Source organism: Diospyros lotus, chromosome 13, assembly GCF_014633365.1.
Source record: "Diospyros lotus cultivar Yz01 chromosome 13, ASM1463336v1, whole genome shotgun sequence".
Lineage (NCBI taxonomy): Eukaryota > Viridiplantae > Streptophyta > Magnoliopsida > Ericales > Ebenaceae > Diospyros > Diospyros lotus.
The window spans coordinates 13,862,630-13,934,718 of record NC_068350.1 but is presented as its reverse complement, the minus strand read 5'-3'; the positions used below and the strand labels follow the sequence as shown (position 1 = coordinate 13,934,718).

At 37.3% G+C, this 72,089-nt stretch overlaps 3 protein-coding genes across 4 annotated transcripts; 1 reads left to right on the top strand and 2 right to left on the bottom strand.

Annotated features, from left to right (window-relative positions):
- Window positions 1–34,956: 34,956 nt before the first annotated feature.
- LOC127788291 (UPF0481 protein At3g47200-like) lies at window positions 34,957–47,740 on the bottom strand. 2 transcript variants are annotated; one of them, XM_052316416.1, is made up of 2 exons: window positions 46,312–47,740; window positions 34,957–35,059 (listed from the first exon to the last, which is right to left on the bottom strand). In XM_052316416.1, exons 1-2 carry the CDS (start codon window positions 47,718–47,720, stop codon window positions 35,056–35,058), a joined length of 1,413 nt encoding a protein of 470 aa, XP_052172376.1. In that variant the 5' UTR covers window positions 47,721–47,740; the 3' UTR covers window positions 34,957–35,055. The 2 variants fall into 2 exon arrangements, with proteins under 2 accessions (XP_052172376.1, XP_052172375.1); XM_052316415.1 differs by lacking the exon at window positions 34,957–35,059 and adding an exon at window positions 44,987–45,808 and having other exon boundaries at window positions 46,312–47,738.
- Window positions 47,741–48,209: 469 nt separating this feature from the next.
- On the bottom strand, window positions 48,210–50,057 carry LOC127788065 (uncharacterized). The gene has a single exon (XM_052316185.1). It carries the CDS (start codon window positions 50,055–50,057, stop codon window positions 48,210–48,212), a length of 1,848 nt encoding a protein of 615 aa, XP_052172145.1.
- Window positions 50,058–53,693: 3,636 nt separating this feature from the next.
- Window positions 53,694–67,623, top strand: LOC127788064 (uncharacterized). The gene is made up of 2 exons (XM_052316183.1): window positions 53,694–54,473; window positions 67,591–67,623. Exons 1-2 carry the CDS (start codon window positions 53,694–53,696, stop codon window positions 67,621–67,623), a joined length of 813 nt encoding a protein of 270 aa, XP_052172143.1.
- The last annotated feature ends 4,466 nt before the right edge of the window (window positions 67,624–72,089 follow it).

The window sequence follows — 72,089 nt, the reverse complement described above, 5'->3', positions numbered from 1 at the left end:
AATTAGATCAAATGGCCCATTACCTAAGTTCTTAATTATTACTAATTTTAAATATAATTATTATGAATTTGTATTTATTATTTTACATTATAATTATTATAAAATGGCCCACTACCTAAGTAATTATTATATTATATAAATTATTATTATGGTCCCAATCTTTGTTTCCAGTGAGATTTAATTGCCCTCAATGTGTACAAAATGGGTACAAAATTTTGCATTAGATACACACAGCGCTTATACATACACTAAGAATTTTGCTATAAGCGTATACACATTTTATTATATATAGCAGAATGTACACACGCACACATAATGCTGAAATACACACACACACACAGCAGAAATATACACACGCATATAGATTATTATGTATACATACATACATACATATATGCAAGCACGGCAGAGTGCTGCCTTGATTCTTTAATTTTTATACATACATACTACATCTATGAAGGAAAGAGAGAGTGACTGAGAAATCAAAACAAATTATATATACATACATACATATATGCAAGCACGGCAGAGTGCTGCCTTGCTTCTTTAATTTTTATACATACATATTACATCTATGAAGGAGAGAGAGAGTGACTGAGAAATCAAAACAAAACCCAGAATGAATTGACACTCTCAAAATTTGCAACAGTCTCACCACAAATATGGAGAGAGAGAGAGACCCAGAAATCTGAATCAGCTTGCAAGAGAACAAAACCCAGGAACCATGCTTAACAAAAAACCCACTGCGCTCTCCATCTACCTGAGACCAAATACAGACCCACATTATATAAATACAGACCCATATTATATTTTTCAGAAGAAGAAGAATATATACATACACACAGTTGCGATATACATACAGTGACTTAAAGCTTCATGCGCGGCGGCAGACATAAATGAAGATCAGCAACCTTAGAGCAAAACAAATAGAATAACAAAAAAACAAATAACACAACATAACGAAAATGCACATACAAACACAAAATCTAAAGCTTTGATAAGAGCAGAAAATGCACAGTGACTATATATATACATACAGTCGCGATGGATATACACAATGACTATGCACAGTTACTAAATATACATACAGTCGCGATGGAGAGAGAGATAAGAGATGAGAGAGACACATAGTGAATGAGAGATACACACTTTGAGTAGTGACTTTGAGCAGCGATGGAGCTTCATGCGCGGACAACTTCGGCGAATAGTTGAGGGAGTGGGAGAGAGGGAAAAAGAGAAAGGGCAGTAGTGAGTGAGACCAAATGTGACTGAAAGAGTGGGAGAGAGAGAGAGAAAGAGAGAGGCAGCCGCCCACATGTCCATCAATCAGCCATCAAATTGGAGGAGGATTGTTGGGCGGGAAGAATTTTAATCCCAACCATCAAATATAGCAAAAAGAATCCCAGCCATTGAAATGTCTCAAAAGTGAGACATTTTAAAAAACAGTTGTGTTTTATTATACAGATTTATAACATTATTTTTTTTTACTTTAACAAGATTATTATAAAAAGGTATTTTAAAAAATAAGAGTATATGAAACTTCAATTCCAGATTTATTTCAATATAAATTTTCTAAATTTAATTAAATTTTATATTTTAAATTGTGTTATTCCAAACATAGAATTTATTTACAAAATAATTTTTATGTATAATTCATTATAAATGAATTCTAAAAATTTGAAGTTCATTTATTTCAAATGGGGACTAAGTATTCCACCTAAATTCTTGTTTAAGTGGACTTACATACACGAAGGTTATAGAACATTTATTCTTTTGAGCAACTAATTCTTGTATCAATGTTATACAACATTGATGCAATAATCTATTTTTATTGTAGTTATTGGAACGTTAGAAACGCTTATCTAAAATTACAAATACACTCAATTTACGTACTCACATAATATATATCAAAATTATTATGTTATTTACATCCAACAATATAAAGTTTACTCAACACAGGCAAAATTAGAAAAGTGCCAAGCCTTTCTCTCTTCGACTTCCCCCTACTGAATCTTTTGCCATCTCCCCAAACTTCAGGCGAATATGTTGAGGAAGGAGAAATATCGCCGACAATTACCATTGACGCCAAGGACGCAGTTTGCTTTCCAGGCTGCCAGGACTGCTAGGCCCGCAGAGGAGAAGGCAAAGGTAGAAGCTAAATTGGAGAGGTACCATGGCCAAAATCAAGCCTTATGCAACCTTCCCCTTTTACAGCCAATGAAGTGCCCAAGACAAAGAGAGTTGGACTTAGAGTCTAGGAGACACCCGCCCCTTTTACCTCATATGTGCCCCATCCACTAGGGGGATGTGCCTTTAAAGCATAGATGGCTATAGGGGTTAGAATTCCGAGTGTGCCCTGGACTTTTGGATACGGACTCTATGATAGGATGGAGTAGAGTGATTAAAGGTTTATGAGTTACCACGAGGTGGGAAGGAATTGACGATAGGGAAAGTTGGAGAAACAAGGAGATGGACTCATTGGTATGTTTATAGGTTGTGTGCATATCTGGATGTTAAAGTTTTGTTATTGGGTATGATGAGCAAATAAATTGGAAGTTTCGTGCCTAGAAAACCTAACTATGATTTGATGATGACTGTTTTGTGATGCTTGGGTATTTCTTCAGATGTGGAACAAGCACTGTGTAGGCAAGGAAATCGAACTGGGTTCGTGATAGATTTTAGTCATTAAAGATTTGAAATTCTGGCATAACTCTGAGTGGGGAGTTATCGTCTCGGTGACTCGTGTGGATGGGTTTTAAGGAAATGAGTAAATTAAGTAATCGGGACCTACTGGGTGAGGTATGCAGTTCACTCGAGACAGTTATTAATGGCTGTGTTGATAATGGAAACTCAGAGGTATTAGGCTCGGGCGAATATAGAGAGTATGTCGGGACATGAGGGTATACTCAAGTGAATTTATGGGAAGAGTTACCCTCTGAGCTAGAGATCGAGACTAGCAATGGATTGATGTTCGTTTCGTTAACGATGTAGGTTGGCCATGGGTGTTCCTTAGGGTGCATTTGTGTTTTGAGGGTGAACAAGGATAGTCGTGCATAAAATGGGAAGACCATCATTACCCTGTTACCCAGTTTGGGGTAAAATCTTTTATTTTATTTATATTTACTTTTATTTAAATTATTGAATATAATATAGTTAATTTCTAATTACAGAATTAATTTTAAAATTTAATATATATGTATACATTGAATAATATATATATATTTATAACATTATTTTTTTTTTACTTTAACAAGATTATTATATAAAGGTATTTTAAAAAATAAGAGTATATGAAACTTCAATTCCAGATTTATTTCAATATAAATTTGCTAAATTTAATTAAATTTTATATTTTAAATTGTGATATTCCAAACATAGAATTTATTTACAAAATAATTTTTATGTATAATTCATTATAAATGAATTCTAAAAATTTGAAGTTCATTTATTTCAAATGGGGACTAAGTATTCCACCTAAATTCTTGTTTAAGTGGACTTACATACACGAAGGTTACAGAACATTTATTCTTTTGAGCAACTAATTCTTGTATCAATGTTATACAACATTGATGCAATAATCTATTTTTATTGTAGTTATTGGAACGTTAGAAACGCTTGTCTAAAATTACATATACACTCAATTTACATACTCACATAATATATATCAAAATTGTTATGCTATTTGCATCCAGCGACATAAAGTTTACTTGACGCAGGCAAAATTAGAAAAGTGCCAAGCCTTTCTCTCTTCGACTTCTCCTTACTGAATCTTTTTCCATCTCCCCAAACTTCAGGCGAATATGTTGAGGAAGGAGAAATATTGTCGACCATTACCATTAACGCCAAGGACGCAGTCTGCTTTGTAGGCTGCCAAGACTGCTAGGCCTGTAGAGGATGAGGCAAAGGCAGAAGCTAAATTAGAGAGGTACCATGGCCAAAATCAAGCCTTGTGCAGCCTTCCCCTTCTACAACCAATGGAGTGCCCAAGACAAAGAGAGTTGGACTTAGAGTCTAGGAGACACCCACCCTTGTTACCTCATATGGCCCCCATCCACTACGGGGAGGTGCCTTTAAAGCATAGATGGCTACAAGGGTTAGAATTCCGAGTGCGCCTTGGACTTTTGGATACAGACTCTATGAAGGAGCTGGGTGTTGGGCCGGGGCTAATCTATGCCACAATAATGCCCTGCAATGAACCAAATTACTTGGGGAACACTTTGGAAAAGCTGAATACGGTGGAGCAATGCTTGGTTGAGGTATGAGAGTTTTTTAATATTTGTTAGCATTTTTTCTCCTTTTTCAATATGGTCGCTAATATTAGGATTTTGGCTTGATTGGCAGGAAATCCAACAGCAAGTCACGACAATGGCAAATTGTCAAGACCTGCTCCTGGATTTACCTGCTAGCATAGGAAGTCCGAGAGAAAGTCCTTTCAAAATGGATACAGGTATAAAAATCACTCAAAATTTGTCAAAAATTTCTTTTCATTTCCATATTTGCTCATTATCAATAGGAGCCAAAATAATATTACAACATTCTTTACATCATCATCTCGGGCTTACCATCCCTACACTTTCAAAATAAAAGTGCACTAAGACTTTAAGTACATAATGAAGTACTCTACTCATGCCCTCAACACTATAACCATAGATTTTGAGGCTAGGACATCTCTGTGCACATCTAACCGGGACTCACCCCAAATAATTATCTTCCCCTTTTTTGGAATGATAAAAGAAACAAAGTGAGCCACAAGGCTCAGCAAGTATATAGCAAAAGGAAGCATCAATAGATCGATATATGAAGGCATAAATAATTTAGAGCTAAAGAAAAATCAATACTCGACATCTAGACATCAATTAGATTCATGCTTTCTACACTTGACAACATCCTCAAAGAAATACAATTTCTTACATTTTATTAAAACACATTTTCAAGGTGAGCCACAAGGCTCTGAAAGTGTATAGAGAACAACGAAAAATGGATATGACCAGATTTTTCCTAAATATCATGTATATCATGCCGTATCTGGAAACACACGCCAGTCTCATATACATAAACAACACACAATCCATGCCATGTGGTTATATAACACGATACCCAACTGTAACATAAATGCATTGATGCACACATATGATCCTTAGGGCCCACATAAAATGCATACACTGGCGCCTAAGACCCTAAATATAAACCTGCCAATAGCCAAAGATAGGCTACCAAATCAATAACACGAGCCTAAGGCTCTCATATCACATCTATCAATATTATATCCACCTCTATCATCATTACATGCCAAAGCGCTCACAATCACATCAAGGTTACAAGTTATTGTGGGACTCAAACCCTCTAGTCTTACACATCACAATATACAACTATCGTGGGACTCAAACCTCCAGTCTTATACATCACAAGATACAACTGTTGTGGGACTTAAACTCCAGTTTTACACATCACAATAACAAGCCAATTTCCACCATGACTACCACCATGCAATGCAGCACATAAGGAATGCAATGGCTCTTGTAGTATTAATGTGATGACAAGGCCCCCATAAGTCAAGCATCAGGCCATGCTATGCCCACGTAGGAATTCACACACACGAATACTCTAATGCATACACAAGTCAACAGGCCAATTGTGTCATGCCAATGCTCATGCTCTCAACAAATACAAAGCATGACCCCCTCAATGAACGCAACCCATGACCCAACATTATAATGCAAAACAACATAGTAACAGAATGCAATGCAACGCAACCACAAGCAAAGTTATAACAAGTAACATTCACACACCCTCAATTTTTGCCCACTAAGATTCTTGGCTATTTCACATAATTCAACATTTAAATAGGTCCCACCACATCAATTAAGATTAAATTCGATTCCAGAATTTAAGATTAAACAAATTTTAAGGAAGGAGAAAGCTACGAATCAAGCATACATTTCAAAGAAAGCCCACAGGCTCAATAGTTGTCCAAACGGTTCAAGTTTTATACCAAATTTAAGCTTATCGAGTTAGTGTCTCAAGAAAAAAAAAATCTTAATTCCAATATCAAGACAAAAAGTTATGGTTTAAAGAGTACAAAGTGCGTAGTCTAAAATGGAAAGTCGACTTTTGAAATTGGAAAGTCGACTCTTGGAATTGGAAAGTCGACTTTTGGAAGGAAAAAATGACTTCTACATCAACTTATTCGACACAGCAGAGAGCTTAATATACAGAGTCAACTTTTACACAAAATAGTTAACTGTTACCCTTACAAAGTCGACTTTGAAGAACCCAAAAATGAGAAATACAAGCAACAACACACAAAAACCCTTATGGATGATTTCCTAACCCCCAAGTTGACATTCCTTGAAGAAAATATGGGATGGACAATCCCATTGAGACAAACAACAAGACCCGACAAGGGATTTAGACAAGCCACAAGATTTGAGGGAAAGATGAAGATAATCACACAACCAATACAAAAATATTTTTAACAACAAGGATATGAAGAACAAAGACATATGTTGATATTTCAATCGAAAGAAGGAGAAACTTGCACAATATAAAAAAAATGTAAGAGGAACTTGCCTTTGATGATGCTTGAAAGAAGAAGAAGCTTGCCCTTCCCAAAATCTGGAAATCCTCCCTCTTGAAACTTCAATTTAAGAAGACGAAGAAAAGAATAGAAGAAAGAGAAGAAGAAGAAGAAGTAAAAGAAGAATGAACTGCTGGGAAAACCAAAAAGAGAAGAAGAAGATGAATGAAGAAGAGACAAGAGAGCATGTAGAGGAAATGAGGGAGGAGTGGGCTGCTAACCCCTTCTTGCTTTTACCCTTTTGCCTTCCACATAAAACGCACACAATTATTTAAATGATACCCCTCTTAGACATTTCACATTTTCTTATTTCTTTCTTTATCAAACCAATTATGAAATTCCCCTTTTTGCCTTCACATTTTTCACAAAGCATGCCCTTTTTTGTCATTTGTCACATTTCTCATTTTCATTTAATTATAATGCCACCTTTTATGCACATGGGCCTAAGCCCAAATCAATGGCCCAATACATTTATTAAGTCCAATGGGCTAACTCTTCAACTTGTTCCCAACCCATTTCATTTAACTTAAATAAAATACAATATAATTTGCACTTGGTCTTAACCCAATTTCTGTAACCCAATCCATTAGAAATGGGTTTATTTTAAATCTTCCTATAATCCATCACATTAGATCTTTCAACTCTTGGCCCAAATCCAATTTAGCCCTACATAATTTACTTGCACAAGTTTTTCCACATAAAAATATTTCCCAACTTTTAATTTAATAGAGGTAAAAATTTTCAATGTCTAAAAATAAAATATTAATAAACGCTTAGACCCACTAACGAGTCGTTACACAAATGCTTGGACATAAACAAAATGATCTAAGACTTTCTACACCTCAAAGATAGGCAAAGGCATTTGGAGCACAAGGTTCGAGACTTGGAAGATAATAGGGATAGGGCCCAACGCCTTGAGCAGGACACTAAGATGGAAAAGGGAGAGAGGGACTCCTTGAAGAATGAGGTAGAACAGTAGGAGGCTGAGCTAAGGAAGAAATAGGGAGTCGAGATGGAACTCAAAGATGCCAACGCTTGAGCTAAGGAAGCAAAAGGGAGTCAAGGTGGAACTCAAGGATGCCAACGCTGTAATACCCAAAAATCTTGTGATGTTTTGGTGAATAAAGTGTTTTGGTGGAAATATGAAATTTCATGGAAGTTGATATCAGAAGGTAATACCCTGAATTTGAATTAATAAGTGATTGAATTAGGTGCAGAGAATGCCCTGGAGCTTGGATATCTAATAAAAAAGGTATGAGATTGACGAGTTCTCGAGACAAGATTTATGACATTGAAAGAAATCAGAACATAAATAGTTTTTGGTATAACTATGATTCAGCTTGAAAAATTGAATAATCGTAATGGACTTCTGAAAAGTAAACGGAACCCTGAGGGGATTCAAGTTTTGAATAAGGAACAACTCTGAAGTGCTTTTAGGATGAAACATAAGGATTCGGGATCAAAACGTGATCTTACATATATTCGAGCCTAAGTGTAAATTTGTAATCTTAGCCAAAGGTGGTCAAAAAGATGTTTTTTCTAAATCTTTGAGGGTGAAATGAAGATTTTGGAACTCATGGGTCTTAATGGAATTGTTGGAAAACTCAGGGGCTTCAAGGAAAGGGCCAAAATGCAGTTAGGAAAATCTGAAGGGGCTAAAGTGTAATTTTAAAAAGTTTACAAGTGTAAAACCTGCAAAATCACGCGACCATCAGTGGAAGTCAACAATTTTGACGATAGGACGACCATAGGGTTTCAAGATAAGGCCAACATTAGCCTAAGACTTAAGGGCGAAACAATGGCCGGTGATTGGCCAAAGGACCGGCCAAAATTCTCTATAAATAGGGGCCAAGGGTTTCAAGTTTTTTACTTCAAATTACTCATGTTTTGGAGTGTTTTTGAGAGATTGGTTAGAGGGTTTTTGTTCCTTGTGTCTTAGAGAGTAATTCTGGAGAATTTGGTGAGTTTTCGTGTTGGTTTAAGAGGGTTTTAAAGCTTGGCCAGAAAGCCGATGGTTGTCGAAAATTGAGGCTTTAAACGGCCGAGTGAAGCACTTTCGATTGGTGTTTCAGGCATCTAGGGGCACCATTTTGATTGACTTGAGGAGTAGAACAAGGTAGGAGGAAAAACTAGCAGTCGTAGGCAGCCGGAGCTGAATAAGACAAGCGATGCGTGTAAAACACCTAAGGGTGCGTGTGAAGGTATTTTGCCCCGAAATTAATTTTATAATTTTTTTGAAATTATTTTATGATTTATGGTGGTGAAAAATTTGAGAAAAAACCTTAAAAAAAGTATTTATTTTGGAATTATTGAGAAACAATTAAGAGAAAATTATGAAAAAATAAATATTGATACTTCTTTGAATAAATATGATGACCAGGGTACGTTCAAACTAAAAATTGAGTAATAGTACGATTATTGAGGCTTGACACAAAAATCGAGGTTGGGCACGAGATTCGAGATGTTCTGAGTTTTGTTCAAAGTGAGTGTTCCTACCTAAAACTTGGTTTATTGTGAGTGGTTTCCCAAAAACTTGATTTAGTTTCATGCAAATGGTTTTGACCAGTGAATAGTTATTTTCATGTGCGTGGTTTAATCTCAACACTATTTTATTGATTCATATGTATTGAATTTTGTGCATTAAATTATGTGCATTGAAATGTTGATTTATATGATGCATCGAATTTGGTATGTGTTAGTGGCATTGGCATGTTTATGTGTTATCCATATAGGATGTGGGATGTCAACCTGGGGTGTTGTAACACTCAGAATTGTTTTATAAAATTTGTCTATTTTGAAGAAAATATTCTGCCTTGAGGATTTAAGAGGAAATAGGTGAATTTTGGGGCAAAAAGGTATTTTTGGAAAATTTGGGACAAAAGTGTAATTTTTCAAAAGTTTGAAAATCATTCATAATGATCATTCTGATGGTTGTTAATAATTTCTTAGAAACCTTTTGAAGGATAGGAAATGAAGCTTTATGAGGAAAATAGGATTCTAAGGTGAAATGAGATCAAAATACAAAACAATTCAAATAATGGGGCAAAATGTAATTTCTTAAAAACACTTGGTGATCATTTTGGGACAAAGATTGATGGTCAAGGGTATAAGAATTCTAGGGGAATCCTTGGAATGTTTTTGGAAATGAAAGAATGATGTTTCGAAGGAACAAATGAGATTCTAGAAACTTGGAAGGGTAAAAGTATAATTTATGAAAACCTTGTGGCCAGAACAGTAAAATGGAGCAAAACCAGCCATCATGAAGGCCAAAAATATCAGCAATTGGCCATCCATGAATGTCCAAGTGTCCTCCCAGGTGTCCATGGTGCTAGAAGATAGCAATTGGTCTAAATCCTCTATAAAAAGGATGAAAATCTGGGAAGCAAAACTCAAAGGGAAACTAGTCCAAAAAGCAAGATAATTAGGGTGAATTGAGGGTGTTGGATGTAATGAATAAAATCATAGTGGTGAGAGGAAGATTATGAAATAAACGAGGAAGGAATTGGTGCAAAAATGAAGGAGAAACAAAGGTTGGCCAGATTTTCGATCTTATGCTAGAATCTGGGATGGATTAGTAGAAAAATGAGTCAAAAAGAGAGGTTTGAAGCTCAAATCTCATAAATAATGAAAAGATGAGTCCAAAGGATTAAACGGAAGGCAAAATGGAGCTCAAACGAAGAACTTATGGCCATTTTAATAATCGGTTTGAAAGTCCAGTGAAGGTGCGTGAGGAAGAAGACTGGTGCATGTATTACACATACCAGACAGGGTTGCGCGTGGGCACACTTCTTCAGGCACGTGCGGGCTAGTGTGACGGTGAGAAAATGTAAAAAAAATATAGAAAATAGGAAAAAAAATAAAATAAAAGTTTTTATGTAAAAATATTAGGTATTTGTTTTACAAATTTCTCGGTTTTTATAGCAAAACAAGCCTTGGTAAATGTGTAAGGTAGTTTTCAGGTAAAGCAACAAGGTGAGTGGTTCATTTCCTATGGTTTCTTACATCATGGACATTTTTTACTTCATTTGGTATGGTTTGCATATCATATTTTCCATTTGGCAAGCATATTTCTTTGTATTTGGCATACATTACGGCATGCAGGCTAGCTAACATGGGGAACTCATCTTGGGTGATGACAAGCATCATTTGGCCGTGGGAAAAGGCTATGGGACATGATGAGTTAGCGGGGATGATTGAAACATCTTGGCGTCGCTACCTGGGGATGAATTTCATATCATATTGCATATTGCATTTGCACGCACGATAACGTTTTGGGAACCCTCACTAGATGTAATTATCTAACTTGGGTGTTTCATACCTCTAGGATATTCAATTTCCCAAGAATATCAAACAGTCTAGGTACGCCGGAGTCAAGTAGGGGAAAGGCAAAGAGGCTGTCGAAGTCTAGTTTATTTTTCTATTATTCATGTATTGCGATCTTGTATAAAGAGGAGCTAATGTAACCTTTGGGTTTTTCTGTTATTTTCAGTGATATTAGACGGATATGGGTCTATCTTTATTCCTTTGAGGGTTGTGTGTCATACAAGTAGTTATTATGTATAAATCTCTAATGATGCATTACGGATGCTATATAAGGAAGCTGCGATGGTACTAGAGGTTTATTTGTCCGATCTTTGAAATTTATGTTTCATAGTTGTTCTTGTATTAAAGATTTATAGTGGAAATCCTTATTATCTAGGTTTACCTAGCTATTAGGTTTGATCCTTTAGTTTTGTTGGAAAGGATTTCCATAATACCCATATGTGATATTAGCTTATATTTAACATCATTGTATATTTGAGAAACGGGACGTTACAGGTGTGGCCCTTGAGATAGCACTTGGGATGCGTTCCAAGGATTAATGCGCACTTGTAGCGGGGCTGAGAGTGGACACCACTCCAGGTTCTTTTGAGTGATGGCATTGTTTTTGAGGAGAACGTTGCATTCCCAAGGTTATGTTGATGTGATCCGGAATGCTTTTGAGTGGGAACGTAATCCTTGACATGATAGTGGGGTGATACCCTGGGTTCTTGCGTTGATGTTGACCCTTTCAAGTCGGAAGTGGTAACGATGGTTTCCGTTGTGTTAGGGAGATGCGTTGATGTTGACCCTTTCAAGTCGGAAGTGGTAACGATGGTTTCCGTTGTGTTAGGGAGATGCGTTGATGTTTCCCTTTTAAGGCAGGATTGTGTTATGTTAATGTGGTTATGTTGCCTTTAGAGAGATTGTTCTTTCCCTGTGGTATGGGTTAAACGCTGTATGAGATTCTCTTGGGCTAGGACATGTCGAGATAAGTCAGTTTATTCATGGTCTTGCATATATTCATGAAAATATTTTTGAACCTTCACTTAGATGATTCAGCATCTAATTTGGACTATGTTCCTGGAATATTCAAACGTTCCAGGTGAAAACAACGATGCCAAAGAAAAAGAGATTATCGAGATGTAGTCGTTGTTTACATAGGTGATCTTTAGCATATCTTTTGACTATGTTTGAGATATTCAAATGTTACTTCTGAGAGATGAGTCTCCATATATTTTGTTTTGAAGATGTGATGTTAAACAATGGTACAATTTCTATGTTATAAATGAAGCATTGACGCTCTGACCGACATTGAATTTATAGACCTAGATTTCACATAAGGGGCCCTGCTCCCAAGGACGACTTTCCTGGGGAGTTGATTTAGGCTAGGCCTCTTTCATCTCTTTTGAATTTTTAACTCGTCCTATCTTTTGTATTTTGAAACTTATACACACATTTCAATAGAATGGGCATTCTTTTTTGGAGGATGGACTAACATTTAGCTTACTATGTGTGTGAACCATGCATATGTAAGAATCTTGTGTGTGTGCGTGTGACATAAGTATGAACAATGCAAGAGCATAGAATGATTAAATATTAAAAACAATAACCAGTTACCACTAGTAGTGTGCTATGACTTTGAGCAAGGACTGCATACTTTGTAAATACCTGTGTTCTTGCTCCCCAATGTAATTGTTTTGGGGGGTGCTGGTCTATCCCACCTTATTGAGCCAACTTACTCATATTAATTAAATTTTGATTATTAACAAAAAGAGAATTTTCAATATACAAAATATAGTATTTTTAGTGATTAACAAAAAAAGTATTTTTATTAAATATATTAATTATAGTATCGAATTATGTTTAATTAATTTAAAAAATATTTCTCATAACATGTGTATTATCAAAAATATTATTTTTATTAAAAATATATTTTTATATTAAACATTTTTTCATAAGTGTATGTATTTTCAAAAATGTTATTTTTCATTAAAATTATTTTTCAAAGTATTTCTAAAATATATAAAAAATAATTTTGTAAAATTTGGACAAAAAAATTAATTTTTCACTATTGCTACAGTACCGCTACAGTAACGCCACAGTGCCCCTCAACGGTTAGAATTTTGACTGTTGCTACAGTACACATTACCGTTGCTATAGTGCACATTACCGTTGCCTATCTAAAGTACTCAAAAGCTCCAAAAAGCTCTCAAGCTAATTCCCAAGCTCTTAAAGATTCATTGCACATCTACCAAAAAGTCACAAGGCAAGAGGAGAAAAAGAGATCACAAAGCCGAATCTGATCTTCTCTATTCAAACTAAGGTCATCGTTTATTTATTTATTTAAATATTATTGTCATATATATTTTATGCTTAACTACTTATTTGTGTCCAAGTGTGGACAATTATTTGTGAACAATTAAATTATCATTGTGGATTGTATAGGTTTCCTAAAATCGTTAAAATCTAGGTGAATCTAGTTTTCAAAGTAAGTTAAGGAGAAAACCTTGGTGTTGGTGGTTTTCCTAGAACCCATTATAATATAAGGAGTGTATCTAGTTTCCAAGGTGAGTTAGTGTGAAAATCTTGATGAGATTAGTAGAACCCTAAGCGTGGTTGAGACCTTGGGAGAGTGGAGTAGGTGTGTGTGGAGATACCGAATCACTATAAATTGTCTTGTGCCTTATTTATTTATTCTTGCTATATCTTATGACTTGCAATTTATTAATCTCAAAATTCACATATAGATAGTTATAAAATCTTAATTTTTTAAAAATTAAATATCAAGAATTTAATTAAAAGAAAATAATATCAATAATATTTATCAAAAGGGAAAAAAATTTTAAACACTCAATTCACCCCCCCTTTTGAGTGACCATACTTTAAGGGACCAACAATTGGTCCCACTCATTCATATCACTAATATTTTCATTTTGAAGTAGTTTAAATTCTTCATATTGGGACATTAAGAGATTAATCTTAGTATCCTTTACTTGATCAGTACCTTCATATACTACTTCTAATTTTCTTCAAATTTCATGTGATGTAGAACAAGCAGATAATTTTTCATATTCACTAGGAAGGATTGAATAAAAAATTATGTATTGAGCTTGATGATCCATTTGGTGTTTTTAATGTCTTTTTCATTCAATCATTTTCTCCGATTTTAGATGTAACAAGCCATCTCTAACTATTTTTCACAAATAATAGTCTATTGAAAATAAATATGACTCCATCCTCATTTTCCAATAAACAAAATTTGTGCCATCAAATAATGGTGGTCTAGACGGTAAGGGTCCTTCGACTATAGCTTGGTATTAGAGCAGACTTCTAAAATAGTTAAACTCTTAGTTTACATTTTAACTTGGAAGAAATCTAGATGGCCGCATTCTTCAACCAAGCTTTGAAGGCACAAATTTTGATGGCACAAATTTGTGCTCACCCTCTAGACCACCATTCTTTGATGGCACAAATTTTGCTTATTGAAAAATGAGGATAGAGTCATATTTATTTTCAATGGACTATTATTTGTGGAAAATAGTTAGAGATGGCTTTGTTACATCTAAAATCGAAGAAAATGATTGGAATGAAGAAGACATTAAAAAACACCAAATGGATCATAAAAGGTAAATACATAATTTTTTGTTCAATCCTTCCTAGTGAATATGAAAAATTATCTACTTGTTCTACATCACATGAAATTTGGAGAAAATTAGAAGTAGTATATGAAGGTACCGATCAAGTAAATGATACTAAGATTAATCTCTTAATGTCCTAATATAAAGAATTTAAACTACTTCAAAATGAAATTATTAGTGATATGAATGGTAGATTCCAAAAGATTATAAATAATCTTAGAATGCTAGGAAAAATAATATTAGAAGAAGATCAAATTAAGAAAATTCTTAGATCTTTAACAGTAAATTGGCAGCCTTTAGTAACTGTCATTTCTCAAGCAAAAAATTTGAAAGAATTAAAGATGGAAGAATTAATAGGAACACTTCTAACTCATGAGTTAATATTAAACAAGACTAATGGATATACAAAAGGTAAGAAAACCTTAGTCTTAAAAGCAAATGAAGAAACTGAATCTAGTGAAGATGAAGAAAAGGATGAAACAACCCTTCTATCAAAAGCATTTGCTAGAATAATGAGAAAGAGAGAAAATAAGCGTAGGAAAATACCTCCAACTTACTTTAAATGTAAAAAGAGTGGGCACATGCAATTTGATTGCCCGAAATATAAGAAATAAAAGAAAGTAGAAAAGAAAACATTTAAAAAATCAAAGAAACATGCTTTCTCGGCATGGGATGCTGATGATTCATCTCAATCCGAAGAGGAACAAGCACAAATGTGCTTCATGGCTATAAGAGAAGATGAAGAAGAAGAAGAAGAAGAAGAAGATATGGAGTTAGAAGAATTACAAAAAGCATATGAAGAACTATATATAAAATATATATCTATTAAAAAAGAAGTAAAAACAATCAGGAAGAATCATTAAGAAGAAAATGAAAAATTAAAGAGTGAAATAAAGAACTTAAAAGAAAAATCACAAGAACTCAAGAAAGAAAATGAAGATAAATTAATTAATCTTGAAGAAGAAAATAAAATATTAAAAACTCAAAATGATAAATTATTAGTAGAAAATAAAGCCATAGAGAAAAGTTTAGCCACATTAATTTTAAAGAAAAATTTAAAACTCAAACCAAGGTACAAAACACCTAAGAGAGAATGGAAACAACCTAGATGGAGACCCCAACCTAAGATAAACAATATAGTACAAATGTGGATACCAAAAGAGGTGATACAAACAATGAATGACTTAGATCACAAAATTTTAAATGTTGCTCTTCATCCACATACATCAAGAATAGTTAAATCATTTGATCCAAATGAAGAAATATTTAAGGGACCCATTTATAGATGGGTACCCAAACCTAAAACATGATTTTATCAAATATGTAGATGTGCGTGAGGACTACAATGATATATGGATAGTGGATACTCACCACACATGACTAGTGGGAGAGATCTATAGATCTCACTCCCAAAAGAAAAAAAAAAAAATGCCTAATAGTAAAGAATGATAATATTTTTTTTTTTGTGGCATAAAAGATATATTAGGTTATGCAAATCCAAACCTAATCAAGGAAATTTTGATCTAGTTGTTAGGCTTTCTAAGAAATATCAATCAATAAACCTCTACAACTCTTTCACTTAGGGTGCGTTTGATTGCAAGGGTGAAATTTGAGTGGAAAGAAAATGAATTCCAAGGAATTGAATTGCAGGGAAAATGAATTCCTGGAAATTGAAAGTTTAAGCTGTTTGATTGGTATAATATTTTACCTAGAAAATGATGTTATTTTCCATCTTTTAGTGTTTGATTGGTAATATTTTTCATAGAATTTGATCATTTTTCTAGCATTTCGTGTTTGATAGGCATTATTTTTCATGGAAAATGACACATTTTCCATGGAATTCAATGGTGAAAATGTATTAAAAATATTAAATCTTGTACAAAAAAATTAAAATAATAACGTATTTTAAATTAATTAAATTATTTTCTCAAAGAAATAAAACTACTAATTTAATTTTTGACATATTTCCTTTTTATATATTTATATTCATTAATTATTAAAATATAAAATAATTTACAAACCCTCCCCACCCACTGCCCTTCTCCCTCATCCCCACTGCCGCCCACCCACTGCCTTTCTCAATTGCCAATTGCCAGGAAAATTCCATCTCCTCCCCCCCAAAGAATTTGATTTCCATGGTTTTAAGGAAAATGGCCTCACGTGACCCTTAATGGGAAAATGAATTTCCTGGAAAAAAAATGCTATCAAACAAGGCAAAAGTTGGAAAATGGGTGGAAAAATTACATTTTCCTTGGAAAATTTAGACTATCAAACGCGCCCTTAGATTTATTTGAACCCACACAAACTAAAAGTTTGGGTGGAAAACATTATATGTTGTAGTAGATAATTTCTCTAGAATTACTTAGTTGTGCTTGTGTTTTCAAATGATGAAATTCTTTAAATCTTTAGAAAGAAAACTAAGAGAATTCAAAGAGAGTAAGATTATAAAATTGCCTCTCTAAGACAAGGATGATTTAGATATGTATCCCAAGAATTATAAATTTGTGCAAGATCATCTAATAGATCAAATAATTGGAGAATCAAGTCAAGGTGTAAGGACTAGAGCATCCTTGCATCAATATTGCAACAATGTAGCATTCATATCTAAAGTTAAGCCAACTTCCATAGATCAAACATTAGAAGATGAGTTTAAAGTAATATCCAGATGTTGTTTTAGTATATTCGGATGCCTGCTATGCATATCCGAATAGGATTCTTCATATCCGAATACCTCTTTTTCCCATCTGAATGAGTTGATTAGCATCCAAATGGGTAGGGTTCATATCCGAATGTTTTCTTATGCAAATTTTGTTTTTTAAAAATAATAATAATAAGAAATAAATGAGTAAAATAAAATAAAAAATAATAATAAAAAAAACGAGCCGACCCAGATAAGGTCGACCCTTCTTCGCCTACTATCGGCCCCCCTCCTTCAAAACCCTCTCTGTTATCTCTTCCACTTGAACCCTTGTGTCTCTCACTTTCTTCCTTCTTTCACCCGATCCTCTCTCTCTCTCATCGCCCTCGCCACAGATATCTCCCTCGTATGCCGTTATCTCTCTGTCGTGTAGCCAATCGGATCCACGGTGAGTCTCTGTTCATTTTTTTAGTTTTTCTACATGTATCTCGGATCCACGGTTCTTATCAAGGCCCACTCCCGAATTTTCCCGCTAGCACAGGAAGTCCGAGAGAAGGTCCATTACGGATGGATACAAATACTCAAAATTTTCAAGAAATTTCTTTTTCGAATTTTCTCACTAACAACAGGAGTCATAATAAATTACATATCATTCAGTACATTATCATCTTGGGCTTATTGCCCATACATTTTCAAAGTGAAAGGGCACTTAGGCTTTAAAATAAAATGAACCCTCTATTTCTTGCCCTCAACATACACCCACGAATATTTGAGACTGGGACATCTCTGTACACAACTAATTTGAACACGCCCCACAAATATTTATCTTCCATTACCTGGAATGACAGAAGAAATAATGTGAGCCATAAGGCTCAGCAAGTATATATCAAAGGAAAGAATCCATAGAACTATATATGAAGGCATGAATAATTCAGAGCCAAAGAAACCCATTACCCAACATCCAGATACCTATTTGTTTCATGCCTTCTGGACTAGACAACAACATCCTCAAGGAATACACTTGCTTATGGATCATTAAACCCATATTTCAAAGTGAGCCATAAGGCTCGACAAGTAAACATATATATATATATATATATACATATAATACCGGAAGCACGAATGAAAGGATGGATACAAAATAGAGTACACCCGACTCCCCAATACAATTTAAACCCATCCTTCAATTCTCATTTATAAAACCATTATATGAGCATCCATATGCTACAACAATGAAGCCATAGGGTTAAGGCATGGAAAAATCTCAAGTGGAATAGATCTGACTTTCCAAATACGGTAGCATTTCCCATTTAATTCCCATTAATAAAATCATTCCAATGCCATTGCCATTTTGCATTTTATGCATCGATTCATTCCTCATGAATATATAAATCTTCATACTTCACATTGGCTCTCAAGCCCTTTATTCACATTAGCTCTCAAAGCTATTTATTCACATGCATGAATGCATACATATATATATATATACAAAATCGATTTGTCACTCATTGGCTCGAGCATTGCCTACCGGGTTTATGGCTACCTCACCCGCATCAGGCGCTCTTTAAGATATCATTTTCTTTCCCCATTTACGGAACATAGCCGCTGTAATATCCTAGTATTTTGATAATAATAATAATTAATTTTCATTATTTTTAATATCAATTAGAGATTATAATTGAAAAAAAAATTTAATGGGTTTAGAGTTAGTAGGCTAAGTTGGAAAAATAAAGACTAAGTAAATGGGCTTAGAGTTAGTGAGGTAAATTGGAAAAATAAAGACTAAGTAAATGGGCTTAGAGTTAGTGGGCTAAGTTGAAAAAAATAAAAGACTAAGTAAATGGGCTAATTAGAAGGCTAAGAAAATAGGTTTAAAATTAATGAATTAAATAAAAGAATAATCTATTCAGAAGAAGATTTAGTGAAAAATAATTAAGGTGACAAAATAATTAAAGATAGTAGGTGAAATAATTGAGAAATGTGGGAGACAAAGTAGAGTGTAGACAAATAATTAAAGATTATGAGTGAGATTTAGTAAAAAATAATTAAGAAAGATGAAAAAATAATTAAAGATGATAGGTGAAATCATTGAGAAATGTGGGAGACAAATTAAGATGTGGACAAATAATCAAAGATAATGAGTGAAATAATTGAGAAATGTTAGAGACAAAGTAGAGTGTGCACAAATAATTAAAGATTATGAGTGAGATTTAGTGAAAAATAATTAAGAAAGATGACAAAATAATTAAAGATGATGGGTGAAATAATTGAGAAATGTGGGAGACAAATTAAGGTGTGGACAAATAATCAAAAATAATAAGTGAAATAATTGGGAAATGTTGGAGACAAAGTAGGGTGAGGACAAATAATTAAAGATTATGAGTGAAATAATTGAGAAATGTGGGAGACAAAGTAAGGTGTGGAAAAATAATCAAATATAATGGGTGAAATAATTGAGAAATGTGGGAGACAAAGTAAGGTGTGGATAAATAATTAAAGATTTTTAGTTAGATTTAATGAAAAATAATTAAGAAAGGTGACAAAATAATTAAAGATATTGGGTCACTACAATTATGTTAAGCTTAATTCAACCTCTTATAAATAGAGGAAACTTGAAAGGTTTGAAAACTTAAATTAGAAGGAGAAAGGTTGAAAGAAAGATTTGAGAGTGAGAAAGAGATTTGAAAAAAAGAAAGAAAAAAAAATAGAGAGAGAGGGAGAGAAAAATATCAAAAAAATTCCTAGAAAAATCCTATAGGCTGGGTTTAGTAGTTTGTGTGAAAATTTGTGGTAGAAGGCGTTGTTAGATGCCCAAATCGAGGCTTCATCGTAATATAAAAGAATATTGAATCGCTCTACGGGAAGGTGAGTTATCTTCAAAAATTTCTTGAAAAATTTCAAAAATATGAGAATGATATTTTAGAATTTTTGATGATGAAATTGGAAGAGAAATGCATGATTGGAATTTATTATGAATTTTTGAGGCAATAGACGCTTTGAAAATCAAAGTGAAAATGAGAAATACATAAAATATGGATTTTGAAAATTATGAGGAAATTTATGGGGCTTAGGAATATTGTTTTAGGAATTATTGTGAAGATAAATTGAGAAAATTTTATGAAAAGCTATTTATTTCATAATCTGGAGGAAATAATAGGAGAAAATGGGAGAAATTAGAAAAATTATAAATCTGATTTTCTTAAGTAATTATGATACTCAGGATACGTCAAGTTTCATAATTGAGTATGATTGGAAGTCTAACGCGAATTTTGAGGCAAAATTATGTTAGGGGCAAAATTATCTTTTTGCAAAGTAAGTGGTACTTCCCAACTGGATTTAGTTTTATTAAAATGTTTGGTTTATAAGTTGTTCGACCCTAAAATATGATTTTAAGTAAATGATTTTACCATGTTGTTATGCCTTGATGTGAGTATGTCATGTAGTTTGCATTTATATGTTTGATTATGAAATATGCATATGAGCATGATGAGATTCATAGTCATACGTTGCATGGGTTTGGGATTAGGTACTGGCTTTGTTACTTTGCCAAGGGTGAACCCATACACCCCAGTCTGACAGGGAGACTGGAAAAATGACGGGTAATCTTAAGGTGCAGTCGACCCAAATATGAGAGTTATGATGTTATGTGCATTGCATACATACATGAGCATTAAATGTTTTGTTCCCTTAGATGATTCATCATCTAACTTGGGCTTTGCCCCTAAAATATTTAAATGTTCCAGATGAAGATTGTAGCAGAAACGAGGTTGAATAAGGCATGTAATGGCACTTAGTAAAGTGCATAATGAGTTGTATGATCAGTTGAATGTATGTTATGTAGCTCATGTATATATGTTCTGCTACTTCGAATTCTGAACATTTGAGAAATGATGATGTAAAACCCTATTTAAAATTAATGTTAGTTGAGAATTTATGTTATGTATTAAGTCATGTTGAGAAATTTTTGTTCTCGTGATGTAAGAGCTGATTTTTGATTAATGTTATGATATTAGGTTCGATTCTAGCTTCTGCATTTAATGGAGATAGATGAATGGAAATTTTGGGATGGATAAAAGCAATGATATGGTTTAGCAATAGTTTTAGTAGTATTTAAAAACAAAATTACACAAAATTATCCTAAGTTATAACGCGCTCGAAAAATGGAGCGTTATAATTGGTATCAGAGCAAATTGATAATTGGAGACCTAAAGAAGTTTGACTTGGAGATTAATTGTTATTTTAGTTAAGGATTCTCATAACTTAGCCATTTGGAGATTTAGGGAATAACAACTTGGAGACTTACGGTGATCTGGTACAGTTAGAGCCAATTAGTAGAAATCTCGAGTTGAGACTTAAAGGAAAAGAGACTAACGGTTCGTAGAATGAAATCCCTATTTGAAGATTCGGGGATTAAGGATTAAAGTCCTATAGGTTATTAGTTGGAAGATCTAACCTTGCTAAGCGATAGAAAAGCTGGTCGGATTAACTTAGTTATTGAAGTTAGGATTTGATGATATGATTTGAGTGTAAGGTTGACTCGGTAACCATGATTATGGATCCGAGAGATTAAGATATGGTTGATTTGAGGTCATTAGTCGAAATCTTTGCGCGCAATAGATAGGAAAACTAATAGTTATCAAGATTGATCGAGTCATGGATAGTTTGTCTAATGCGACATAGCCTAGCTATTGAGTTAGGATTGAATGATAAGTATCATTTAATGCCTCAGAAATAAGATGTGTAGATCGAGAACCCTAGGATTTGGGGTCAAGGCAAATAAATATGATGTTAGACTTAGATATTTCTATACTAAGAATAGAAAAAAATAACATTGATTAAGATAATGAGATCCAAGTTCCAATGAACTGGAGTGCGAGGTGTGCCACTAGCTGGTAGAAAAATGCTAAAAGCCTAGGGAATCAACCCAGGATAAGACGGATAGTATTTGTGGAAACACGATCTAAGGAGAAAGAAACGTGTGATGCCTTGAATGTGGATGGTGTCTTATTGCATCTAGGTTCATGGTCATTTTGAGAGTTGGTAAATGAGATGAGCATTATGAGGCTCATGAAGTAGATTAATCTCGATATCTAGGGTGGTAATGTTGATTAAGATCATGATCGGGTCGTGTTTGTAATTTTCCTCGAGGATATGGTTGGGTTGCATAGTAAGAGTTATTCAACATGTGAAATAGACATGGTAAACTTAATAGGCGCTACCTATGCAGTGACGCGATCACCAGCATTTATGAGAGACCTAGGTGACAGAATTTGTATTTACGATTTAGTGTGCCAAGTGGGCTTGGGGATTCGAAAAATTGGTGAGAAGGGACACATGAATAAGTTATGCCTTGTGCAAACGTATGGGAACCTGAATCGTTATTTGAGGTTTAAAGTATTATTTGAAAAAGAGTCCTTGAAAGTTTTTGAGGTCCGGTTGTTTACAGAAAATGATTGGAGCTAGTTAACATGATCTGATTTGGGATCTTTAGAGATAAATCGGTTTGGAATTTTCGAGGAATTTTCTCGAAGAAATGATGTTTTAAGGACCATAGAGAATCTAGACAGTTGTGATGAAACCTTAAAGTTTCAAGAAGAAAAAAAAATCAGTGAGGATTAGGGTACTGTAGATGACTTAAGTACCTACTTGCTTGAGCTGATAGTGTGACTATAGAGAGTTGTCTCGATAGTTGTGAGAACCTTTGGCGTGCTTGAGAGAGACAAGAAATGGCAGAGATGCCAGGATGTCAGGACACAGTAGGAGTAGTCGTGAGAAAGTGAGATTAATACCAGAATATGCTCTTAGAAGATTTATTGGATCTAATTCTTAAATCATGAGTTTGAAATTTTCCCCGATAGCTTGAGGATAATGTTGAGAACTTGTAGGGAGTGTCACCGATGGATGTTGAGGGCAAGATTTTGCTTGCTAGGTAGTAACAAAGGTGATGAGAACAGGAGGTTCCATGTCGGTGAATGCGAAATCAAAGTTGATTGTCGTAAGCACCGTAAGCTTAGGAAGTGCTAAAAATTCGGATGTTCTGATAGATTTCGGGATAAGAGGTTAGTCCAAGAAAAGATTGGTGACCTGAGTAACTCCGAAAAAAAAGAATCGAGCATGATTAGGGTCAGTTGATATGAAATGTTATTACTCGAGGATTAGTTCGAGCAATTTGAGGATCAAATGGTTAATCTGATGATATAAAATGTTATTTGAGAATCACTTTGAAAAGTGCGATGACTTGTTTAAGTTATGGGTATATGGATGAATAGGTATTAGTATGGTGACTAAGTAACGAATGTTATGTGCAGACGATGTAAGGATATTAGCATGATTAGATTTGGAAGACATTGCTAGATTTCGATTGATATTAGAAGTTAAATTACGAAATGAAGAATTGGAGATAGATAGAATCTATCAATAAATTATAAAGATTTTCTTTATGAGATAGTTATATGACATTATTAGAAGATGATTGCAGTCAATTGATAGAAACTTGAGGTTAAATCGAGTGATGAATACCTACAAGAAACAAGAAAACAATAGTTTATAAGAAACCTCGAATAGAATAGATCAAGCAATGATTAAGTTTGAGATGGTTATGGCGGTATAGTTTTTCCTTAGGAAATGTGATTACCTGTGAAGAGCTACAACGGGTTTATCTGAAATAAGGTATTGAGGTATGTTCTTTCATAATTATGTGATTAGTTTGGTGCTAATATCGAGGATGGAATTTTGAGATTTATAATATATGGCAAATTTTGAGGACGAAATTTTTGTAAGGAAAGGAGAATATAATATCCTAGTATTTTGAGAATAATAATAATTAATTTTTTATTTTTAATATCAATTAGAGATTATAATTGAAAAAAAATTTAATGGGTTTAGAGTTAGTAGGCTAAGTTGGAAAAATAACTAAGTAAATGGGCTTAGAGTTAGTGGGCTAAATTGAAAAAATAAATACTAAGTAAATGGGCTTAGAGTTAGTGGGTTAAGTTGAAAAAAATAAAAGGCTAAGTAAATGGGCTAATTAGTAGGCTAAGAAAATAGGTTTAAAATTAATGAATTAAATAAAAGAATAATCTATTTAGAAGAAGATTTAGTGAAAAATAATTAAGGTAACAAAATAATTAAAGATAGTAGGTGAAATAATTGATAAATGTGGGAGACAAAGTAGAGTGTAGACAAATAATTAAAGATTATGAGTGAGATTTAGTGAAAAATAATTAAAAAAGATGAAAAAATAATTAAAGATGATGGGTGAAATAATTGAGAAATGTGAGAAACAAATTAAGGTGTGGACTGTAATATCCCGAAATATGAAGATAAATATTGATTATTAATTTTGGTGTTTGAAGTCATTAAGAAATATCTGAGGAATTAAGAGAAAATAATAATTAATGTTGTTTGAGGCAGTAGGAAATTAAGTTGATTAATTAAATTAATTGAAAGTATTTATAAAAATAATAAAATAAAATATAGTAATAATAATAATAATAATAATAGTTATAATAATAATAAATGTGTAAATTATATTAATTTAATTTAAATGAATGAATTAATATATAAATATATATATATATGTATAGGTGAGCAGGGGCATTAATTTGTAAAATCAGAGGAGAGAGAAAGGAAGCCCAATTATTATATATATATGTGTGTGTGTAATATGGTGTATGTGTGGACGCGTGGCGCGTTGAGGGCCGCCGAAATTGCCTTGGCCTCCAAGCTCTTGGCTGTGTCATTTATAAGGCCAATTCAGCCACTTTTGCTGCCACAACAGAGAAGGGAATTGAGAGGAATTAATGGGAGAAGAAAAAGGGCGCGAGCAGCCAAGGAAACGGAAGAAAAGTGAGGAAAAATCAAGGGATTTTGGTGATTAATTGGTGTTTAAAATATTCAGGTAAGTGGGTAAAATTAATATAAGTGTTATATGTTTAAATCATGGATTTTATACGGTTAGATTATATAGTTTACGCGTTAGAATTAACTAATTTAAGTCACAGTTATATTATTTGATAGGAAACGTTTTACTTCGCATCGGGAGCACAAGAGAGTCTGAAATCAGCCGTTTTCAGGCAAGCTCCTAACCCTCTCCTCTATTTATTTATTTCCCGCGAAAGTTTTCGAGGTTTCTTGTACTCTAAACCCTCCCTCACCATAACTCAGTTCTACGCATAAATAATAATAATCCGCGTAGTAACCATTTTATGACTTTTATTTTATTTATGAGTTTATTGTTAATGGGATAAACTAAGTAAGGATGATATGACGTCTTTTATTTCGACCGTCACGGACCTTCATATCGCTCCGTTTTCCTTAGGAATGATGCCGAACCCACGAGGGCTAGGTTCTTAGAAAAGTTGTTTATGGTTTAATGGGGTTTTATTAATAATTTATTATGTATGTTGAGATGGCTTTTATTGAATTAAAAGGAATGAGAATGGTATTGTGATGATATGTGGATATGTACATGAAGGGTTATGAGTTATGGAGAAATGTTATGTAAAGTTAAGCTGGAAAGATATAAAGTTAATAGGGTCGGTAAGTGTGTCTAAGGGTATGAGTACAAAGTCACTGACTGTCGACCGTGGGTCGTGGCAGTTGATGGCTGGATGTATGGGCGCCAGTCATCGGTTGTTACGATAAGCGTTAGACGGCCAGAAGAGCTGGTACTCCAGATTCCCGCCTTGGTTTGTGCATTTCATGATGTGTGTGCTACAAGGGGCTGGGTTGCATTCACTTGGGATCATGCTTTGTGTATGACGGGATGTGTGAACATTTGCATGACCCGGTTGGTCTAAGAGCCAATTCGGGTATCCTAGATGAGCATATGCATTTAGAACATGTCGCATGTGTGAATTCTTATGTGTGGGCATAGCAGGGCCTGATGCTTGGTTTATGGGGGCCTTGTCATCACGTTTATGCTACAGAAGCCCTTGCATTTCTTATGTGTTGCATTGCATGGTTCTAATGTTACTATTATTCTAGACGGGAGTACCGTGCTAGGTGTCGGGAGTACCGACTCATGTGAGCTTCGGCTCGGCTTAGATATTAGCTCAGGGTTGGCCCGAGGGAAGACCAAGATCGCGAAAGTATGTGATTATGTGATGTATGACATGAAGAAACACATGAGAATATGATGGGTATCAGGAAAAGAATGTAACGAGTATCAGGAAAAGGAAAATGTTGAATGTCAGGAAAAGCCGACCATGTCAGGAAAAGGCTGGTCTAAGAGAATGATGAAATGGTAGCCTATGTTAGGCTGCAACAGGTTTGTATGCGGAACCTGGGTGCCAATGTGTGACTTATGTGGGCCCCTGGTTCCTTATGTGCAGTTAATTTTATGCTATGCATGTAGAAGTAAGGTACGTATGGATCATGACATGGCGTGATTGCATTGGCATGAATTGCATGGGGTGTTATGGGAAGAGTCCTACCCTAAACCCTCAGCCTTCCTTTCATGAGCTTGCTGAGTCTCGCGACTCATGTTTGTTTTACATCATTCCAGGTCAGCATATCCTGAGATCGCAGGTGCGTTCAGCGGGGTTTGGGTCCAGACCGTCGAGTCGTGATAGTAAGTGCAGAGCTCTCTCGAATCTAGGTCCTGGGTATTTTTGTGTAAGATTTATAATTTTGAATTAGATATATGTTATGTAAGCCAGATGGGCTCAAGTGGTGATTGGTTATGTAAAAACGATAATGAGATACTATATAAAAAAATATATGATTTTAATAAGGGGCGTATGTGAGTTGTAGTTATATTATTGTTCGGTATCATTTTAGTAATGACCCTCTCAAGGATCCTCTATGCTAGTAGGGGCTTCGGGAGGCGGGCCGTTACATGGACAAATAATCAAAGATAATGAGTGAAATAATGAGAAATGTTAGAGACAAAGTAGAGTGTGGACAAATAATTAAAGATTATGAGTGAGATTTAGTGAAAAATAATTAAGAAAGATGACAAAATAATTAAAGATGATGGGCGAAATAATTGAGAAATGTGGGAGACAAATTAAGGTGTAGACAAATAATCAAAGATAATAAGTGAAATAATTGAGAAATGCTGGAGACAAAGTAGGGTGAGGACAAATAATTAAAGATTATGAGTGAAATTTAGTGAAAAATAATTAAGAAAGATGACAAAATAATTAAAGATGATGAGTGAAATAATTGAGAAATGTGGGAGACAAAGTAAGGTGTGGAGAAATAATCAAATATAATAGGTGAAATAATTAAGAAATGTGAGAAATAAGGTAAGGTGTGAATAAATAATTAAAGATTTTTAGTTAGATTTAGTGAAAAATAATTAAGAAATGTGATAAAATAATTAAAGATAGTGGGTCACTACAATTATGTTAAGCTTAATTCAACCTCCTATAAATAGAGGAAACTTGAAAGGTTTGAAAACTTAAATTAGAAGGAGAAAGGTTGAAAGAAAGATTTGAGAATGAGAAAGAGATTTGAAAAAGAGAGAGAAAAAAAACAGAGAGAGAGAGAGAGAGATACCAAAAAAAATTCCTAGAAAAATCTTATAGGCTGGGTTTAGTAGTTTGTGTGAAAATTTGTGGTAGAAGGCGTTGTTGGATGCTCAAATCGAGACTTCGTCGCAATATAAAAGAATATCGAATTGCTTCGCGGGAAGGTGAGTTATCTTCAAAAATTTCTTGAAAAATTTCAAAAATATGAGAATGATATTTTAGAATTTTTGATGACGAAATTGGAAGAGAAATGCATGATTGGAATTTATTATGAATTTTTGAGACAATAGACGCTTGAAAATCAAAGTGAAAATGAGAAATAAATAGAATATGGATTTTGAAAATTATGAGAAAATTTATGGGGTTTAGGAATATTGTTTTAGGAATTATTGTGAAGATAAATTGAGAAAGTTTTATGAGAAGCTATTTATTTCATAATTTAGAGGAAATAATAGGAGAAAATGGGAGAAATTAGGAAAATTAGAGAAAATTGTAAATATGATTTTCTTAATAATTATGATGCTCATGATACATCAAGGTTCATAATTGAATATGATTGGAAGTCCGACGCGAATTTTGAGGCAAAATTATGTTAGGGGCAAAATTATCTTTTTACGAGGTAAATGATACTTCCCAACTGGATTTAGTTTTATGAAAATATTTGGTTTGTAAGTTGTTCGACCCTAAAATCTAATTTTAAGTAAATGATTTTACCATGTTATCATGCCTTGATGTGAGTACGTCATCTAGTTTGCATTTACATGTTTGATTATGAAATATGCATATGAGCACGATAAGATTTACGGTCACACGTTGCATAGGTTTGGGATTAGGTATTGGCTCCGTTACTTTGCCAAGGGTGCACCCATACACCCCGGTCTGGCAGGGAGACTGGAAAAATGGCAGGTAATCTTAAGGTGTAGTTGACCCAAACATGAGAGTTATGATGTTATGTACATTGCATACATAAATGAGAATTAAATATTTTGTTCCCTAACTTAGATGATTCATCATCTAACTTGGGCTTTATCCCTGGAATATTCAAACGTTCCAGATGAAGATTGTAGCAGAAATGAGGTTGAATGAGACATGTAATGGCACTTAGCAAAGTGCATGATGAGTTGTATGATCAGTTGAATGTATGTTATATAGCTCATGTATTTATGTTCTGTTATTTCGAATTCTGAACGTTTGAGAAATGATGATGTAAAACCCTATTTAGGGTTAATGTTAGTTGAGAATTTATGTTATGTATTAAGTCATGTTGAGAAATTTATGGTCTCATGATGTAAGAGCTGATTTTTTTTATTGATGTTATGATATTAGGTTCGATTCTAGCTTTCGCATTTAATGTTTATGATGATTCTCCTTTGAGATAGATGAATGGAAATTTTGGGATGGATAAAAGCAATGACATGGTTTAGCAATAGTTTTAGTAGTATTTAAAAAAAAAAATTACACAGAATTGTCCTAAGTTATAACGCACTCGGAAAACGAGGCGTTACAGCCGCTGCGCCAAAATAATAGGGCGCAAATTGTAATGCCATACAATGTTCATGGAATCTCACATAAGTAAATCATACATGCTCCATTATAGAAATGTACACATCATGAACATCATGCACATTTAAACATGCCAATAACATATTCACTCATGAACCCATGCATGCACATAGGCATATCTTCAATCACCTCCTAGCATTTTGGAGGGTTGAGTGATGCCAGAGAAAGCAATTAACAACAACTTATATTAACAATTATGCTTAATTTGGAATAAGGAAAGCCTTTTCCTACTCAAATTATCACCAAAATATATGATATTATATATCAAATTAAATCCCTCGAAGTCTAGTTTATGAAGCTTCAAACGGATCACAATTCCGAGTTCTATATCAAAAGTTATGGTCGAAAAAGCGAAGCATGCGCAGAGTAGTCAAAACCGTAGCCGAGTCAACTCAGCGAAAATCCGAGTCGACTTGGCCGAGAACGCACAAAAAGGGCCAAAAACCCACCAAAAACACTCAAAATGGCCACCAAACTCTCCAAAACTCCCATTCTAGCTTCCTAATCCACCAAAGTAATTCCTTGAAGGAAGAATGGGGTGAACAAACCCCAACGAAACCATCAAAAAGACCCAACAAAGGCTTGACATAACAATACGCAACATACGGATCAAAGGAAAAAAATGGAGAAAATATACAACCGATACCAACAATACTTTTAACCATGAGAAGATAACAAGTCATGAAGCATTTTGACATCATAATAAACAAGAAGGACAAGCTTGCACAAAAGAAACCAAGAGTGCAAGGAGAACTTGCCTTTGATGAAGAAATATCCAAGAAGAAGAATGCACCCAATTACAAGTTCACTTCAAGCTTCAATGGATATCAAAAATGGAGAAGAAGAAAGAAGGAAAAATAAGAAGAAGAAGGAGAAAGGGAAGCCACGAGAGAGAGGAATTGGGAGATGAAGAAGAAGGCAATTAAACAAAGAGGCATGGCGAGGTGAGGGGGAGGGAATGGTTTTCCAACCACTCCCCCCTTGCTTTTACCATAATACCCTTCACATAAAACACACACACACACACACACACACAAATATCCAAGCCCTTAATGGACATTTCTCATTTAATTCCCTTTTCTTTCCAATTTCTTTATTCACTCCATTGTGCAATTTACAACATTGCCCTTTCCTTTCTTAAGAAAGCAAGGACCATTTGGTCACTTTGCGTTTTGCATTTTCTTTCTTCTTTTCTTTTAATCAACAAAATATAAAAATATATATATAATTCCATTTATTTAATTCCCTCTCTCATTATTATACACATGGGCCCAAGCCCAACTCATTGGCCCAATTAAATCTAATGGCCCATTTCCATTAGCCCACTCAAAGGCGCTCAACATAACTTTAAGCCCAATGGGAATTCACAACATTGCAAAAATTAATATATACAAAATGTCCACTTGGCTCAACCAAAGCTTCCAAAGCCCAATCCATTAATTTAATTCTTAATTTATTTACATAAATTTTGCCCACATAGAAATATTTCTTAACATTTAATTTAACATGGCAAAAATTTCCAATGCTCAAAAATAAAATACCCATAACGTCTAGGCCCATTAACGGGTCATTACAGTTTCTCACCCCTTCAAAGAATTTGGTCCTCCAAATTCGAACCTGCTCATGCACATAACTAGGAAGGAGATGCCTTATCTCAACTCAACTCCTGGGTAGCCTCACCCAAACAAGGATGCCACCACCAACCCGATACATACAGAATCAACTGACTCCTCAACACCTTCCCTTATAATGCTCAATGACGCTTCCTCGCGATACCTCGGCCTTGACCTCTATGGTCTAATAGTCCATGATGTGCTGAGGATCTAGCACATCTTTCCTTAACGTTAATACATGCAACACATCATGCACACCAGCTAAGCCAGGCTAGCTCATACGCCAAGGGTCCAATTTACTCTAAAATCTCAAAGACTCAATGTAGCAAGGACTAAGCTTCCTTGAAATCGCAATTCGGTATACACCCATTTTGGGTATTTCCTTTTAACCTGAACGATCTTTACCGATAACTTTAAGTCACGATAACTTCTATCTGTATAATTCCTTTGTCTATCCTGGCTACCTTCATTCAAGCCGTAATAACTCTGATCTTTTCTGTAGTCTGCTCAATGATTTCAAGGCCAAATAGTGCCCTATCCCTCATCTCTTCCCACAATTAGGCGATCCACATGGCCTGTCATATAATGCCTCACAAGGCGACATTCCAATACCGGAGTGATAGCTATTGTTGGAGGCAAATTTACCAATGGAAGGTGGTCATCCCAACTGTTATGAAAACCCAAAACACACGCCCTCAGTATATCCTCCAACGTTCATATAGTGCTTCTCTCCGACTACCCATCTGACTATGGGTGAAATGCAATGCTAAACCTCAAGTTTGACCCCAATGCGTCATGCAATGCTCCTCAAAAGCGCAAGGTAAATCGGGGATCCCGATCCGATACAATACTCGCTGGAATGCCATGCAATCTAATAACCTCCTCTATATATATCTTCGCCAAACGACTCAAAGGATCGATCTTTTTAATAAACGATAAGTGGGTCGATGTCGTCAACCTGCCGACTATCACCCAAATAACATCATTCCCCTCGTCGCTATAGGCAACCCTGTTTCAAAGTCTATGAAAATATTATTACACTTCCACTCTGGAATGGACAAGAACTGCAATAGGCCCATAGGCTTCTGATGTTCCATTTTGACTTGCTGGCACACTATGCAACCCGAAACAAATTTAGCTACCTCACAGTTCATGCCGTCCCACAAAAACTGTCGTTGGAGATTCTGATACATCTTTGTTGCACCAAGATGGATGGTGTAATGGGACTTAAGGGCTTTAGATAAAATCTCTTGCCTAACCTTGGCATTATTAGGAATGCAAGCCCGCCCCTAAAACATCAATAACCCATCATTTCCTTGATTGAGCACGAATCTCTTCGAATCTACTATGATATGAGCTCTAGGTCCCTGACCCCGAATCTGCTCAATCAAATCTGACTGCACCTTCATACACGCATAAGGCATAATGAGTCTTCCCTTAGGAGAAGAGATAGACATCTCATATACAATATTCTCCAATGACTGCATCATTCCTACAGTTTGCTTGGCAACTGCAGATGAGACACAACATTGGGCTTCCACTTAGACTTCGAGGCATGACGCTAAGTGTTCTTCAGGCCCATAGATATAATCAATATCAAAGCCTATACCATTCGATGTTTAAGTTTTGGAAACCTTTCTATAGAAGGTCTTTCCCAATAAGTTAACTCGTTTTCCAAATCATTCTAGACAATAGAGCAGCGATGCTCAAAATCTCTCTTTAACAACCAATTGCACACCTTGTTGTCTAAGAGACTCCTTATCTTTGCAATGATCATAAATGGTGATCACTTCTCTACCACTCAAACCTTGGCAAGATCCACAGAAGGACTACTTCCTTTGATCGAAATTCGCATTTGCTACTCATAGCATACCTTTGCGATTTTCCAACTTGGTCAAAACAATCCTTAAATACTCTTGGTGAGTCTCTTTACTCGGCGAGTATATCCCATATATCATCGATGAACTATAATATTGATTTTGAGATGACTTACTTCCCTGTCTCATCATTCACTGATACCATTTGGACCACATGACCATCTTGGAAAATGTCTCACTGCAACAACTGTTCCCATAAGTCATCCACTTCTGGCAAGGTTCTTATTAGTCATGGTCTCTTAGTTCAAATACCACCATTCATGCACGCCACTACACTGCCATATTTCCTCCTCTCTTTATGAACTTATCCAGGATTATCTAAGAGCTATTAACATACATTTATACCACACATCAAATATTATTACACATACATACCTGTATATATTAACCGCATTACTATTTTAATGGTTTTAGAAAATCACACTCAGCAAAAACACAGTCGATAGACGAAAGGAAACGGGTGACCGTTTGCGACCGGTTGATAGCTCCTTACCATCAGTCAACCGCTGCTATGCTAAAATAGGCTTTCTTCTTATTATTTTCTTCCCCTTAGCTTCTCATTAGCCTATAGAATCGCATTATATTTTTATATGATCTAGCTTTGTCTAGGTTTTACATATATATGTACGCGTGCGTTCGTATGGAAGTCCTTACTCTTTCTTTCTCCTTTAATTCACTGTGTACACCTTCGTCCTAAACCCAAACCAATAATTCAGGCAGGTAATGACATGTGCTTTTCATATAATCCCAACTTAGTTCTTCCCTCGCTTCACCACTAGGGCAATTTCTTCTTTAAAAGTTATGTAACGCTCTTCCCACTTTCCTTGGCACGGAACATGGCCCAACTTGCCAAAGAGCTCTTAGTGGTGCACCCTAACTTGTAACAACTAATCATTCGTCACCTATCTTCCACCAACCCTTGACACATTCATACATAAAGGAGCAACAACTCCCTGAGCATAGGGATAAAACTTACCTTCGCCACCTCAGATGTCGTAAAATGCGACACGCCATTACTCATCTCTCATAGGGTGAGATTGCTTTAGAGGGTATCAATCTCTTCCTTCTCCAACTGCTATAATCACAATTATACTCCTCTACACATGGGGTCCATCAGTCCTGGCATTGCGCCAGCTTGAGATAATACTAACAGGAAAATTACTACTTGCAAATTGGGCCCTGTATGCCTCTGTTCCATTCTTCATCTCTGACCTCTTGGACTTTCTCCTCTATACTAAGGCAACATAACAACAGAGTTGGGTCGGTGGCCCTGATGACCACTCTGAGAATGAATACATCTGATCTAGCAGTCGCTATAATGAATTCTAAGGGTTGTCATTCTAATGATGCATTGCATGGCCACTACAGTAGTAGGGCCCCCTTGAGGCCACTTTCCATAATCTTAACTCCTTCCTTCCACTTACCATTGCATAGGGCATCTATACTATCGCGAGGGTAATCCATGTTGAGGGTGACAACCATTGCATGCTGAATCTCCACACATAGGCTTCTCTAAAGCTAGATAGCTTTCTCTGCCTTGACGATCACTCATTCAAGCATACTTAGCTAAGAAGGTGGTCCCCACCTCTTATTGTGCCACCTCTTGGCTTTCCTCACACAAATTCAATAGACCCGAAGTTCTTCTATTCCCTTATCTCATCGAGAAATTAGCTCCAATTTAACACCTCATGGATTTGGATCACCACATAAGATCATGATCGCTCTTTACAAACGGACCTCATTCCAGACTTCACTTACCATTTTTGCCACGATGCCCCACTCGATTATTTTTTATTTCATGCATATATCCTCGGTAGACTCATCTAGAGTAACTGGTGCAAATAATGGGGTTCCCTGACCTCGACCTTGAGTCGACGGCCTTCCCCTATGAACAATTATTTCCTTCACAACTGACTACTTTTAAATATCATTTTAAATTTGAAATTTTCAATTTGGACTACTAAACATAGCCCTATCCTTACCCGACATTCCTATGTGTACAGAGACTCATTTCGTCCCAACATTTGCTCTGATACCAAGCTGTCAAGGCTCGCTTCCGGATTTTCCCGCTAGCACAGGAAGTTCTAGAGAAGGTCCATTAAGGATGGATATAGATACTCAAAATTTTCAAGAAATTTCTTTTCCAAATTTTCTTACTAACAATAGGAGCCATAATAAATTACATATCATTCAGTACATTATCATCTTAGGCTTACTGCCCATACATTTTCAAAGTAAAAGGGCACTCAGGCTTTAAAATAAAATGAACCCTTTATTTCTTGCCCTCAACATACACCCACGAATCTTTGAGGCCGGGACATCTCTATACACAACTAATTTGAACACGCCCCACAAATATCTATCTTCCATTACCTGAAATGACAAAAGAAATAACGTGAGCCACAAGGCTCAACAAGTATATAGCAAAGGAAAGAATCCATAGAACGATATATGAAGGCATGAATAATTCAGAGCCAAAGAAAACCATTACCCAACATCCAGATACCTATTGGTTTCATGCCTTCTGGACTGGACAATAACATCCTCAAGGAATACACTTGCTTATGGATCATCAAACCCATATTTCAAAGTGAGCCATAAGGCTCGACAAGTAAACATATATATATATATAATACCGGAAGCACGAATGAAGGGATGGATACAAAATAGAGTACACTCGAATCCCCAATACAATTTAAACCCATAATTCAATTCTCATTTATAAAACCATTATATGAGCATCCATATGCTACAACAATGAAGCAATAGGGTTAAGGCATGGAAAAATCCCAAGTGGAATAGATCTGACTTTCCAAATACGGTAGCATTTCCCATTTAATTCCCATCAATAAAATCATTCCAATGCCATTGCCATTATGCATTTTATGCATTGATTCATTCCTCATGAATATATAAATCTTCATACTTCACATTGGCTCTCAAGCCCTTTATTCACATTAGCTCTCAAAGCTATTTATTCACATGCATGAATGCATACATATATATACAAAATCGATTTGCCACTCATTGGCTCGAGCATTGCCTATCGGGTTTATGGCCATCTCACCCGCGTCATGCGCTCTTTAGGATATCATTTTCTTTCCCTATTTGCTGAACATAGCCACCAAGCCAAAATAATAGCAATAGGGCGCAAATTGTAATGCCATGCAATGTTCATGGAATCTCACATAAGTAAATCATACATGCTCTATTATAGAAATGTACACATCATGCACATTTAAACATGCCAATAACATATTCACTCATGAGCCCATGCATGCACATAGGCATATCTTCAATCACCTCCTAGCATTTTGGAGGGTTGAGTGATGCTAGAGAAAACAATTAATAACAACTTAGATTAACAATTATGCTTAATTTGGATTAAGGAAAGCCTTTTCCCACTCACATTATCACCAAAATATATCATATTATATATCAAATTAAATCTCTCGAAATCTAGTTTATGACGTTTCAAACGGATCACAAATTCTGACTTCTACATCAAAAGTTATGGCCGAAAAAGCGAAGCATGCGCAGAGTAGTCAAAACCGCGGCCGAGTCGACTTGGCTCGAGTCGACTTGGCCGAGAACGCACAAAAAGGGGCTAAAAACCCACCAAAAACACTCAAAATGGCCACCAAACTCTCCAAAACTCCCATTCTAGCTTCTTAACCCACCATAGTCATTCCTTGAAGGAAGAATGGGGTGAACAAATCCCAACGAAACCATCAAAAAGACCCAACGAAGGCTTGACATAACAATACGCAACATACGGATCAAAGGAAAAAAATGGCGAAAATATACAACTGATACCAACAATACTTTTAACCATGAGAAGATAACAAGTCATGAAGCATTTTGACATCATAATAAACAAGAAGGACAAGCTTGCACAAAAGAAACCAAGAGTGCAAGGAGAACTTGCCTTTGATGAAGAAATATCCAAGAAGAAGAATGCACCCAGCTACAACTTCACTTCAAGCTTCAATGGATATCAAAAATGGAGAAGAAGAAGGAAGGAAAAATAAGAAGAAGAAGGAGAAAGGGAAGCCACGAGAGAGAGAGAGGAATTGGGAGATGAAGAAGAAGGCAATTAAACAAAGAGGCATGGAGAGGTGAAAGGGAAGGAATGGTTTTCCAACCACTCTCCCCTTGCTTTTACCATAATACCCTTCACATAAAACACACACACACAAATATCCAAGCCCCTAATGGACATTTCTCATTTAATTCCCTTTTCTTTCCAATTTCTTTATTCACTCCATTATGCAATTTACAACATTGCCCTTTCCTTTCTTAATAAAGCAAGGACCATTTGGTCACTTTGCATTTTGCATTTTCTTTCTTATTTTCTTTTAATCAAGAAAATACAAAAATATATATATAATTCCATTTATTTAATTCCCTCTCTCATTATTATACACATGGGCCTAAGCCCCATTCCAAAAAGTCTACTCATATAAATACATGGGCCCAAGCCCAACTCATTGGCCCGATTAAATCTAATGGCCCATTTCCATTAGCCCACTCAAAGGCCTCAACATAATTTTAAGCCCAATGGGCATTCACAATATTTCAAAAATTAATATATACAAAATCTCCACTTGGCTCAACTAAAGCTTCCAAAGCCCAATCCATTAATTTAATTCTTAATTTATTTACATAAATTTTTCCACATAAAAATATTTCTTAACATTTAATTTAACAGGGAAAAAATTTCCAATGCTCAAAAATAAAATACCCATAACATCTAGGCCCATTAACGGGTTGTTAAAGTTCTTCGTTATTAAATTTTTTTCGTCTTTGTGTTTGTGTTTGTTTGTTCTTGTTAGGGTTTCACGGTGAGCTCCATTATCCCCAGCCCTCAAATCCTCCAAACCTTCAGCCCTCAAATTCCCTCCCTCTCATTGATTTGATCATTGCCTTGCCTCTCTCACTTCGTCACACCTGGTTTCTCCCTTGCTCTCACTCTCTCCTCTTGGTGCTTCATCGCTTGCTGCCTCTCTCTCCTCTAACTGCTTTGTCTTGCTCTCGTCCTAGCTCTCTTGCTCTCACCTTCGCTCTCACCCTCGCCCTCTCACCTCTGTTAATCAAAACCATAAAAACAGTTATAAGTCACTGTTTTTTAAATAATAATAATAATAATAATAATAATTAATAATTAATTAAAATTAAAAAAATTAAAAATTAAAAAAATAATAAATTAAAAATAAAATAAAATTAAAAAATAACTAGAAGATCATGTCAGCACTCGGTTCTTTGTGCGGTCCCTGCAAAGTATTAAAAATAAAATGTACCCAATCTGCGTCTTTGCCCCTTTCTTCTGCCATGAAGAATGACCTACTGATTTGGCAGATATCCATAAGGTTTTTGGTGCCAGTAATGCCTTAAAACTCTTGGCCCAGCTTCCGGTTAGTGACCGTTATGGGGTTGTCACTACACTTTTGTATGAAGCTCAAGCTAGGCTTCAAGATCCTATTTACTGTTGTGTCTCCTACATTTTTTCCCTCCAACAGTAGATCGTCAATCTTCAATTTCATTTAGCTTTATTGGAGGAATTACTATTTGCAAACTTTTATGTAAACTCTCTTAATGTTCAAAATTGGTTTCAACCAGAAACTAATTTAAACCCATATTATGATAATGGATCTTTCCTCGTGGATGATCCAAACCTTATTTGGAATTTTAAAAACCCAGTCATCCAAGAAGAAAATGTGTCATTTCCTTATTTTCATCAAGAGATTAGTTCGCAACATTACCCAGTCGAAACTAGCAGCGGCCAGTGGCCATTCCTAGGTGATATCGATGAACTTGGATCTGTTGTCTTCGGCAACCATTATCGGCAGTGAGCATCGACGAAATCCAAATCTATCAACATGGGTGACTTAGATTAATGCTTTGTAGATTTTGTAATGCTATTGTATCCCTTGACTATTCTATGATTACTTTCTTTGATGTTGTGTAATCTTAGATTATGCTCGATATTGTGGATTATGCTCGATATATTTCTTTCATGAGCTGTATTATTATATATCTTTATTCTCTCAACTCACAATGACTTTTTGATTATGACAAAAAGAGAGAAGAATGAAAATTTATGTATGAGAGTGACTTATAATTTAAATTGTAAATATTTTTGTATGGGAGAGAAGAATGTATGATAAATTTTTCTTATTTATTGAGGTAAGGAAATTGTATATTTGAGAGATAGGAAATCAATTTAGGCATTCAAGACAAGTAGGTGCAATCAAGGCAATCAGATTTGGAAATCAGGTTTGCTCCTTAAAACTTTTAAAAAAAATATTTTATCTATTAAGTTATATCAAAAATACTTTTATGCTACTAGTATTTTTGATAGAGGGAGCTTATAGTATAAAATTAAGGGAGAGTTCAAAAATATTTTAATTATTTTGGGGGGTGCTGATCTATCCCACCTTGTTGAGCCAACGTACTTATATTAATTAAGTTTTGATGATTAACAAAAAGAGAATTTTTATTAAATATATTAATTATAGTATCGAATTATGTTTAATTAATTTATAAAATATTTCTCATAACATGTGTATTACCAAAAATATTATTTTCTATTAAAAATATATTTTTTAATTTAATTTATTAAACATTTTCTACATAAGTGTATGTATTTTCAAAAATGTTATTTTTCAAAGTATTTCTAAAAAAATATAAAAGATAATTTTGCGAAAGTTGGACAAAAGTTGTTACAGTACCGCTACAGTGACGCTACAATACCCCTCTAACGGTTAGAATTTTGATCGTTGCTATAGTACCACTATAAAAAAATTGATTTTTTGCGGCGGTTTTAAAAATAGCCGCAAAACATGGTGTTTTGCGGCGGTTTTGAAACCGTCGCAAAATATGATTTTTACAGCGATTTTTTTAAAATTTTGAGCGGTTTCATAAAACCGCCACAAAATTCAATAAAACATGTTTTTTTGCGACGGTTTCCAAAAACTCGTAGCTAAATTTAAAAAATAATTAAATAATAAAAAAATTAAATTATGTTTCACGGCGGTTTTTGAGAAATCGCCACAAAATTAAAAAAAAATAAATTAAAATTAAAAATTATAATATTTAGCTGCGGTTTTGAAACTGCCGCTAAAATTAAAAATTTAATTTTTTTTATTAATTTTATGGTTTTGAAACCGCTACTAAAATTAAAAATTTATTTATTTTTATTAATTTTTGCGACGGTTTTGAAACCGCAGCTAAAATTAAAAATTTAATTTTTTTAAAATTTTTAGCGGCGGTTTCAAAACCGCCGCTAAATCACTTATTTAGTGGCGGTTTCTAAAACTGCTGCAAAATTTAAAATTAGTGGCGGTTATTCCAGCGGTTGCTGGAAGTCACTGCTAAACGCTCCGCGACGACTGAATTAGTGGCAGTTTTGAAAATCACCGCTAAATTATTTAGCGGCAGTTAAAAAAATTACCGCTAAATGCAAAAAAAATCACCGCTAAATGCCGATTTTTTTGTAGTGTATACACATTATCGTTGCTACAATGCACATTACCGTTGCCTATCTAAAGCACTCAAAGCTCCCAAAAGCTCTACAGCTAATTTCCATGCATTACAAAGCTCTTAAAGATTCATTGCACATGCATCGAAGAGCCACAAGACAAGAGGAGAAAAACAGATCACAAAGTCGAATTCAATATTCTCCATTCAAACTGAGGTCATCGTTTATTTATTTATTTAAATATTATTGTCTTATATATTTTGTACTGAACTGCTTATTTGTGTCCAAGTGTGGACAATTATTTGTGAACAATTAAATTATTATTGTGGATTGTATAGGTTTCCTAGAATCATTAAAATCTAGGTGAATCTAGTTTCCAAGGTAAGTTTGTAATACCCCAAAAATTTAATGTAGAAGTTGGATAATGCAATAAAGTGTTTTAATGGAAATTTTGAATTTAAGTGTAAATGAAATGGTTTTAGGGACTTAAATGCAAATATCAAAGGATAACTTCTCTAACAAATAAGAATATTTGCAATGATAAATGCTTATTCAAGAAGGCTTGAGTTGGAAAGATGGGATTGGAGGATTATCCCTAAAAGTCCTAAAGCTTATGATGATAATAATTACTTTTACCCTTAAAGTCAAAAGTAAATAAGTCTTGGAATGGCTTAACTTGGAAGACTTGACTTGGAAGATTTGTATTTGGCTTGCAAAAGAAGAGAATGATAGAACTTATCCTAAAGCCACGTGAAGGAGTATTTGGAGATTGGAAGAAAGGAGAAGCTTGCTTTGGAAGATACAATCAAAGTAAAAAATATTCAAAGGAAGTAATGATTGATTCTTACCCCAAAAGTCTTAAGTGGCATGAGTTGGAAGGCTATGAGTGGTTTGGAAGAGAAGAGATAAGGGTCCTTGAGTGTTCTTATCATGAAAGCCATGTGAAAGGGAGATTGATTGGAAGGAAGTAAAAGCTTGAAGGAGAAGATGAAATCAAAATCAAAGGATGTCATGATTGATTTTTACCCTAAAGTCTAAACTTGGAGAATTAGGATTGGCTAGGAGTTGCTTGCAAGGAAAGAGGATGGTAAGGCTTATCTTGAAAGTGTAGTTGGAAGCTTAGGATTGGAGGAAGTGGAAGCTTGCTTGAGAAGATTGGAAAATTTTCAAAGTGTGATGATTACTTGGTTGGAAAATGAGCAACTTGGTGGCCAAGTAAAATCTTAAGAATTTGGGTATTTAAAGGATATATAAAGGGAAGGAATTTAGGCCACGAGAAGCTAAGGAAAGAGGAAAGAAAGCAAGTGTAAGAAAAAGGAAAGAAAAACCAAAGAAGAAAGGAAAAGAGAGACCTGGCTGGAAAACTACCAAATCAAAAAGGAAACTGAAAAGGTAAGCTAATTTTCTTTCTGTAGGATCGTAGATCATGAAAAAAGGAGTTCGTAGGTTCAAACGGAGAGCGAATCGGATAAAAAATGAGCAAGAGATGGCCGTTTTAATTTTGGGTTGCAAAATAGAGAAGGGGCAGTGGGTGGCCACCCTTCCGGGGGCGTGTGAGGGCGCATCCGGACTCCGATTGGCCTAAAATTTTCACCGTTGTTCTCCTAATTTAATTATCTACAATTCTCATGTAGAAATATTTAATTTTTGCTTCACCTAAATGCATGATTTCTGCAGAACAACCCCTAGTGCTCGAAATCGGGCTGTAAATAGTGATGTCGAAGGGAAACGATCAAGGTGAGTGGTTCTCGTGCATGCTTTCTCTTGATCATTCTTGGTTTCATTTGTGAGAGGTTCTTATGCATGCTCCTTGATTCCTATTGATCACTCTTGGTTTCCACTTGTGGATGGTTGATGCTTACATCTAATGTTTCCCTATTTTCGAGCATTTCTTTCCTATTTTGCTTGATCACAGAGTTTATTGTTGTGGTTCGTCGATGGGATTAAACATGACTACTCTTGCTCGTAGCTTGTGGATTGCATATCATATATTTCCTGGTTTGTGCACCATGCCTACAGGTGAGGCCATGCCTACCTGATATTCCTTAGTTTGTACATATTCCTTCTGCTTTGTCTTCAACATGTTGTTTGGTGATAGTTGCTATTGGTGGATCGGGAACTTGTATATGATGGTTGGCCGCTTATTGGGAACATCACGATGATCGAGGGGGGGCAATCCCGTGCCTAGAGGTGGGGCCGTGCTTAGAGGTGAAGCTGAGAGATTGGACCATGATCACGTGCCTAGAGGTGGGGCTTAGCCTAGAGGTGAGGCTGAGATGTTTCACACAAGTGCCGACAAGGATGATGGTGAGGCTGAGATGTTTCACACAAGTGCCGGCAAGGATGATGGTGACTCGATGGCTTGTGATCATATTCCTTCTGCTTTGTCATAGATCTTGTCATTTGGTGGCTATGGCTAGTTGGTGGCTTGTTGTGTGTGACCTATCACGAGAGCCTGTGTAAGGGGGCTGACCACGTGGGCCTGTGTAAGGGGGCTACCTCGAGCTTGTGTAAGGGGGCCGCGGGGTTCATACATGGCAAGTAAGGAGGATATCTCGTGCCTATGTAAGGGGGCCGAGAGGTTATATCTTATGTGTTTGTTGCCTTTGAGCAAATCTTTCCTATTGCACATACATCTCGGTATTTGTATTTGTGGCTATTTGTTGGAGTATCATAGGGGATCTCGTGCTCTTGCGGTGAGCTGTGATCTTAGGTAATTTTTCTTATTTCTACATGTCTCTTGGTAAAACTGCATATTACTCTTGCATGCATAGTTTCTTTCTTACCACTCACTTAGATGTAATAATCTAACTCGGGTGTTTCTTACCCCTGGGGCATTCATCGTCCCAACTTTGTCAGAAGTATCAAGTGTTTCAGGCTCTAGGTTCTAGCGCGAGCAAGGACTCAGAGGTTGTGCTTGGCTGATTTAGAGTTGGATTTATTTGTGTACCCGTGTAATCCCAATATTGTAATGTAAATAGCAATTAAGATACTTAAGGATGTATTTGTGAAGCTGCTATAACTTTCTGATGTGTGGGTACGTGATGGACTTTTATTTAAACTTGAGGAAATCCTAGCTATTTAGCATACTCAAGTTCGATCCGTGCTTCCATTGATAAAGGATTTCCAATAACGCCCATAGGTGATATCTTTTTATATTTCACGTTGTTTTGTATTTGGAAAAGTGGGGCGTTACAAAGTCAGGGAGAAAACCTTGGTGTTGGTGGTTTTCCTAGAACCCATTGTAATATAGGAGTATATCTAGTTTTCAAGGTGAGCTAGTGTGAAAATCTTGGTGAAATTAGTGGAACCCTAAGGGTAGTTGAGACCTTGGGAGAGTAGAGTAGATATGTGTGGAGACACCGAACCACTATAAATTATCTTGTGTCTCATTTATTTATTCTTGCTATATCTTGTGACTTGCAATTTATTAATCTCAAAATTCACATATACATAGTTATAAAATCTTAATTTGTTTAAAATTAAATAACAATAATTTAATTAAAAGAAAATAATTTATATATTCTTAAAGAAAATAATTAATCAATAATATTTATCAAAAGGGAGAAAAATTTTAAATACTCAATTCACCCTTCTCATGAGTGGCCATACCTTAAGAAACCAACACACCTTGTAGGGGTAAGCCAGCAATATATATATATATATATATATGAATAGAAATCCAATAGATATCCAGAGTATATAAATCATCATGCATCTGGCAACAATAAGAGGTACCACTACTGCCACCTACAACTAGGGGTGAGCAATGTGCCTGAGTCCTCGAACTCGTTTTACCTATCAGTCTCATCTTAGCCTAGTTGTCGCTACTATTCCCAGAGGCCAAACGGGAGCAGGAACGTTGAACTCCATAGAGTCCTTTTGTGGAAAGGTCTATTTGACAAGAAGTAGTACACAACCTTAAGCGCCCTAGTGCAATAGAGGGTGTGAGTACTAGTGCACCTGCATAAAAGAAAATTTTCCTAAACCCCAGTTCCTTCCACTAGTTGGTGCACGATTGTGTAAGGCAAAAGATGATGTCATTGGAGAGAGAAACCTTCATCTTTGCATCCAAAGACAATGGAACTATCTCGCATACCGTATCTTGTGCCCATGTGATGATGAATGCCAAGTAGAGAGGACAGGGGTCCTTCCTAATGGCATGGGGCGTGCACTGATGCACTCTATTTTCTTTATGTGGTTCGACCTAATGCTTACATCCGTGAGTCTATTTTGTTTAGCAATTCAATGAACGAGTGCAATGCTTACATTCGGATCGGAATAATATTTTTGTTTTGCCAGTTCGATAAAACACCTATGTCTGCAACTCCATGGATATTTTTTATTTTGGTGGTTTGGCGAATGCCTATGTCCGTGATGGTGAATACCTTTGTTTTTGGTGGCTCAGCCCATGGTCCACATTTGTAGTGGCAATGTTTTTGTTGCAGTGGTTCAGTGAAATGCTTACATCCGCGATCATGTCGAATAAGTGTTTTTGTTTTGGGGGTTCGAATAGAAGGCCTACATCCATGATCATATCGAATAAATGTTTTTATTTCAACGATTCGGTAGGATGCCTACATCTGCAACTATGAAGAGTAAGCCTTTTGTTTCGACGGTTCGGCAAGATGCCTACATCCGCAATCATATAGAATAAATGTTTTTATTTTGATAGTTTGGCATGATGCCTACATCCACAATCATATCGAATAAATGTTTTCGTTTTGACAGTTGGGTAGGATACCTACATCCGCAATTATATCGAATAAATATTTTTGTTTCAACAATTCAACATGATGCCTACATCTGCAATCATATCGAATAAATGTTTTTGTTTCGACGGTTCGATAAGATGCCTACATCTGTAACTGAGAGAGTAAATCTTTGGTTTTGGTGGTTCGGGAAGATGCCTACATCCTCAACTAAGAGAATGTCGAGTACATGATCTGACTCTGATGATCTTAACATCCTGATCTGTGTACTGGACCTTTTGCATTGTTACTGAGGCTGTATCAAGGCACTTGGAGTGTCAGCTCATATTAGATTCCATGATAGAGGGTTAGAGATAATTTCGATGCTTCCACTAGAATGTCCTTATTCATAAGTACTTCTTGAGCTGAGTCTTGATTCCATATATAGAAGGTTAAGATGAGCCCAAGGGGCTCCATCCCTCTGACTCCCTAGCACGAGTTGACCTAGATTACTTGTTCTCCTATTGAGTTGCTGCAAGACAAAGGCACACGAAGATACATGCATATATAATACACACTTGCTATTACCATATTTCTTATACAAATATATTTTGTTTATGCTGTTCGATTATAAGGACATGGGCACCTCTTACATGCTTGTATCAGTCAAACTCAACCTGAGCAACAAAACAAATCTCATGTATGCGTAGTCACAAACACCTGTCCAAAGTCACAAATATAGTGGACTACCTACCCATATATATATATATACACACACACACACATACATATAGCCCAACCTTCTAATTTTCAAGATACGTTAAATTTATATATTATATATAATAAACCCATAAACTTTCAAGATATTTTCATCTAATTCATTTCCTGCTTGCGGTGTTTCTGCCATTAATGCAGGCGAGCTCTTCCACATCCTACTACTTTGACAAATCTCTGCGCAAGAAGAGGAGTATGCATCAACTGATTAATGCATGCTGCTTTATAATTTATGATTAGTGTTATTATTAAACGTTAAAATATATAAAAATATTATTTAAATATTTAAATTTGAGACTTGTATTAACGTTTTGCATTTATGCCTTACAAATTTTATTGACATGACATATAATACAAGATATTAATATAAAATGTCACTATAAATGTTAAAATTAAATGTTAAAATAATATTTTTATAAAATTTATTAAACCTCCAATAAGATTTCGAACCCAATGTATTCCCAAACCCTCTTCCTAATTAATTTGGATTTCCGAAAAAAAATAATTAATTTGAATTTGGTAACAAACCGATGACAAATTATTGCATGCTAACTTAATCTTGGGAAAGAACCTTAGTCAAAGAGAGAGAGAGAGAGGACGAACTATATATATACATATATATATATATGTCGTGTTGAGTTAGAAAGGGAAATTAACTTTTGCAGAAATTAAGTGATTACCTGAGGTTGCGGATGGAAGTTATCAGCGACGAGAAGAATAAAACAAAAGCAACGCCGAAAGCGACGTAGCCCCACGGAGTCGCAAAGTTGTTCCGCTTCAGAGACGCCACCGCCTTCGGCCAGCGCCGGCTGCTGTATTCGTGGGCTTCCTTGCATGTTTTGGCGAAGTAGAAATCCCCAATTGCAACTTCGGAGAACAGTTTATTGAACAGATCGGAAGCATCGTTATGGGAGCCCAAGTAGTTACATATAATCCCAGCCTTTTGGAGCACGGCCACGTCCTTGGCAGTGTTGATCAGCCTGTCCATGACGAAGGCATACGATGTAACATAGCTCTGAACGTCGGAGCAGCACTGCTCGAAGGCGATGAGGTTTCTCAGGATCATCTCGGTCGAGTCGTCAACATGCAGAGCCGGAATTTTGAAAGAAGCACTGCAGAACCACCACCGTTTGATCCCGGAAGGGGGTTCAAATTTGACCTGGAATGGGCTTCTGGCTTTGTTCGATTCGAACCTGACACCCGCATAGTCAAGGTCTAAAGCAGATTGCAGGAATTGGCAGCGAGGCTCGGCCTTCAGCTCGCCGGCTGGAAGGTAGTGCACGTGAAGGAGATGGAGGATGTGACATGGATTTTTAATAGTATTTTTGTCATCGCCCCCTGGTTTCGTGATGAGCAAATCGCCAAAAAATGCCAATATGCATCCAATAAGAGAAGACCCTCCGGCACCGGCTTCAGTTTTTGTGAGATGGAAGAGTTTCTCAAGAACGAAGAACGGAAGCTGGTTCTCCAATAACAACAAGTCTCGTTGAACAGTGCGGTAAGCCCGGACGCAATCTATCCCAAGTTCGGGAATCTTGCGAACAGAAACCATCTCATGACGCCGGTAGAGAAGTTCCAGTACAAAACAAGCATCCGCCAAGAGCATCTTTGAGTCGACCAACGCCTTAGCTTTGTCGTCTTCGTAGTACCTCTTGGCCTCCTCAACCGAGTCCTCAACCGACTTCTCCATCTTCTCCCGGTACTCTCTTTCCAGGTTTTCCAACACTGCTTCGTCGTCGTCCGATTTGGCTGACCGACGAATGAGTGATTTGAGGCAATAGTTCTCCTTGGTCTTGTTGACGCGTGAGTTCATCAAGCGTTCATCTTCGCAGTGAAGAGGGCCAATGGAGACGAGGCGAGGGGTATAAGCACTTTCGTTGAGCTTGCGAAGATCGTGGGGGACTCTGTAAATAGTAGGAGGAGAAGGGGGTTGGTCGATTTGGACGACAAAGGAGTCTGCTGCAGGCTTGGTAACTTCAACTGCGGCCATGGCTTGGAGTATGGATAATTGTAAGGGTAGGTTGGGACTAAAGATATTTGGGGGAAAAGACTTGGTTGTAAGTGGCTGGTGCGCAATTGTCCTTTCCATATGTAGTTGGCTTGCCTTGGTTTGGCCCTGCAATTAGTACCAAATGAGAAAATATCTTAGGGAGTAACTTAGTCCCTTTATCTTTGTTAAACTAAAAAGACAAGTATGGCAAAATTAGTGTAATATATATATATTTTTTATGATCATTGAGGTTTTTCTTTTGTTCCTAAAGCATGTCCATCTACTTCTAAAACTATAAAATCATAACTTTAGTCTTCTTAAATTACAATTAGGATATACTTCTTGAAAGCATATTTTATACTTGTGATTCAATTAATCCCTTAATTTAGGAAGAGAGAAAAACTGAGTTAGTAATATTTTAATCTAAGTAAACATACACTTACTTTGTTATGTTTTACAAGTACTTTATCTTTAATATAATTTGATTAGACTTTAATGTATTTTTAAATTTTTTAGATATTTATTATGTGTTGGTTATTTGTGATTGGATGAATAAACATATTGAGATATTATATTAGTGAGTCATGGTCATGTGGCGTACATCTCCACCTCCCAAATGTACTGCGCCTCTGTCAACTTTGCAACCTCCTCCTCGATTGCCCGAGCTCTATCTGGGGCGAAGCTTCGCTTCTTCTGCTTGACAGGCTGAAAGCCCGATCGGATCCCTAGTCTGTGTGTCATTACCTCTGAATCTACTCCTGGCATGTCCCGAGCAGTCCATGCGAAGATGTCTGCATACTGTCTAAGGAGTGTTATTATCCGACTCCTCGGCGGGTCTTTTAACTCCATACTCACTCTTACGCATCGGTTTCGGCAATCTTCTTCCAAAGGTACTTCTTCCAATTTGTCCATTGGCTCTGCTGTTTTGGGATCTTCGGGTCTTTCTAATAGGAAACTGACCTCCTTCGGGGGGCCCGAGACGTCCCTTTGCAACCTTGCTTCTCTATCCTTTGCAATGCCTATAGAGGCCATATAACATTCGCGAGCTAAGCGCAAATCTCCCCGTACTTCGCTCGTCCCTCTATTTGTGGGAAACTTCACCATCAAATGATATGTGCTTGGAATGGCCTGAAGGGCATTGAGACCAGATCTTCCTAGAATCATGTTGTAGGCCGAAGGCACATCTGCCACCAGGATGTCTAGCATAACTCGAGAAGTTCGAGAGCCTCTCCCTACCGTCAATGGGAGTTGAATGATCCCTTCTGAATACACGGCTTCACCATCAAATCCCACCAAAGGGACCTTCGTTGTCCTCAACTGCGTCATTTCGTACCCCATGCCTAAGAAGGCCTGTCGATACAAGATTTTCGAAGAGCTCCTTGGATCCATAAGGATCCGTTGAAGCTCCCATTTCCCGAGCTCGGCTGTTATCACCAGGGGATCATTTCGATTCGGGTATCTCAGGAGGTCGCTATCTGAAAAAGAGATTGGATCCACACTCCTCGATCTTTTCAGCCGGACGGCACCACCTCCTTCATCCTTCATGACTGGGACCTCCCCTGCTGCGAGTGTATGGAATACCGAAGGCTGAGGATGATCGTCTTTCCCTCGATGCGATCTCTCCCGCTGAGCTCGATTTCGATCCTTCATGCGGTCCCTCTTGGGGGGGTTCCTCGATAGCGATCGTTGGTCCTTCCTTCTGCGAGAATCGCCTGCTTTGGCCACATAGCTCTTCAGGAAACCTCGATTGATGAGCTCTTGGATCTCCTCCTTTAATTGGTGACATTCCTCCGTATCATGACCATGATCCTGATGAAAACGACAGTATTTGCTTCGGTTCCTTTCGTCGGATGGCGCCTTCATCGGTCGAGGCTTTTTCAAGTAGTCTTTACCCTTAATAGTAGAAAGGATCTCTTCCCTCAAGGCATTCAGAGGAGTAAAACCACCCGAATCCCACCGAGGACGATGTTTTTCCCTTCGGTCGTCACTCTTCTTTTCCTCCGGATGCTTTTTTTTATCCTTCTTCTCCACATGCTCCGCCCTCTTAGCCTGCATGACCTCTTCGACATTTATGTACTTCGTGGCCCGGCCCAATATGTCCGTGAACGCACTAGGGGGTGTTTTGGATAATGACTGGGCAAAAGGGCAAGACCTCAGGGTGTTCTGGAACGCCACCATAGCTACGCTGTGGTCAAAGTTCTCTATGCTCAAGGCCTCCATATTAAATCGTGAGACAAAGTCCTTCAAGGGCTCTCCTTGGTTCTGCTTCATACTTACCAAGGCCATGGTGGACCTTCGATGTCTCCGGAGAGGTGCAAAATGCGCCAGAAAGCTGCCTCGGAGTTGCGCAAAACTTACGATAGAATGATGAGCCAGATTTGAATACCAAGCCCGTGCATGCCCCTCCAGGGTGGCCAAGAAAACCCTACAGCACATCGTGTCTTAGGCATCCTGTACCATCATGTGAGAGGTAAAGAGATCAAGGTGATCCATCGGGTCAGAGGTGTAATACCCGGGAAGTTATTAGGAGTATAAATGATTTTTAAGGAAGGGTATAACTGAAATTAGCAAAAGAATAAGGCTATATGGCACATTAATGCAGTTTTAGACGATCAAATCAGTCGGAGGGAGTAACCCAGACCTTAGATAGCTAAAGAAAATTATACAGTATCGACAAGTGATTCGAATTATGATTTTTAGTGATGAAAGAAGTTGGATCGGGAACAGTTTTCGGTACAGCTGTCGACCGGGCTGAGAAAACCGAATCAACGTAGGAAACGTCCAGAAGATCAACAGAGAGCGTCAAGGACTAGTATTTAATGTGTAGAACAACCCTTAAGCGATTTCAGGTTGAATCAAATGGATTTAGGGTCAATTTGACCAACCTGGCCTAAGCGCAGTTTTCTAATTTTGCCCGAGGGGGGTCAAAACGGTTATTTTTCAAAAATTTCAAAGGTGAAATGAATAATGTAAATATCTTAGGCCTTAATGGTGATATTGGATAGCTCAGGGGTGGATGGGAAAGGCTAAAATGGGATTAGAAGAAATTATGGGGGTCAAAGTGCAAAAAATGGAAAATGATGGTGTGAACGCGAAGGAGGTGGCCGCTGCAAATCCACGCACATGGAGGCCAAATCTAGAGATTGGATGGCCGAGAGAGGTCGTATACGGCGATGGGATGCTTGGGGTCCAAGTTGAGGTCGTTGATTGGCCGGAATTCGACCGGTTTTTTGGTATAAAAGGGGCCGAGGGTTTCGGATTTTGGGGTGTGAAATCGACCTTGTTTTCGAATGATTTTGGGAGAGTGATTAAGGGGTTTCTGATCCTTGTGTCAAGGAGAAGAAAATGGGAGTGTTTTGAAGCATTTTGGATCAGTTTAGAGGCCAAACGAAGCTTGGCCGAGAATGGGTGGCGGACCGTCTTCCGCCGCCTGCAACTGCCCTTTAGGGGCATTTTTCGGTGGCCTTTCGGCCTGAAATTGGTGCCGTTGGGATCGACTTGCAAAGGGCTTCAAGGGGGTGCCCTTATTTCGGCCATCGGAGCAACCGCTGGAGACTGGTTCAACGAGGAAGAAGGTGGCGCGTGTAGTCACGCGCCAGTCTCCACACGCACCCACGCGCCAGGCGCGTGAGGGCACGTGAAATGGGCATTTTGGGTATTTCCTCTTCCAGTATTTTTTGTTAATTTATTTGAGGATTTATCATGTTGAAACATTTTGGAAAATGTTTGAGGAAATAATTATTTTGGAATTATCAAGGAGAAAATAGAGAAAATTAAGGAAAAATTGAGGAAAATGGATTTTAATGCTTCCTCAATTAAATATGATATTTAGGAAGTATCTTGGCTAGAGGTTGAGCACAAGTTCAAGTATTTGGGGTTTGGCACGTAAATCGAGGCTGTACACGAGGATCGAGGCGATCCGAATACGTTCGAGGTGAGTGGTCTGATCCTATCTTTACCTTATCTTGAAAACATGTTGGAAGGTGTGTAGTGGGTTCAGGTGGGCGGTGTTACCCTCCCGAACTTAGGTTACACGCAAATGAGACCAGTTCTAGTGAGCGGTTTTACCCTCCGGAACTTGGGTTGTACTGCGAAAGCATTTCATTTATGTATTTATGTCATCATTTGCATATTGTACATGTGATATATTACATCAACTGTTTTTACTTACAAAAAGTCGGTGCATGGCGTGTGATTTTCATATCATCGGGGTATTGATATTCGTGTCAATGTTGTTTTCTGTGTTGGACAGGTTGGGGTCTACTTGAGAAAGGGACAATGTTAATCCAGGTGAACGGGTGTCACACTGGGGCACTCGAGGGAATAATGTTAAACCAAGTGAACGGGTGTCACAACGGTGCACTCGAGGGATTAACGTTGGACCAGGTGAACGTGTGCCACAGTGGGGCATTCGAGGGATTAATTATGTCAAGGTGATATCTCGAGTTAGACGTGTCTTGCATATTTACGTTTGTTTGAGAATGCCATGCTCGTGTATCTCTCATGCATTGTATGAACTGTTTTATGCCGTCACTTAGATGTTTATCATCTAACTTGGGCTATGCCCCTGGAACGTTTAATGTTCCAGCCAGGAACTGCTGCAAGGGCAAGGATGTGGCCGGTTGAGGGCCAATGGTGCTTAGTTTGTTAAGTCGTTGTAACGTTTGGAGGATTTAATATGCATTTCAGGTTGTAAAAGAACAGTTGTATATAGCAATTTTATCATTTGATCTGTATTACGTATTTTGCTATGAAAATACAATGTAAGAACTATGGTGTTTTGGTATTAGTGTATCCGCTGCGTTGTATTAAGACTTGTTTAGTTTAAGATTATTGATCTTGATAGTTAAACGGGCAAGACTGGGGTTCGCGGGGTTTTGTTTCTGCATGTGAAGATTGTTCTTGAAATACCGCGCGTGTTGAATTTTAAAGAAAAAAAAAAAAGAAATCCCGGGAATACCCTTATAGTGACACGCTTGGCAAGACGGGGTGTTACAAGAGGTCCCCGCATAAGGCTTAATGGTCGGGATGCGGAGACGCTCCGGTGGTATGGTCGCCATGATCTCCAGGCTAAGGGGCTAATTTATCCTTGCTCCCTGAGCCTGTCTAGCCTTCGGTTTTAGGGCGGCCATCTCCTCTTCTAGCTGCCACAATCTTCTTTCCTGCTGCTGCTGCACAAATGACAAGTCAAAAGACTCGACCGCCTTGCCATGGCCATCATCTTGTCCTGGCCTCTGCGGATTCTCATCCCGTCGATAGGACTCCTCCTCCCTCGGGGGCTCGTGCCTTTCTTCCTCTCGAGAATGTTGGGCTTACTGATGCTGGCGATCCAGAAAACCCATGAGTAACTCCGTCAATCGTTGCACTTGACCCTTTAGGAGTGCTATCTGATCAGGAAGAGGCGGAGGGCCCTCCGGACTCCGAGCCCTCCTCGGCGGGCTTCGGGGAGGGTTCTGCTGACTTGGCTATGGAACAGGGTTGCCCCCCGCGACCCGAGATGGCTGTCTTCTGGTTGCCATTCAAGGCAAAAAAAGGCAAGATTGTCTCCACCTACTGCACTGGAGAGACAGAAGAGAAGAATGTCGTGCCCCACGATGGGCGCCAATTGATGATAATCTTCTAAAGTGGTAGCCACACGTTCCCTTCTTGCCTCTTCGGACGTACCTGCAATGGAGACGGAGATTTACTCCTCCGGTCAATCTCCGACGATCAAGTCAGATATCCTCTCAAACCGAATTCAGTATATTTACTTAAATTATATGCAAAAAAGAGAAAGAAGTCCCCTTCTCTCACCTCTCCTTCCCCTTTTAACCTTCTCTCATGGAGAGATCTTCGGGATCTCCCCTCCGCCTTTCTCGAAACCTTCCTGATAAGGATTTCATAATAGCATCCATCTCCGAAGGGTTCGGGATAGCTGCTGCCTCCGTGACCTTCAGCGAGTTAGTATGTTCTTACGGCCTCGGAGATTTCCTTACTAAGTGCCTATCCGATTGATGTGGCGATGTTTATCTGCTACGTGTCTTCTAGATCTAAACAAGATGATCGCAGGCGAAACTCCCTATTAGGGAACATATGTCCTGGCCGCTGTTGGATATCTGCCCAGGGTATTGGCGTAATTATGGGACCGAGGGCATTCTCCTCATCAAATACGTACTGTTATTCTTCCACGATCTGCTGAGACTACAAAGCATACTAGCAAAAGTGGATGGCGATACGTTTCACATCCTCCATCTTCTTCACAAACACTACCTTCCGGCCGATCTGCCGGTGGCCATGACTTCTGGCCAGTTCATGCAATCTGCTACAGACCTCGACCACACCGGCGTAAAGTTCGAATCCCACAATGCCAAAAGCCAATTGCAGCTGCACAATGCCAGAATTAGCCCATTCCAGGTCGAATTCCAAGCTCCTTGCGGCGTTAAAAGTTGGTGGTTTTTCAAAGCTTGTTTCAAAATTTCGACGCTGCACATCAACGACTCGACGGAGCTGTTCCTGAGAAATCTCATCGCTTTCGAGCAGTGCTGCCCCCTCATTAAGAGGTACGTTACGTCGTACGCGTTCGTCATGGACAAGTTGATCAACACCGCCAAGGACGTGGATGTGCTCCAAAAAGCTGGGATTGTATGCAACTATTTGGGGTCCCATAAAGACGCTTCTGAACTGTTCAATAAGCTGTGCTCTGAAGTTGCAATCGGGGACTTCTACTTCTCGGAGACGTGCGAGAAGGCCGACAAATACAGCCGTCGGTGTTGGTCGCAGGCTGTGGCACATATGAGGCGGAACAATTTTGCGACCCCATGGGCATACATCGCTTTCTGCGTTGCTTTCCTCGTTTTCTTCTCTTCTTTGATTGTAACGCCTTGTTTTCTTAAAACGAGCGTTACCTGGATATTTTGGGAATATATATATTTTTTTCAACATCAAACACACAACATAAGTCTCTCGATACACATACCTTCATCATAATCATTTCCCGACAATCCCGATTGTACCTTCTTAGCATACCAAAATTAAAAATTAATAAATTAAAACAGGTATTATCAATCACATCAGCGTAAGCAAGATCGAAACCTCAATGATATATAACCGACAATTCTTTTTACAATAACCAAATTGATGTTTCACATGAAAATATCAAAATATTACATAACCTTTGAACATCGTAATCATAGACAAAAACCTACGAAAACTAAACATAGCAACTACATCTCGATGACATTCTTTCCATTGGTGCCACTGCTTTCACCTGAAACGTTTGAATATTCCAGGAACATAGTCCAAATTAGATGCTGAATCATCTAAGTGAGAGTTCAAAATATTTTCATGCAGATATGCAAAATCATATATAAAACCGATACACATACCTTCAATCCACCCATAAATTTCTGTGCCTTCTGCCTTTCGTCAGTTTCGTACATAGGCACATACCTGATCAGTTTGGTAAACTTGACATCGTATTAAGTTACTGACATCTCATCAGTTTGCCTCAATTTCATGAATCCCCAAGTCTTTTCTTCCTTCCAGCTTTGGGGAAAGTACTTAGCATTGAAAACTTCCTTGAATGCTTCCCAGGTTATCGACTGAGCTTGTCTCGACCTTGGATCTTGTGCTGCTTGCCTGGGTGTCCTTTGCAGAGCCCGCTGGGCTGATTGCCACCATCGTGCAGCCTCTTCCTCTAGCATGAATGTGGCGCAATTAACCTTCTCTTCGTCACTGCACTACAGATGTTAAAGCAGCTTCTCAGTTTGCTCCATCTAGTACTCAGCTGCACTAGGGTCATCTCCTGCTTTTCCTCTAAACACCGGGGGTTTTTGCCGGTGATATTGATCCAGCATATGGGGGGTGCGCCTTAGCGGCTCGTTCCTCGTTACATGTGTCAGCACGCCTTCTAAGATCCGCTCCATTCGATTAAGTCTACTTCCATTAGGACCTGATTGCTCTTCTTGTCGTCTACTGCTCGCGGCACGATTCGTCGAACGACTATGGTGATTACTCGTAGCAGAATTCGTAGAGCGACTACGACGACTACTCGTGGTGTGACTCACAGAGCGACCTCGATGACTACTACTACCGTTTTTCTCATTTCGTCCATCGAGATCCTTGATTCTTTGAGTTTTCACCATCTGAAAAAGGAAAACACCGACACTTTCTTAGAGGTAACCTCAATCATTAGAATCCTTAGACTCTATTCTCAATAACACTAACCGAACCATCCTAGGTTTCTCATTTCCCTAGAATCCATGGTAAATACCAAATCATTCTAATACACGAACCTCAATGATTCACATCACCTATTTGCAAACCTATCTTGATAACTAGATTACATAACCATTACTGACTCAGTCATTCTCAATCCCTACTAGTACCCCTGAGTCTCCAATTGGGGTTTTAGCTAGTTTGCTCTGATACCAATTGTAATGCCCCGTTTTCTCAGAACAAGCGTTACCTCAAGATTTCGGGAATATATATATATTTTTTTTCAACATCAAACACACAACATAAGTTTCTCGATACACATACCTTCATCATAATCATTTCCTGACAATCCCGATCGTACCTTCTTAGCATATCAAAATTAAAAATTAATAAATTAAGACAGGTATTATCAATCACATCAGCGGAAGCAATATCGAAACCTCAATGATATATAACCGACAATTCCTTTTACAATAACCAAATTGATGTTTCACATGAAAATATCAAAATATTACATAACCTCTGAACATCGTAATCATAGACAAAAACCTACAAAAACTAAACATAGCAACTATATCTCGATGACATTCTTTCCCTTGGCGCCACTGCTTTCACCTGGAACGTTTGAATATTCCAATAACATAGTCCAAATTAGATGCTGAATCATTTAAGTGAGAGTTCAAAACATTTCATGCAGATATGCAAAATCATATATAAAATCGATAAATCCCGACATGCCCCAGCCTAAGAGAATCCCACATAGCACTTAGCCCAAATCGGGGAAAATACAATCTCTCTAAAGGCAACACGACCACATCAACCCATTGGCAAACCAATCCTACTTAAGAGGGACAACCTCGACATATGAACCCGGGAATCACCCCGTTGTCATTGTTAGGCTTTACGCTCATACTCAAAAGCATTCCAAAACCCAACGCAACCCTAGCCCCAAGAGTGTCACATCAGCACTATCCCCGAAATCAACGACACCTCGGTATTAATGCTATTGCTCAAAGGAACCTAGGGTGGTGTCCACTCTCAGCCCCGCCACTTGAGCCAACAACCGGGGTGGTGTCCACTCTCAGCCTCGCCACTTGAGTATCGTAGGGTGAAGTCCGTCTCAGCCCCGTCTCAAGTGGGTCACATAGCATTAACCGTTGGCACGCATTCTGAGTGCTGACACTCGAGAGTTACGTCACAGGTTAATGACCCATGTCCCACATGGACAACATAACATGCCAATGTCGAAAAATCATAACATGCATAAAATCAACATCTCAATGTATGTAATTTACCGTACAAAATCTATCACAGGTGTAAATAGTCATTTGTAAAACCATCAATAACCTAGTCATGGGGATGAACAGTAAACCATTCATATGCTACAAACGAGTTTTTCGATAGAACCACTCACCTTGGGCTAAATTCAAGATTCCTCGAAATGCGTGCCCGATCGACCTCGATTCTCTTGCCAGGCGCTCTATAGTTCAAATTCGAGCCTCAACGATACCCTAGACATCATATGCATTCAAAGGGAAATCAATATCTATTTTCCCAATTTTCTCATTATTTTTCTCTAATTTCCTCCTATTTTTCTCTCGATAATTTCAAGTAAATACCTCTTCAAGCATTTTTTGTAAATTTTTCTCCAAACAAATTCATAAAACAATATTTATAAGCCTATGGAATTTTCTGAAATTTTTTCAGATTTTTCTCCTATTTTCTCAAATTTCCATAATTACTTTTCCTTGAGAAAATTTATTTCTCATTGATTTCCTTCGAATCTACCTCAAGAAAAATCACCAATACTCATAAAATAAATTTCTTATCCTTCTGGAATTTTCTCAGAATTGTGAAAATATCCCTCATATTTATTTTCCATTTACCTTTCCCTTTAAAAATCCAAAATAATTATCTCCTCAAGAAATTTCCGGGATAAATATTCATCAAAATAAACTATTCATTTTCCTTGAATTTCTGGATATTTTTTCAGAATTTTATTTCCTTTAATTCTATTTTTTCTCAAATTTTCTATATTTTTAGTATTTAAAAAATACAAAAAAATACCTCCGGTAATCTTCTCAGGCGACAGTGACTGGGGACCTGCTCCGATGGATGATCCGAAGACACCACCTTGAAGTCCTCCTCAAGTCGATCACAATGGTACCCTCATATGACCGAAAAGCTCACCAGAAATAACCCGATTGGACGATTTAGAGTCCGGCTCCGGCGAAGCTTTGAGTTTTCCAGCGAGCCAAATTGACCTTCGATTCGAATTCTGATTGACATGAAACTTTCCAGATTAGTTACCCATAACCTCGCGACCAAAATACCCTTATTAGATCATTCGATCGTTCACTCTACAAACCGATTTCACCTTCACTCGATATATATATATATATATATACACGGCCGAATGCAAAAACACCCCTATACCGCTCCAAAAATTCTCAAAATCTCCAGAATTGCTCCTCAAAACCTGGGGAACAAAAGTCCCTTATCCCCGACCTCTAATTCGCTCCCAAAAGTGAGAAATCCGAAGTAAAATCTTTGATGCAAACCCTCACCAAAACTCGACTATTTATAGTCAAATTCGTCCGTTTTTCTGACCAATCAAGGGCCATTGCTTTGCCCCTATGCGACCTTGGCCATGCCCTGTCGAAGAACAGCTGCAATCTCTTGATTTTTCGGCCATAAATCAGGGCTAGATCTGCCATTTCTGAGCAGATTTTCAAAAATTACACTTTAGCCCCTTAGAAACTTTCTTTTGCATTTTGACCCTTATCCTTAAGCTCCTGATCTTTCTAGCACCATCACTAAAACCCTCAAGATTGGTACTTCTCATTTCTCCCTTGAAACTTTCAAAAAATTACTGTTTTGACCTCCCTCGGGCAAATTCAGAATATTACACTTAGACCCGATTGATCGATTTGACTTCAAATTCACTCGATTCAATCTGAAACCACTTAAGGGTTGTTCTATACATAAAATATTAGTCCTAAACACACTCCGTTGATTTTTCGGACATCGTCTATAACAATTCGGTAATACGACCTAATTGGCAGTTGTATTTTTACTGTACCGAAAACTGTTCCCGATCTCATTTCTTTTATCACTAAAAATCATAATTTAAATCACTCGTCGATACTATACTGTTTTCCTTGGCTATCTAGGGTCCGAGGTACACTCTCTGACTAATTCGGTCGTTCAAAGCTGTGTTAGTGTACTCTATAGTCTTATTTTTTCCAAAATTTCATTTATACCCCTTATCAAATATTATTTTTATTCTCAAATTATTCCCGAATATTACATTGACGACCGTCATCCGCAACCTCAGGTATATATTTCATCTTTGATTAGCAGGCAATAATAATTTCTCATTTGTTTGTCAGATCCGAATTAGATGCCAATATTCTGACATATATATACCCCTCTTGAGCAGAGATATGTTAAAGTAGAGGATGTGGAGGAGCTCGCCTGCCATGGCTGAAACACCACATGCAAGCTGCAGGGAAACGACATTCCCGGGCATCCCAAGGTGGATCGACTTTTAATTAAAGGTTATGCTACATACGTGTATGCATATCTATTTAGAAGACAATGTATTTCTGATTAATATAAAGGTTTGGAAGCTTCTCCAATAAGTAGAATAAATAGAATCTTGAATCCATGTTGTGGCAAAGTGAATTTTTTTGTTCTTCTTCTTGATAAAAAGGGAAATCTAGAAATATAATTTACTCCTCAAGTGAGACTCTCTAGTTGTCGTCTAAAAAGATATTATATTGGTTGTTCAGTGCAGTCCTTCCATGTCCGTTTATATAAGAATTCAAGTCAGACACTGATGCGTGTGAATTAACACTGGCCCTACTTCTCGCTTCCTTTGCTCCGTTCCTGCTGCGTGCAACGCCTTCTTCTATCCGAGACTGGCTGCCGTCTCCGTCTCCTGCTTCGCACCTCCCTCCGCACGCCTCCTGCCTTCTTCCCTTTTCTGTTTCCTGCGCTCACTTCTTCTACTGCATCGGACTGCTTCCTCTTTTTTTCCTCGGCTGAGTCCTCCCTGCTTCTTCGGGCTTATTATTATTATTATTGTTGTTATTATTATTATGTGCTGGCCAAATTCCATTTTTATTATATTTCTTTAGGACCCACATGATTGAATTTATTTCCTTTATTCCTTTTCTATAAAAAATCCAAATTATATAAAATCCACTTATATTCACACTTAAGTAGAAAAAATAACACAAACTTAAAACTGAAATTTGATAAAAACATATATAAAAGTAGACCCATCAAATACCCCTAGTCTTAAGTTGTGCTAGTTCTAAAGCAAGGGAGAATACAAGGATGAAACAGGGAATTTGGGGATGTTTGGATATTTTGTTTGACTTCCAAGTTCTAGCCTCAAAGATCACATATGACACAATTATTGAAAAACTTCAAAATAATTCAGGTGCTAACTAAATCTCACAACAAATCCAAAAACAACGTATGAATAACCAATCACAAATTCATGTATCCTTCTTAGACGGTTCATACAAATAAGAGTACGATGAAAGTGATCTCCTAGGTATATATAATTAACCTCCACTAATGTGTGTTTTTCTTATCCCTCTCCACTAATGTAGTCATGCACATTATTAATGATCAAAAGGACTTTATAGGTGGCATTTATGACACAGGTGAATTGGTTGGATTATAATAAATTAAAATTCATATCAATAAGTTGTGAGTTTGATACTTTATCTTGTATAATGAGACAAAACATTCACTTGCGATTTATCTTTTCTATCGAAATTAAGGACACTAACGATAGGAGACTATACAAGGACGGTAATTCCAAAAGGATTTTATAAGTGCCTCTAGGGTATAAGTCAAGCTGTCAGACAAGCGATATGCCGGGTTTGCACTAATAGGTTGTGAGTTCGATTTTCATCTTACGCAGTGAGGCAAAGCCTCACATCGGTGAATTTATCTCTTCTATCAAAATTAAGAGTACGAGTCATGGAAATTGCACAAGCGTCATCATCCCAAAAAGAACTTTAGAAGCTTGTAACATTAGGCTTGGGTGGCAGCTAATAAAAGAAACTAGATAGGGCCCTCAGGGGCACAGCTAGGTGGCAAATGAAGGGATTGTAAAGTCATGTTAGAGGCTGTCAGTGTGGGATTGATTACTGGGGAAGACAAATCTGCATCCTTTTGGGAGTGGTCCTTGATAAGTGTTAGTGAATGTAGTTTCAAATTTTGGTTATCCAGACATATTTCAGATTTACCTCTCTCGTGATGATCTTGAGATAGGTTCAATGGGGGCACAAGTGATAATGTATAATCTAAAAAAAGGAAATTTGGTAGGATTCGAATCAAAGCAAAATAAGAAAATAATTGAAAAACCCTTTTTTTTTTCATGGGCCAGCTTTTTGACTAAAATGAGTTAAAAGTGTTTTTTTGTCAAATCTATAGATAATAGGTGCTTTATTCAACAAAATAAGATGCCCTTGTATAACTTCCTGACCTCTTTCCCATATAATTGGTCTTGTTTCCCAAGTTTTATTCTTCGCAGCTCCTATATTCGGAGCATGACTTTTGTCTAATTGGACCACAAATTGGACCACAAAGAATCAATGAACCACATAAACAAACTTCTTTTGAACTTTATATAACAGAGAGTTTCCAAGGCATCCGTTTTGGCAGTAGCCCCTTTTAACATAATTTTCTTAGTTGGAATGCTCTTTTTTTTTTTTTTAAATGATTCCTTTTCCCAGTTCTCTTGAAGGGTGCTCATGGTTTTCCAGGTTAAAAGGTGAATGGAGATATTAAGCTGTACTAAGAAACATAAGGCTAAAAATTCAATTGTTCAATGGGGTGTCTAGGGCTAAAATATACTTATGGGTTAGCTAGAAAGGCTCAATAGGGAGAAAGATGGCCTACATCATCTTTCTAATAACGCATCTGTCTAGGATTTGACCTCAAGGGATAATCAAACAGGTTCCAGAGGTATGAGATCATCATGAGGATTTGATTGTATTCACATAAAGAACGGCGGATTCAAGAATTTAAGTTAGGGCGGATTCAAGAATTTAAGTTAAGGAGCTGAAATTTTAAAAAATTAATGTAATAAAATTTTTATGTAATCAAAAAATTAGTATAATAAATTTTTATTAAACTTGAGCCCGTCTAATCTCATCCCGTGCATTAATAAAATATTCACAAATTTGTTTTCTTTTCCCCAGATCTCATTCAATACAAGAACATCATTGACATTTAGGATTTGAAGATGGAGAAGTTTCAATTTCAAGAGATAAACTTGAAGGAATTGATTTTGCACATTATGACTTGAAATACTTTCACTAGCATGATGATCTCTCTTTCTGAAAAAAATAATAATATTTTTCCTTTCTTCGCAGAATGTTGTTGTTCCATTCTAAATTCTAAAATACACAAATAAAAAACAACACAATTCAATAATCGAACAATTAAAATATTTAACTCAAGATTTGAGGCAAATGCAAGGCCAATACAACAATTGTATTTCTAGAGTTCAAACAAGAGAAGGCAAAAGTATGGTCGATTCAAATATTCAATCACATATTCACAATAACAAATTTCAGCCTTCCAGCCACAAGGCCCACAACAATTCCTAAGTTCTTAACTGAATGCAATAATCAAATAGTTAAGCAGACACAAAATTGGCAGAAAATCACTTACTTAAAACTTGCTCAAAAAATATAGCATCTTCAACAACAAATCAAGCATAAACAAGTAAAAAAATATGGCCAAAAAATAAAAAAATTACCTAGATTTAGTTGTCAATCGAATGAAGCAGAGGCAGCGAACAAGGGCGAGGCCGATTAGCCGAGTTGCCAAGCGAGTGTGGGGGAGAGGGCGAGAGTCGAGAGGCAAAGAAGAGGGAGAGAGCTGAGAGGCAGCAAAGGCTGGTGAGAACAAGAGGGGTTGAGCGAGAGCAAGAGAAAATGGCGAGGACGAGCGAGAGTAGGAGAGGCAGAGAACGAGGGCGAGCAAGAGCAAGAGGGGTCGTGCCCTAGCCAGAGTAAGAGAGAGCCAGCAAGGGCGAGTGGGAGCAAGAGAGAGGCAAAGAGCGAGGGCGAGCACGAGCAAATAAGCAAGAGAGAGAATGTAGAGAGCAAGAGGTAGTGAGGGTGAGAGGGAGAGAGAGTGAGGTCAAGAGAGGAAAGAGAAGAGAAAGGTTTGCAGCAGGTAAGTGGGCTGGGGTGGGCTAAAGTGGATTTGGACTAGGCTATTACCAAATAATTAAAAATTTAACCTTATAAATTTAATTTTTGTTGTGGGCTACCGTGGGCTTTAGCCTAGGGCAGCTCACGTTTAAATCCGCCCCTGCGCATAAACTTTCTGTAAGCATGTAGAGCATTTCAAAGATGATGGCTATTACCTAGAATTTCCGAACTCAACCACAAGATAAGAGTTAAGACATAAATTAAGCCTTAAACAAGAACACTATTCATCACTTTCTCTATGCCATGTGCTAATGCAATCTCAAAGATTTCCAAGAGGAGTGAATTGAGTGTTTTGATTATTTTTCAAAAATAATCAAAATATCTTTTAATTTGTGATGTAGTAGTCATTTGAAAAAAAAAACATTTTCTTAAACTATAAACAAGATGTAGCAATGGATGGAATAAGTATGAATGAGTATGCAACATACAATATCTTTCTAAAAAATAATTTGAGAAAACTTTAGATATTTGATAAGTTTATATATAAAAATATTAATATAAAGATGTATGAATTAAAAAAAGAATATAAGAAACATTTTTGTAAAGATAGAAATCAAGTTTTGAAACAAATGAAATAAACGTATATAATGAAAAATGATTATGCAATTAGCAAATCTCAAATAGGTTATTACATACAAAGGAACTAATGTTTGAAAAACTTTTTATGAAATTTATTCAAAACCGAAACATAAATGTTTTATGAAAACTAATGTAAGATATACATATAGTTTTGGTATAAAGATAAAGAATTATACTTAGAATGAGGAGTTTATAAAACATTTATTAAAATATAAAAGTAAATAATTTTTAAGATTATTCCAATCAAGAAAATGCTTTAATGACAATTAGAAAAATAATGCATTAAGCTATATTTGTGAATGAAAAATGTATGCATAGCAGATTAATAATAGAGTTGTTAAAATGTAACAATAAGAAGAAAGTAATATGAACACAACAATTTAGAGTGATTTGTCTAATATGTCTAGTCTACTAAATTAACTTATCACTAAGATAGTATTTGTTAAAATGAGTAAAATAAGATTGCATCAAAATAACTTATCTGTAAGATCCAAGATAATTTATCTAAAGAGAGGGGGAGGAGATAAATTTATCTCGAAAGTCTAAGATAAGAAGTCACATGACTTATTTCTAAATAAATTTAACAAATACAATGAAAATCACTTTTGTTTGGGATGCTTTCAATATCCCACTTTTTTCAATCTATATCTTGGTTAACAAACACTACCTAAGGATTTAGAAAACATCAACTAAGAATATTAGCTTTTAGGGCTCAGTTATAACCCATACATAGTTTTTACAAGTTCAACTACAACCTTCACTTTTCGGGGTAAGTAGGAACCCCTACTTTTCATAAGCTAAGTAGTAACCATTACATGAGGCTTTTTCTTTCTAGGTTGAGCCACAACCACTACTTTTTAAAGGATAAAGTTTAACCTTTACAAGAGTTTCACAAAGAATTGTAAAAGACTAAATCAAGAGAAAATACAAGATTATATAATGATACTAACTATTCTCTTGAACAAAAGAGAGTTTGAAAGAATGAATGAGTGCTCTCTTAATCTAAATTTGGTTTGAATGATACACATAAGACTCACTAGATGATTACTTGAAGTAAAGAAGAATAAATATGAAGCACTATCAATCAAGTAGTGAGCTTTTGTTCAACTAGATTTTGCTATCTGTGTTTCGAATAAGATTTGGCTTGAGACTTTCTTACAATAGCTTTAGGCTTATTCATTGATCGACTATCGTAATAGCAACAACCTTTTTGAAGCATTAAGCCTTATATAGAAGTCGAGGCTTGGAAGATTGGTATTGAAACCTGCACACACTCACAGCTTTTTTGATTTGAACAATAACGATTAAATTTGTTAGAAACATATGTATATTATATATATTAGCATTAAGCATACTTGCATAAATATAATTTATCAATCTTATATAAAATAGAGCCTAGGTAGCCGCAAAGGAATAAAGAAATAAAGCTCTAATGATCAAAACTATCCGTTTTTAACTTACTGAGTAACAGCTATAAAATTTAAAATTAGATGCCAATCACTCAACTAAAATATGAGCATACTCGATTGGATAACTTATGTAATCGATTATATAGAAGTCTCACTCGAGTATGACTAAGCATTACTCGACTAACTCATAAGTCATAAAAACTTTGTATTAAGCACTCAACTACCAAGCTAAGCTTACTCGATTAACAAAAGGATATACTCGAGTATTGATAACTGATACTCAATTAAAATTGAGCACAAAGACTTAACCAAATTATCCAATCTTCACTCGATTAAAACATATAGATAATCGATTATAAAAATACAATAGTTGATTGAGAGAAGATATACTCGACTAAGGAAATACTTGAAATTTTTAATAGTAGAAAGATACTTGATTGAAAATCATCATTACTCGATTAAATTTTGAAATATAGAGAGATTGCATAAAATACTCAAGTAAAAAACCTTAATAGTAGATTGAAAAGAGATTTTGCTAAACATGTTTAATCGACTAATTTCAAAACCACACAAAGGATTACTCGACTAGAAATATGCTTAGATTTCAATATATATAAACATACTCAATTATAAAGATACCATACTCGATTGTAGCTTTAAGAAATAAGATTTTGTATAATACATACTCAAGTAGGTTTTTGAGACACTCAATTAATTTGAGAAATATGCTGAGCAATACTTGATTAAATTAAAAATTATTTTCAGATTGAAGGCAAGTGTGAAAACTTTAAAAGAATGTTTGAATAATTTTCCTTCAAAAGCTTCAAAGATACATGTACTTAGTTTACAAAAAAACATTTATACTTAAGTCGAATTTTCAAAATATTTTCTAAAACACTTTACATCAAGCTCGATAAATATATAGCTATATTTTTTTGTTTTGAAATATATAAAGTATATGAGACTGAAGTTTTCCAATTTAAAAAAAAATATATTTATAAGATTCATACTACTTTATCAACCAAAGCCAATATTTAGCTATTTTGAAAGACATATATAAATATATGAGTATGAGGTTTTTCAATATACATATATAAAATGTTTTGGGAATCATCACTAACCATATTTACTTAAAATATTTTTTTAATATTATTTTCTTCATAAATCAAAATACAAATTTCTCGACACAATCATTATTCATCTTAGGCTCTTGGTCATTAAACCAAAAATCACAAAACAAATCCAGACAAATGGAAAATTAAAAGTAAGGCTAAAATAAAGCGGGAAAACTAGAAACAACAATGAAATAAAATAGAGAATCCACCCCAAACTTAGAATACAACATTGTCCCTAATGTTGCAAGATATGAAGAAAAAGCAAAGAGATGCTTCCTAGGTTTGCACATGAAGTAGGGTAGGTGTAACTTGTAGTTGACTTGTGCATGGCCATAGTTCCACCCCCAAACTTAAATGATAACTGAGGTTACCTTCCAAAGCACTTTGTTTATAGTCATTAGATGGACTTTCTTTAGTTGTTATGCAAGTTTTTACAAGCGAATATTGGTGTTTAGGTTGTTATATCCACCATTTACATAGGGTTTTAAGTGGTGACAATTGACTTTGAATGTGCCCTTTGTGGCATGAGAGACCTTTATTGTGTCATCACTAATGATTGCCATAGGTGCGTTAAACCTTGTAAAAAATATGCTTCTTTAAAACAAAAGCTTTCTTGTGCTCCTTTAAAACCCAAAGGAATTTCTTTTTCATCAAATCTGTGTCAAAGAAAAGAAATAATCATAGGTAAAGAAGAAGAACCTTCAAAAAATGCATATTTTAAATGAGAAGGTAAGGGTTTTAGTTCAAGTGTACGAAGCTTCTCAATTAAGGGATTTGGTCGAGAGATAGAAGGTCTATCCAGAGTTGCAAATCTCAATCCCTTGGTTCTCAAATATGGTGTGTTTGCCTCCAAGAAATTTACACTTTCTCTTAAGTTCTCATTCTCAACATTAATGTTCTTTTATCGTAGAATGCAACCTTCAAGAAAATCTTCAAACCTGTCTTCTTGAAAAATCTCATCAACCCCATTGTTAACCCAAGTAATAAGGCAACCTAAAGGGGGGGGGGGGGGGAGTGGGAGGTGAATTGATTCTTTCAAAATATTTATTTTTCTCTCAAATATCAATGTACATTATGTGTGTGGTGAGTAAAATACAAAAGCAATAATATTAAGAACAAGCAATCAAGAATTCAAGCTTAAGAAAGGGGTGAATTAAGCTTCACAAATTTTTTCAAGATTAAATTATATAACAAAGATTAATAAGAATGAAGAAAAAAAAATAGAGATGGCACCAGTATTTATAATATGAACAAGGATTTTGCAAATCCACTATCGGAGTGCTTTTTTGAATAGGCAAACACTATCCTCTATGCAATCACTTTTCTAGTGACCATGTGCTTTTTACACAACCTCAAGCACTAACCTTCCTTGTGCTTTTTATAAGCTCAAGCATCTAACATTCTTTGTGTTTTTTCACAGGTTCAAGCACCTAACCTTACAAATGCTTTTTAGAGATGAAGCAATTACCCTTAGCTTTCAATTGCCTACTTTGGGATCATGGTTATGATACGGAGGAATGTCACCAATTAAAGGAGGAGATCCTGGAGCTCATCAATTGGGGTTTCCTAAAGAGCTATGTGGCCAAAGTAGGCAATTCTCGTAGAAGGAAGGACCAACGGTCGCGATCGAGGAGCCCTCCCAAGAGGGACCGCACGGAGGATCGAAATCGGGCTCAGCCGGAGAGATCGCATCGAGGGGAAGACGATCATCCTCAGCCTCCGGTATTCCATACACTCGCAGCAGGGGAGGTCCCGGTCATGAAGGATGAAGGAGGTGGTGCCGTCTGGCTGAAAAGATCGAGGAGTGTGGATCTAATCTCTTTTTCAGATAGCGACCTCTCGGGATACCCGAATCGAAATGATCCGCTGGTGATAACAGCCGAGCTCGGGAAATGGGAGCTTTGGCGGATCCTTGTGGATCCAGGGAGCTCTTCAGAAATCTTGTATCGGCAGGCCTTCTTAGGCATGGGGTACGAAATGACGCAGTTGAGGACAGCGAGGGTCCCTTTGATGGGATTTGGTGGTGAAGCTGTGTATTCAGAAGGGATCATTCATCTCCCATTGACGATAGGGAGAGGCTCTCGTACTTCTAGAGTTATGCTAGACATCCTGTGGCAGACGTGCCTTCGGCCTACAACATGATTCTAGGAAGATCTGGTCTCAATGCCCTTCGGGCCATTCCAAGCACATATCATATGATGGTGAAGTTTCCCACAGATAGGGGGACGGGCGAAGTACGGGGAGATTTACGCTTAGCTCGCAAATGTTATATGGCCTCTATAGGCATTGCAAAGGATAGAGAAGCAGGGTCGCAAAGGGATGTCCCGGGCCCCCAAACGGGCCCCCCGAAAGAGGTCAGTTTCCTATTAGAAGGACCCGAAGATCCCAAAACAACAGAGCCGGTGGACAAATTGGAAGAAGTACCTTTGGAAGAAGATTGCCCAAATCGATGCGTAAGAGTGAGTATGGAGTTAAAAGACCCGCTGAGGAGTCAGATAATAACACTCCTTAGACAGTACGCGGACATCTTCGCATGGACTGCTTGGGACATGCCAGGAGTAGATCCAGAGGTAATGACACAGACTGGGGATCCGATCGGGCTTTCAACCTATCAAGCAGAAGAAGCGAAGCTTCGCCCCAGATAGAGCTCGGGCAATCGAGGAGGAGGTTGCAAAGTTGACAGAGGCGCGGTACATTCGGGAGGTGGATTATCCAGATTGGTTAGCGAATGTCGTGTTGGTTCCCAAAGGGGAGAGCAAGTGGAGACTTTGTATCGATTTCACCGATCTTAATAAGGCCTGCCCGAAGGATAGTTACCCACTCCCGAGGATTGACGCCCTAATTGATGGAACTGTTAGCTGTTCGCTCATGAGTTTCTTGGATGCTTTTCAAGGATATCACCAGATTCCATTGCACCTAGAGGACCAGGAGAAGACAACATTTATTACCAACAAGGCAACCTACTGCTACACCGTAATGCCTTTTGGTTTGAAGAACGCAGGAGCCACTTCCTAACACTTAGTAAATAAGCTTTTTCAGCACCAGCTCGGGAGAAATATGGAGGCATACGTTGACGACATACTAGTAAAAAGCTTGGTGGCTGAGTGTCATCCGGAGGATTTGGAGGAGTGCTTCAAAACCCTTCGTAAGTTTCATATGAAACTTAATCCTGTCAAATGTGCTTTTGGCGTTTCTGCAAAAAAGTTCTTGGGCTACATAGTGCACCACCAAGGGATTGAGGTGAACCCTGTAAAGGTTAAAGCTATCATGGATATGCCAGCCCCGAGGAGTGTGAAAGAGGTACAAAGCCTTATGGGCAGAATGACAGCCCTAGGCAAATTCCTTTCTCGTTTGGCAGAAAAGGGCCTTCCTTTCTACAAGGTCTTATCAAAGGCAAACAACTTCGAATGGAATTCAGAATGCCAGAGAGCTTTCAAAAACTGAAGGAACACCTGGCCACGCCCCCGGTTCTTACCAAGCTGAAGCCAAGAGAACCATTATATATATATTTGGCAGTGGCCAATGAGGCCATAAGCTCGATGTTGATACGAGAAGAAGATAAGATCCAGAGGCCTGTTTATTATGCAAGTAAGTGGTTGACAGGAGCTGAGGTCTGGTATCCTCCTATGGAAAAATTGGCTTTTGCCTTGATAATATCGGCGAGGAAACTCCGACCCTATTTTCAAGCTCATACGATTATAGTGCTTACTAATCAACCTTTGAAGTAGGTCCTTAGCAAACCAGAACTTTCAGGGCGGATGTTGAAGTGGGCAGTGGAGCTCAACGCCTTCGACATTGAGTATAGGCCGCGGCCGGCTATTAAGGCACAGTCGTTAGCAGACTTTATTGCCGAAGGGATAGGAGCTCCCGAAGGCGCTGAAGAAAATCAGAGACCATGGCTGGTGGCAGTAGATGAAAGTTCGACCTCGGGGGGTGGAGGAGCAGGATTAATGATAAAGAGTCCCGAAGGACAAATATGGCCTTATGCTTTACATTTTGAATTCTGAGTGTCTAACAACAAAGTAGAATATGAGGCCTTGTTGGCTGGTCTGAGGTTGGCTGAGCAGTTGGGAGCTCAAAATGTCGAGGTAAGTTCAGATTCTAATTTAGTGGTGCAACAGGTGAATGGAGAATATGAAGCTCGAGAAAGTTACATGGCGCGATACTTGGCCATGGTCAGAGAGCTGATGGCGCGTTTCCAACACGTAAAGGTGGAGTACGTCCCTCGGGCTATGAACACGGAGGCAGACCTGTTGTCCCGAATCCCTTCTTCCTCTTTCCCTACGAGCTCTTGGGAAATTCGGATCGAGTCTCTTCCGCAAAATAGTATCGAAGAAGTCGCGGATCAATTATGTGTAGAGGACGAGCCCAGCTGGATGGACCCTCTGTTGTCGTATTTGAGAGAAGAGAGACTCCCTGAAGACGATTCGAAGGCTCGGGAGGTCAAACGATGTAAGCACCCCCGCCCGGATATCCCCAACCACCCGGACTACCCGAACGGGAGCGCCTACGGGAGGAGAAAAGTAATAAACACTAGACAAAGACCACCCCGGCATGCATACGCGAAAATAAGAACAGCGGAAGCAAAGCTCAAGACATGCATGCACTATGGGTACCCCGCTAACACAGCGGTCACAAGATAAATAAACAAACACAAACTCCTGTGCCGACATACACAAGACTCGAGAAAACACCTGGCACAGTACAAAATAATAGAGTAGACCCTACACAACCATCAGAGTTGACAGGGATTGACGAGACTGCCTGTACACCACACCGACTCTGCCGTTAAAGTTAACTCCCTTGCCATGGCCCACGCCGCCACTACCTGGAATGATGGAAAGCAAGGTGAGTCGAGAGACTCAGCAAGCATAAGGAAGAAAAGGCTGAAGGCTACACAAAACCAGAAATCTCACCCCAGAATAAACCCCCAGGTACACACAAGCCATGAGACGCTACAACACAACAGCTCAATAGCAGAATAAAATAAAAGCACATACCGGTCCTTGGGGCCCACATAAGACACTTGGCACCCAAGTCCCATACCAACCTGCCGCTGCCCTGAAAGGCAACAAATATCTCCACAAACCTGCGCGCGCTGTCCCAGGCCGGTACTCCCGTCACCTGTATCTGTCGGTACTCCTGACAACCGAGCCATAGGCTCCCTCGGAACGGTACTCCCGTCCGAGAACTAAATACTACCAGTATCCATGCAATGCACATAGAAATGCAATGGCGTAGTGAGCATCAACGTGATACAAGGCGCCCATACATCCAGGCATCAGGCCATGCTCCGCCCACATAGTAAACCACACGCCATGCATATGCTCGCGGTGGATGCAACCTAACCAAACTAGAATGTCCGTGTCCAAGCATACTCAATAAATGAATATCCCAACATGCATCCCGCACCCATGTGCATATCAAATCATGAACAGTAATACAAGAAATCTAATCATGCAGTAAATCACATACCGGTAGAGCTAGTCAGCAGTGCCCGGCACCGGTCAACGGCCAGTGACTAGGGGTGTCCACCCGACGGTCCACATCAAGGCCGTACAATAGTCTACCCCAGCGTCACCAACAACCGACCCCTGCCCTACTGCTCGATAGCTCTAACCGAACCATAACTAAATCTGAGAAAAACTGTAAGTAAACCCAATAAAATCGTAAATAAACCCTTACGTCTAGGAACCTAGTCCCCAAACTGGTTCAGCATCATTCCGAAAGGAATGGGGGCGGTACAAACCCCCGTAGGCTCACAACGGATAAAATTATAGAAGCCTCGAATTTAATTTAAATTAGAACAAATGAATAATAATTTAACAAATAAGGCTAGAAGCCGAATTAAAGTAAGGGAGAGAATAAAGTACAGGAAATCACGGGGTGTTTCACGGGAATTAAAGATCAAGAAGAGAG

Bases quoted from the DNA above. Each gene is read 5' to 3' on its own strand.
- LOC127788291 (XM_052316415.1), bottom strand. From the start codon at position 47,720: ATGGAAAGGACAATTGCGCACCAGCCACTTACAACCAAGTCTTTTCCC.
- LOC127788065 (XM_052316185.1), bottom strand. From the start codon at position 50,057: ATGTGCTGTAGGGTTTTCTTGGCCACCCTGGAGGGGCATGCACGGGCT.
- LOC127788064 (XM_052316183.1), top strand. From the start codon at position 53,694: ATGTCCTGGCCGCTGTTGGATATCTGCCCAGGGTATTGGCGTAATTAT. The intron at 54,474-67,590 runs GTAACGCCTTGT...GTTTTTTCACAG, and splicing joins TTTTCTTCTCTTCTTTGATT to GTTCAAGCACCTAACCTTAC.